The sequence below is a fragment of the Populus trichocarpa genome, chromosome 3, assembly GCF_000002775.5.
Source record: "Populus trichocarpa isolate Nisqually-1 chromosome 3, P.trichocarpa_v4.1, whole genome shotgun sequence".
NCBI classification, from domain to species: domain Eukaryota; kingdom Viridiplantae; phylum Streptophyta; class Magnoliopsida; order Malpighiales; family Salicaceae; genus Populus; species Populus trichocarpa.
The window spans coordinates 1,591,759-1,648,786 of record NC_037287.2 but is presented as its reverse complement, the minus strand read 5'-3'; the positions used below and the strand labels follow the sequence as shown (position 1 = coordinate 1,648,786).

The window sequence follows — 57,028 nt, the reverse complement described above, 5'->3', positions numbered from 1 at the left end:
ATTTTATTTTTCCACGTTCAGTTTGTAGAAGTTGAGAAAGAAAAGAGAAAATCACTCCAATTTTAAGTTGAAAAATAAGTTTTTATAATAAAAAAACTCGGACCTCACATGGCCTTTCTCTATATTTTTTAATTTTCATTCATTTTTATTTAAATCTTAATTAATACCCTCTTTTTTTTTAAAATTGTATAATTTGATTTTTTTAAATAATAATTAATATTCTTATTTTTTTATAATTTCATAATACTTTAAAGAAATTATTGTAATTTGTTTTTTTTTTCTAGTAATTTATATAAGTTATATTTACATGATACATTTATAAAAGCATATATCATTAGCGACTAAAATTAACTTATAAGATAAAATAAATAAAAACAAATAGTCTGGATAAAATATTTATATACACGTCTATCTTTTCCTTTTATTAGAAAGACTAATTTCCTATTTTTGTATGCAATTAGTATTAACATTTTTTTATTTATTAATTTATATATATATATATATATAATTTATTTTATTATGTGCAATAACAATTTTTTATTTTTTTAATTAAAAAAAATAAAAAGATGATGTTTACACATAATAAAATAAATTAAAAAAATATAAATTGATAAATAAAAACAATTTGTTAACACTAATTAAAAAAATTATGATACTTGAAAACATATCAATAACATTGACTCTTTCTTATCTTGTTTTAGAAATTAAATTAAAACCTTACCCATACCATAGCGGGATTATTAAACTAGTTATCTAAAAAACTAATCTCTCGAGCGATATTACTGTGCCCCAAAACATAAATTACTATTCATTGCAATATTGTAATTACTATATTGCACCTTGATCATTTTATCTTTTGTCTTTACTTCGAGGCTAAGGTGATATTTTCACCATGATATAAATATCTTTTAAGAATTGTACCAATTTATTTTGGTAATTGTGTCTTTTAATGCATAGTAAAATTACTAATATAACCCTTGAATAAAATATTCCAATGCCTTTTGCATAAGGATGTTTTTGTATTTTCATATTTGATAGAACAATATAAATACTACATTACCTTTACCATTCAAATTTTCTCGCATTGGCTTTAGGGGCTTGATTGTAATTTCATCACGGTTTGTTTGTTATTGTTGTATAGTCCTAAGGGTATTTTTGGTTTTGTACAAATAACAAGAAAAAAAAAACTGCTAACGCGTGCCTTGCATGGCTGCCACTCCGCCACCTTTTGGCGGCGAGTGCGCCTGGCTCCGATGTTTGTAACCGTGATTCTGCCGCATCATTTTATTCATCTTGACATCCTTTTCCGCTTTGGATGGCGCGTGTGTGGTGGTTCGGCGTAGTTTGACGTAGTATGACGCATGTTGGCCATACGAAAAATCATACCAGTCCTTCAATTTATTTTTCTTCTTTTAATTCAGTCTTTCTTCTCTTATTTGCAATTGTTTTATCTATATTACTTATTTCTAATTGGATTTTATTTTCGATTTCATCCCTGGTCATTTTATTTTTTTAATTTGTTTTCAAATTTGGTTCTCATTCTTGTAATTTATATTTGTTTTGTTTTGAATCATTTTCTTGATTGATTTGTCTTTTTTTCTAATTCCATCCCTATATATTTATTTTTATTTAATTTTTATATCAAATTTGATCCTAATTCTTTTAATTGATATTTTTTAAATCATTTTCTTAATGGATTGGTTTTTTACAATTCCATCCCTAAACATTTAATTTCATTTAATTTTTATGTCAAATTTAGTCCTAATACTTTTAACTGCAATTTGTTTTTGTTTTGTATTTTTTTTATTGATTTTTTTTGTTTTGAATTTCATCCCTCAATATTTGTTTGATTAAGAATTTTATATCTTTGTTTTTTTAGATTTGCTTTAATGGAGCCGCCTCGGTCTCATGACCCGGGTAATAGATTTGAAGGATTAACTCGAGTTGACTTTTGTTTTTTTAAAGCATTTTTTAAAAAACATTTTGCCGATATTTTTTCACTTTTCTATTTATAGGGTCGTCCCAATTTCATGTCCTAGGTTATGTATTTTTTGACCTAGGGTGGTTGCCGGGTCCGTTGCATGGTCCGCTCGAGGCTTTTTTTGTTATATTTTATTTTGCTTTGACAAGTTTTAAAAATTTATTTTTTTAAATTGACTTATAATAAACTTATAGGACCTGGATCCATGGTTTCATAGGTTGCGAGCTTTTTGAGATTTGACTATGTTTAGGATATTTGTCCGGGTTTGCTTGTTTTTTTATAGATGTTTTCAATTTCACCCCTATAATTTTTTTAATCTTTAAAATTTGATCTTTATTCTTTTAATTGATATTTATTTTATTTGGGATTGTTTTTTATTTTTTCATTAAATTGCATCCTCCTTGGGTTTTTTCTATTAAATTTTATCCTCACTTTTTTTGTTGGTTTTGCATATTTTTATATTAATATTTTTCTACTGATATTATCTTTCAAAATAAAACTGGTTGATAATGATGCTTTTTGATTGAATCTGGGTAAAAAATTTCATCAGATGTGACTTTTAGAGGTTAGACCAGGTCTAAAAATTTTGTCGGGTTTGCCCTATTTTTTCCCTTTTTCTAAATTGATATTTTCTTATTTGTTTTTATCATTTTTAAATTTTATTTTGTTATTTTTTATGGTTTAATTCTCTCTCTTTTTTTTTAAATATTTGTTCTCTTATTTGTTTTTGGTTTGATTCTATCGGGTTACTTCTCAACAATTTTTTCTATTGCACCCTACCATTTTTTTTTTATCTATAAATAATCTATCATATTATAAATGATTTTTAATTTAACCCCTTATGATTTTTTTAATCTTTCAAGTTTGGTTCTAATTCTTTTAAATACAATTTGTTTTTGTTTGAGATATTTTTTTTTAGATTTCATTCTCATTGAGTTTTTTTTGTCAAATTTTAGCACCATTATTGTTTTTGCTATTCTTTTTTTTTGCAAGTTTTTTTTGTTATTATTTTTTCAGCTATTCCATCATTTAAAATTAAATTGGATGACATTTTAGCTTTTTGATTGAACTCGGATCCATTATTTAACAAGTTGCAAGTTTTTTAGATTAGACTAGATTTAGGAGGTTCATCTGGTTTTTTTCCCCTCCTTTTTTAATCTGATATTTTCTGTTTTTTAAATTAGACTCGTTTTGTTTCTTGATTTTTCTATAGTTAAGTTAATATTGGGTTATTTGATAATTTAAATAGGTTTGAGTGTTTTTTCTTGTGAGTTTATTTTTTTGTTTTTTTAATATTATTTAAATTATCATTTTAACCAATAATTTGAGATTTTAATTTTTTTAACCTATTATTTTTTCTACATAATTTTTTTTTTAACCCACACGCAAACAACACACAAACAACAAATCTAGTTGAAGCTAAAACTTTTTTAGATGCAGGGATAATTTCCGAATACACACAAAGGTTCATCATTTGTGTCCCCCTAAACGTGACAATTTAGATTCATTATTTGTGTCCAGTTGAACATACGAAACCTCTCCTATATTAAAGTATAATTATTAAGCCTAGCTTGTCCTAGTAGGTAATTATTTATTAATCCCGGTTTAGCTTGTCCTGGTCAACTCAGCGACGCCAACCTAGATCGTGTTGTTTTTCTCAAACCAGACATTGTCCTAGTTAAACCCTGTAATCTAGTGGGTCAACCAATAACAAGGTTGATGTTGATCTAATCAACTTGAATGAGATTTCATGAGGTTCATATATATATATTTTTAAATTTTTGTTTAAAACAATATTGTTTCACTTTTGTTTTTTTAATTTTTTTTATCCAAAGCATCGTAATTTTATTAAAAAAATTATTAAAATAATATCATTTTAAATTTATCCAATAAGTCAAACATTTAAGTTTTTAATCAGATTTAACAACCATGGATTAAAGTTATTTAAAAATTAATCTCAATACTATTAATTTTAAAATCTTTAATAGATTTATTGCTCGTGCTATGCTGTGAGCCGGATAACTTTTTTTTCAACATGAAAAAAAATGCTAGGGCAAGAGAAACCCAAATCCCGAGTTACTAGTTTAATTAGTAATTTAAATAATATGCAAAAAATACAACAACAATAAATAAGCTAAAAACAACAACAACAACATAAATGTAAAAGAAATTGAGATGATCTCATAGAAGAAAAAATAAAGTAGGGAAAAAAGTTTGAAGGATGAAATTGAAATAAATAATTTTTTTTTAAAAGTGAACATTCGTTAACATTTAAAACTGGTGATCTTGGTTATGAACTCGGGGATAACCCAATAGAAGAAAAACAACAAAAAATAACAAAGTGAAAATAAAAAAAGGATAAAAATAAGAAAATATCTGCTTAAAATAAGGAAGAAGAACAAGCAAACTCGATCGAACTTCCTAAACCTGGTTTATTCTCCAAAACTTGCAACCCATGAAATCGTAGACCCAGGTTCAATCAAGAAGCTTAATTCTCAATCAATTTAATTTTGAAGGATGAAATCATGGCAACAAATATTAATTAAAAAAACTTGCAAAAGCAAAAAAAAAAAAAAAAAAAACAGCAAAAAAAGAAGAAGAATGAGTATAAAATTTAATAGAAAAAACCCAAGGAGGATGAAATTTGAAAAAAAAAAAAAATTTAAAAAATTATCCCAAACAAAACAAATAGCAATTAAAAGAATAAGGATCAAATTTAAAAGATTATAAAATTATAGGGGGTGAAATTGAAAAAACATTTGTAATTTGATATACTATTTATAGATTAAAAAATGATAGGGGTGAAATTGAAAAGAATAATATAGGGGGCTAACCCAATAGAAGGCAAACATAAAAATAAATAACAAAACAAAACCGAAAAAATAAAATAGGAAAATATCAGTTTAAAGCATGTTAAAAATACAACAAGACCTATATAAACCACCCAACAACTCTAAAATCACTAATAATAATAATAATTGAATTCATAAAACAAAAATTGAACTCGATCTACCTTCCCTGATTTGTTTAGAGGAAAAGACCAGCTCCAATGAATTTCTCTCAAGAAGAGAAACTCATTGACACATATTTTTTTTTTATGGCTTGATTGTGATCGAATGACAACTTTCTCTCTCATTTATAAGAGGCTAATGAAGTCCCTGCTAATCCTATTCAAGAATCGAGGGTGAATCTTATTGAAGAGGGAGGGAATGATACGGTTCAACCTTGTGATACCACCCAAGAAGGGTCAGATTTGGATTTTGGCATAAAATTGTTTACCGTCCAGTTTTATGCTATTGAGCATAACTCCAAATCCAACCGTTGGATCGAACTGAAACTTTACCAGAAGATTCTAGAGGTATTGGTCTATGTTGGCGTAAAGTTGACTTCATTAACCTCTTGTTTAAGCCTTTGGAATTTTCTTATTGCTAACACCTTTCTCCAACAACAATGTATGGAAGTAGTGACTGATAAGAATTTCAAATAAGCACGCCGTACTAACCACTTGCATATATACTTTTGAATGATAACAACAACGGCTCCATCGTCTTTCATTTTTTTGACATTGTACCTTCTTTTCCCATGAAGCTTGAAGATCATAGAATAATCTTCTACACTTGTCAACTTGTTGTTCGAAAACCCCCAAACCATGACTTAGTTTTTCACATCCTTGAGCTAGAATCCTCCTTTGTTCCCTCTCCCTTGCTGAATACATGACACAAATAGGAAAAATAGAAGAAGACGAAGACACAACAAGAATAGAGTTTACGACAGGAAGAACACTAATTTAGACTCGAAATTACAAATCTGACTTTTGTTTGGACCAGAATTGATTGAAAACAAACAAATGTGAAAGTGATGAAAATGACTTAAACAACACCCAAATATCCCAAATATGATGACAATATATTGGCAAAAACAAAATAAACAGAAACAAAACAAGTTTTGAAAGATAACGTAAAACAGACCCGTTATGACAAAACAAAACTCGATTCTGGATCCTAAAGAAAATGCTATCCAAATGACCTCAAATTTAATATATAATATTCGGATACCAAAAAAACAACGAATATTAGTTTATAGGTCGTTCTATTATGTTTAGGTATCTAAACCCTTGTATGATCAGTTTGCGGCAGAATTGAACCTCTAATTAAAACCTCAAGAAATCCATATCCAAATAAGCCCAAATTTAACATATGGTGCGATCTCACCCCTAGTAGACAGAATATAGGTCGTTTCATTGTTATTTGATGTGTTTATTTCTTCTTTCTCTAACTCAGAGATTAGAAAATGAACAAAAAACTTTTAAACCAAAATAAAATTTATAAATTTTTTGAGATTGATTATAAATTTTCTTAATGTTTTACATTTTGATCATCTTACTTTAAATTGTCTTTCTAATTCAATTGAAAATTTGATCTCTTGAATGAGATCTAAAAATGATAAGATCATTAAAGAAAAAAGTGAAATTAAAAATAAGACAAAAGTAAAAAAAAGAAAGAAAAGGGAAGGCGCTTCACTATTTATATTGAACCTAACTCATAACTTTTTAAGTAGTTTGCATTGTAGCTTCTATTATAAAACCTGAGCTGTCATGGTAGGTCAACTCAGGACTTGTTCAACCTGGATCCAACATAATTTTAGGTTGAAAAGATGAGATAAAGAATTGATCCGATAAAATACTCGGGTTAACTTGTGACCAAGTTTACTCGAGTAAAATCAAGTCAAAATTTATTGAATGTATTTTAAATAAATTAACTTGGATTAACCTTCTAATTCATTATCAATTCTTAATTGAATAAACTTTTAAAACTATGATAGTAGCATTTCATTAGATTCGATGAACCTACAGTGGGATATAAAGTTGAAATTTGAATTCATTCAATTGATATTTAACCTACTTAATTAATTATTATGTCCAGCACTAAAAATAACAACCACAGCATTTTTAGCTCTTTAATTAAAAGGCTTTAAAAGCACACCAATTATCTTTCACCGACCTTTTGCAAAATATCACAATCAAGAATATATATATGGTCAGATCATACTTTTTTGCAGAAGCAAATTATATATATAGTCACTATTGCTAATCCACGTATGAATAAAATTTTGAAAAAATACAAGAATTTTAGCATTCAATCTCCATGAATGAACACACTTGTCTTTCCCTATTGTACAAAACTAAAATGTTAATGTATCATGTGCATATATATAGCACTTTGAGACTCTATGTATATATATAGTGCATGTCACTCTATGCTTCATTAATCTATTTTAATTAATGTAGTGCTCTTTGGGAGTGTGGTTGCGGTTGCTTTTCAAAGTACTTTTCATTCCGAAATGCATCAAAATGATATTTTTTTTATTTTTTAAATATCATCTTTGAAATCAACGCATCTAAACAATCCAAAACATATAAAAAAAATTAATTTTTAATAAAAAAAATTAATTTTTTATTTGATGATTCTGCAAGTTAATAATTGTATATCAATAACATATAAAACTATTTATAACTAATAAAACCCGAATAAAATAAATATCTCAAATCTAATTAAAAACATGAATTTAAAAAAACAAAAAAAAACTCTAAAACAACAACTTTGGGGGTCTTACAATATAGACATGAAAACAACCTCATCTAATCCAAGCTATGCTAATTTGCTAACTACACATTTAACAACGTTATCTTTATGTCGAACGGTTATAAGAATTGTGTGAGATCAACGGTCATATCTTGCTTGAGCATCAAGCTAGCCGATATAATTAATTTTAGCATGGGATATTTATTCCCTGGGTTTCTCCCTGGCTAGCTACCTTTACTGGCCCTTGGGGGTCCATGTTCTTCCTTAACTGAGAAACCTAAAAATTATGGCCACAAATTTCTTCCATGGGTTCCACATAAAATAGACTTAGTCGTGGAAGGATCGATCGAGGAAACTTCCTGGTCGGCAGGTTCCTCGAGATTTTCAGGCGCTAAACCAACCGTTCAAGTTTTTTTCACGCTTATGACTTAGTCGTGGAAGGATCGATTGTGGGAAATAAGTTTCTTTGGTGTATGAAGAACAAGTTTCTTTTATATCAAATTTTAAATAGATAATTTACATTAAAAATAAATTAATAAATTAATAATCTATATGGAAAATAAGAAATGGTAAGGGATGGATAGGAGAGAAACTAAAATAAGGAGAAGAAATTAAGGATTTTCGTTTGGTTAAAGAAAAGTGAGGGAAAATGTAGCTTAATTTGTTTGTTTAGATGTATTATTGATGTAAAAGAAATGAATATAATTTTTTAGAAGATATTATGAGAAAAATCCTATTATTTTTTTTATTTACTTCAATTTAATTTCTCTAAATTTGGGGAGGAATCAAACTTGTGTTTATAAAAAAAAAAGAAACTCGAAGATTTATTTTCCTCTCATTTTCCTTCGTTTTTTTATTTTTATTTCTTTCACAAATAAATAAAAGTGACTTAATTTTTTTTTTTTACATTACTCTTATTTCCATTCCTTTTTTCTCAAAACATACAAACTACAAGTCTTTGCGATCGCATGATTTAAGATATTTGAAACTTTGAGCAATAAATATAATAAAATCCACTTATCAATTGAAGTTATATCTCTAATGGTATAAGAACATCTTATGTTTTTGTTTTGGGAATCTTGCTCCATACTACATCTATGGAATAATCACTATACATTAACATCGATTGATTATGAACAAATAACTATATTATATATTAGGAAAGCCAAAAAGGAAAAACCTAAAGCTGTCCATGTGAGCCAAAGTTGTTTGGAGTGATATAATCATCATCATGATAGTAGCTATTGTTTGAGATATTGATGTCTAGATACTTTATTACAAGGATTAAAACAATTAAAATCTTGAGGGTAGATATATGTTTTTTTTTATATTAATGTGAATTTAATTTAATTAGTATTCATGACTCATGTTTTTAATTTTTTTTTTATTAACATGGATATTCGGGCCAGCTTACGTGTATCTTGACTAATCTATACATAGTAATTGAGATAATACTAACTTGATTTCTCATAGTAAACACAATGTCTTCCTCTGTTATTTCTTTAATTTAATGTTCTTATATAACATTATTTTCATTCACGCAGAAACTCTTGTTTTAATTCCTTAAGGCAATGAAATAACGTCTAATTGTTTTTTAAAATGGTTTTTATTTAAAAACATATTAAAATAATAATTTTTTTTAAAATATATATTTTTGACATTACCATATTAAAACGATAAGAGAAAATAAAAAATAATAATTTTAAGTAAAAATAAATTTAATTTTTTTTAAAATATAATTTCAAATAAGTTCTGAAACTGCCCGCATCTTCTGCCCGGTACGTAAATGCTAGAGGTACAATGAAGCTTTTAATAATTAATATATAATAACTGACCAAGTCATGCTCAAATTTAATCAAAGTTTTCAAGACTTTCATAGCAAAGGATAAAAGAAAAGTTCCTTTAATACGATTCTGAAAGTGAGATCATGGCCATTAATGTGGCTGTGAACCCTTTCATTATAATCATAATTGTTTAATCCAGCCTCACTTGGGATTTGAAACCTAAGTTTCTAATAAACCAATAAAACATTAATCCGACTGAATTTTTAATGATTTTATTTATTTAATTAAATTAAATTCAAATTATATCGGGTCGAATATTTATTTTTGAAAAATATTATTATTTTAATAAAAATAATTGATATAAACTAGTGACGCATAAATCAACAATCTATACCCTCTTTTTCATTAATTCTCACAATTACAAATAGTAATTTTAGGAGATAAATAGCCGAAAACACCAAATCCCCACTTCACTATCTCTATAGATCCCTAGCCATAGGTACCCTTTTGACTTCTTAATTAAGTCAATCACATGGAGAGCAATCTATTTTTAACTTACATGGGAGATTTGATGGCTCACAAAACTGATCATTCGAAGAACACACTCTGATACAGCTCAGCTGGGAATTGTTTATTGTCGTGGGCCACTGAAATTTTGTGCCACCGCACTCGTTGGATTGGCCGGCCATTCATTCATTGCAAACTTTTTCTAAAGCTTGTTGGTTTACGCGGTCGAGAAGGAGATGAAAACAAACAAAAAAGAAAAAGAAAAACGGGCATCAATGGTGAAAAGAGGGTTGGAATGTCCCCCCCGCCCCCACTTTTTTTTTTTTTTTGTGTGACTAACGATGTAGGATATTTTTATGAGTGTTTTTTTTATTTAAAATATTAGTATATTAAAATTATTAAAAAATATTAATTTAATAAATTTTTAAAATAAATAAATTTTAAAAATGTATCTAAATACAATTTAAAATACACTCAGCAATCAAATATGAATTCATTCCAAACTTAGTTTCATCTCTCTTGTGTTTTTTTCACTCTTTCGAAACTTGTACTCTATGATGACAAATTTTGTGTTCAAATCAAATTAGGGTTAAATTACAATTTTTTATAGTTATGTTTCTAAATTCTCATCTATTTTAAAACTGCAATAATCACATACACATGTTTATTAATGACTGATTAGAGATAAAGATAATTAAAAGCCCAAAATTTATTAGGAATAATTACACTCTAATGATTGGTTAAAACTCTATAAGTTACATGTAGTATCTCTCTCTCTCTCTCTCTCACACACACACACATCCTCTGAGTTTGTTTCCTAGTGTCTATTAATATAAGCCAATCTCTGCACCCAGTACCCTAGCTTTCTCTCTTCACAGAAACTCTTGTATCTCCTGAAAAAGAATGGAACCAGTACATCTCTTCACGAAGAAACTAAAACCAACCCATATAAGCCATACTCTTTCATTTCCAACCCATGTCCTTGAGTATTTTTCATTTACTGAAGGAGCCCATATGATGAAATTTGAAGTAATCGATGCTACTGATAATGATTGGACGTTCTGCCTGTCAACCCGTCTGACTGGAGCATACCCAAAACCCGTTCTTCTACGCTCTTCTTGGCATCGTTTTGTAGAGCAGAAAGGCCTTGTTCCCGAAGACAGGGTTGTCTTCTTCATGGAGAGAGATGACATGGTCAGGAGGTACACAGTTAGAGCTCAACGGAAAGTGATGATCTTGATGGGGCAAGATGTTTGGGTCGATGTCGAGGATCTTCCCCTGTATGGTCTTTGAAGAGTTTGACGTACACGTTGTTCATACGAAAATAGTCCTTTCCACTGCACTAGTAGTTTGTAAATATAGCCTTATAGCTAGCTGGCTAGTTAGGCCATTTGCTTAGCGGTAATCAATATCATGCATATTACTGTGTAATTAGTATCTTGTTTGGTTTTCAAGTTTCTTTCCTTTTCTTCTTAATGTATGTGTGCCCCTCGTGCCCTACGAGCTTTGAATCGAAAGAATATAATGTTGAAGCTAATAAAAATAACTGGAAGTCTTTTCCAACAAGCCATGCAAGTGAGCATCAATGGGGGAAAACAGGACCAGCTGGGATTGGTGGTGCGTTCATATTTTATTTCTCCTGCACTGCTGACTTTATTGATTTGAGTGAGGCAAAGCTGCTTAAGATCCTGGAAGACCTTTTATGAGCTCAATATATTGTTAAGAAGACAGTTGAGGGAAACAATTTTTACACACTCGCTAACACAGAGGGGCTAACCATGCCGTAGACCAACTAGCCAAAAATAGTGTTAATCTTACATTAGACTTCATTGCTTGGTTGTAATCTCTTTAATTTGTTGTTTCCTTGTTCGTTAACTCAAAAGGAAGCTTTAGAAAATAGCCATTAAGTGAGTGGCTGAAACAGAGGAAAGAAATTAAGGGAAAAAAAAACAGAACAGGTAATAGTCAAGCTAGCTATGAAATCAAGCTCTGCTTTGCTAATGACATGCCACAACTTCCCTCTCTCAAAACGTGAAGAAAGGCCACTGTTCCCAGAGTTGCCATTAATCGAAATAGAATTAAAGAGACGCAGCATCCTCCATGGCCTGGCTGCTAACCGAATCTGATTCCACAGCCCAATTAAGCTGGCTTGCCAACGACGAGGGAACACTAATCTCTAATGCTTTCTTAATGGGGCAAACTTCAGTCTCATTCGAATCCATGTCCTCAATCATGCAAGAGAAAACGCACAAGAAACGACCCTATGGGTCTCTCAGAACGCCTCCAATTCCTGCACTTCCTGGTTTCCCTAAGAATCCTCTGCATCCAATTTTGCAGACCATCCTCGGGTTTCTTCCAGCTACTGTCAAGCTAGATTTTTTTTTTCTTCTGATGCAAGGGTCTACAGTCTACTGGCTCATCGATCATGGATCCCCTGTATCTTGTGGTTTTTAGACCATTTTCCACATGGCAGCAGCCAACTTCCATCCATACTTCTACCAAACACAATTGTAAATATTGATGCACCAAGATTCAATATACATAAAGGAATTGAATTAATTTCTGATGTGAATGTCAATTGGTTTCGAATATCTTGGATTCTAGATGAATATATTAAGCTAAACAACACTGCAACAGAGACCTCATCTTTAATTCTTTAAGCAATCCCATGCTAGAAATGCTTGTTATTAAAACTTTCAAGCCTCTTGTGGGTTAAATGATGCCGTAAAGATGGTGGCTTGTTGATAGTGATGGGGCAGTGCTGACTTCTATTGTTAGTAGGACTGTAGGAGTCGCCATTTTTTTGTCCTGGTGAGGATGATGTGGTGGCAGCTGGAAGTGACCACGTATCCCTCATCACGGTGGTCCCCCCGGATGCCACAGGAGATGTTGACATAACCTGATAGTTCGGTGGTTTTGATGGCGGCGTTCATGAAGACATGGCAAATCGTTGGTAGAAGTAGTGATTGTGTTTTTAGGACATGTTTAAAGTTTTTTTAATTTAAAAATATATAATATTTTTTTTATTTTTAAAAAATTATTTTTAATATTACCAGATGGTTTTACATAAAAAAAAATTAATTTTAAATAATTTTTTTTAAATTTTAAAAAAATCACGGTTTAAATCTCGTTCCAAACACACACTCAAAATGTTATATAGTAGTTTTATGTGTAAAAAGTAGACAACCTGCTTTCTATGATACCAAAAAGTATGCTTTGCGACATGATTTTTTAAATCTATTTTTTTAATTTTTTTTTACAATGATTAAAATAAATATTTTTTAGAAATTAAGCAATTAAATTATTGATAAAAAATATATTTTCAGTTAAAATTTCATTTTCTTATCCATATATTTCATTTTTTTTTTACAAAAATATGTATTTTTATAAATAGCATAATGTTTTGAAGAAAGACTTAACATAATTAAAATGAAAATTTTCAACAACTAAAATGACTTAAATCACTAAGAAAAAACTATTTATTTAACAAAATCTCTCCTTTCCTATTCATGTTTTTTTTCCTAGAATTTGTTTTTAAAATAATTTTTAAAATAAAAGCTTAGCATCATATGAGAATCAAATTTCAATAAAAAAAATATTGTCATCATAATTTTGATCAGAAGTATAAAAAAACAATTATTTTTTGAAAAATATTTAAAAATTAACATAAAAATAAAAAAAATATATTCTTATTGAATATTCATGAGCAATTTTATTTTTAAAAAAACTATACATGTTAGATTTAGATAATTGTTTTTTCATATAAATTGATTGAAAATATTACCACAAAAGCTCAAATCTTATAAGGCATAATTGGATTATTTTTTCCTAAAATCTTTTTATTGTAATAATCCTAATAAAAAGCTTTTTATTATAAAATTCAAAATCAAATTGAGAAAATACTTTCTAAATTCAAATCTTTTTTTTTTTGGTTTCATTGAAGGTGAAAATCACCTCTATTGAGTTTCTTCTTTACAATATAATCTATAAACACCAAAATCAAAGTTTTTGATAATTATTTTTATAATTTTCTACCTTTACATCTTACTCTTGAGCCGAAAGAATCATTTTGAAGTAGGACAGAAATGTAGCAAAGGTAGAAAAAGAAGTACAGAGATAAAGAAATCCTTGAAGGAGAGAGAGAGAGACTATCGATGTAGATAAAGAAATCCCTGTATATGAATTTATGTTCAACTATCAATGCTTTCAGTTGTGAAGAATTGTGTACTGGTTTTAGGTAGATTCAGATAAGATCTTACTTGTTCTTTCACGAACACAACTCTTTTAAACCTTTTTTTTTTCATCTTCTCGAGGAGGATGTGTTTCTTCCTTCTGTAATTTCTACTTGATTTTCTTGGTAATCATATACATGGATAACATATAGCTTTCTTTCTCGAGGTTGAATATATGAATATGTCATGGCTTATGCTATTTTAAAATTTTTGATCTGTAAATAACCAATCTAAAACTTGGTATGATCATTATGATGGTTAGAAGTTATATGTTTGTGCTAATTTTGTTATTTATTCTAGGTTTTTTGGTTTTTTTTTATTTATTATTTTGGATTTTATTTTAATTTTGAATCTTCAAATGTTTTCTAGTAGTGATAGGGTTTTTTCTGTTCTATTTATAAAGATCCTGCATGCATGTAAACCTTAAATGAAACATATATGTTATTATTTAAAGTTCACATCTGCAATTCTTTTTACTCATAAAATCTTCAATGTTTTTTATATTGTTGCTGTCTTTGTAGCTTCCAAAATGCATCACAACAGTTAGAAAATTCAGCCCAGGAGCAGCTTATCAAATACTGTAAACTCTAATTCTTTATTCATTACGGTTAAGGTGTTGATATATTATCCTTTTATCTTTCTCACTTTTGGCTGTAGATTTCTTATATAACTCAAGAGTTAAGAATTAGTTCTCATTATGAGTAGCTGTTTGAAAAAATTAAATTTTCTGGCCTATTTAGTTTTCATAATGCTAACATATATGCAAAGAGTCAACCTTTGCTTCCCCATTCTTTATTGCTCTGTTTGTTTTTGCGTTTCAAAAGTATTTTTAAAAAAAAATAATTTTTTTTTCTAATTTTTTCTTTGTTTCAAATTAATATCTTTTTAGTGTTTTCAGATCATTTTGATATGCTGATGTTAAAAATAATTTTTTTAAAATAAAAATATATATTATTTTGATACATTTTCGAGCAAAAAACATTTTGAAAAGCGACCGTTACTACACTCTCAAACACGCGGGTAAGACTTTTGTCACTGAGACACACAACCTTGTTTCATTGTGCCATTTGAATAGAAACGGATATTGAAGAAAAAATAATTATTATCCAGCTCTTGTGGGGGACTTGTTTTATTGATATAGTGTGGAATAATCAGATAGTTGACTTGGCAAAAGGTTCATGAAACTTGTGTAATATCCATATTTAAAGATGGTAAGTATCTAACATGTTGCTAAATGAGAAACATCTTCGTATATTTAGAGATTTATTCTTTATAGAATAAATGTTCTATTACCTCCACGAGCTTCAAATTTATAGAATTGCTTTTGCTCAAGCTTGGAAAAGGCTAATAATTTACCTGATACTTTGCACAAATTTGTGAAAGGTTTACAGAATCATGAGGTTCTCTAGTCCTCTGTTGATTATGCTTTGATCATAGGTCGTCGTTTGAACCTTCAACCTTGGATATGCTTGGCTGCCCTCCTTTTGGTAGGTTTTAACATCATGCCCATTTTCCCTAGACACAGTATATAAGCTATCTCTATTGCCTCTCTCGCTCTTTTTTCTAGTGACCCTCACTGTCGAAATTCTTTGAGCTTCTCAAAGAAAATATCATGATTCTAAAACACCAATTTTGTTAGGATTGTTGTCATTAATATGCAACAATCATGAAAAAAACATTTGTAGCCTATTCTAGAAAAAGAGGGATACCATTGTGAAAAGGCTACAATGGTAGGTGGGTATTGTCAAACAAGTTGCACAAACCATTGATAAAATGGTGCAACCCATATACTGTTTACCATTAGTGCTATAATTTATGGTCAAGTTGTCTCCCCATTCATGACTATAAATAGAAGCATAATCTAGAGAGCAAAATGAGTGAGTGTGAAGAGAAGAGAGGAAGAGAGATAGAGGAGTGGCGGCCAAGGGCAATGAGAGTGATCCTCCTCTTCCATGTGTGTTGTAACATTTTCTCTATCTATCTCTAATAATATTAGCTCTTTTCCCGTGGATTTAGACGGTTTACCGAATCACATTAAATATTGTGTCAATGTGCTTGACTTTTAATGGACAACTATCAGAACATCACCGGTCGAAATTCCCAGCAAGTTTTTCAACAATGTCAGAGAAAGGCCTTTGACAAATCTTGGAAATAAAAGAATGGCCTGTTGATGTGTTGCTGCATCAAGAAATGGAAGTTGAAGAAGGGAAAAAGAGAGATTGAGATAGGACAGATTTATTACCAGTTTTTCAATCAGCCATGACTTTTATATCCCACAGACTTACATAATGGCATCACAATTCAAGCCCCTGCATGACATAAACTACAGCCACAAGTTCCCATGATAGCCACAACAACACACACTTAATCTGGAGAAATGGGTTCGTGGAACGGAATTTTGATGAAGTCAAATTCCAGACCCTGCAACAAAAGTCAGAGACACCAGGTTCCCATGAAGATCACAGATAGATTCAAATAACCTGGGGAGAATATGATATCGGAGCCAAGCCACCAAGCCCAAGCCACCAATTCACATATTCTTTTTACACCTTGTTTTGCAAGAGCATCTGCCATGAAATTACCCTCCCTTGGGACATGAGAGGACTTTACCGAAACCAAAGCAGAAGAAAATCTGGAGGCAAAGTTGAAGAGACAATGGTCTATTCAACTCACACGGCATCCAATTAATCACTTTGGCAGAATCCGATTCATTAATAATTCTCTTCCCCGAAAGCTCCTCTCTGGAAGATGATAACTCCAAAGCTTTCATCACTGCAAGCAATTCACTTTATTTGATTCTTTAAGCCCAACTGACAGAGAAAACATATATTGTACCACTCCCTTGCGATATCGAAGAACACCCCAATAATTGAAGATCCATTAATTTCAGCTCATGAGAAGCAGGAGGAGACCACGTAATAATAGGCCTAACATTCTTAAGATCAGTCCATCTGACTAGGCCATCAGCAGAAATAAGCGTATCCAAGGCTTTATATGGGAAATCTAGGCAAAGAGCTTCTAACCACACACAAAGCCGAGTTAAAATGAATAAAGAGAAATAAGGAGTCATAGTCTGGCTCTTTTTGTTTAAAAATCAGATCATTACGAATGAGCCGTAGTGACCAAACAATAGCAAAAAACAGCATGAACCATACTTTCCTCTGAGATTTCCCACGAACAAGAACTTCCTATTGCTGGAAAACATATGATAGACTTTGTCGCATGCGTGCGGCGTCGCGGCGATCGTCCACCATTCAAGGAAAATGTAAATGGTCTATCTAGCAAATGTGGAGAGACAATGAATTCTTGTCTCTTATTAGTAAAAATGGAATGGGAGTCGCCACCTAGTATTCTGGTCACTAGGAACCCTAACTAGTCTCAGAGATCGGGTACGGAGACTGGTTGCGTAAAGAAAATGTATTAGCACCCAAAATACGCCCTACCTAAGGTAGGCTGCATTGTTTTAATATCTGATAAAATCTAAGGATTGGTTGTGGTTTCTAATGGTTGGTTCTGTTTCTCTAAGCTTTAAGAAAAGCCCTCCTCTGTAAGGAGGTTCTTATCTTAATGAGGTAAAACCTAACTATTCTAGCGTAAAAAAAAAAGAATTTAATATCTGGAATACGTATTACGTGTAATGTCGTACCCCGGATACTAAAAGACAAACAAAATAATTTTTTTTATTGTTTTTGAAATTTTGGTCAGTGTCAAAATGCATGCTAAAACATTATTTTTTGGTGTATGAAAAACACAATATGATTTTTTAGCTTTGAGACACTTGGTCGTATGCACAAAAATATTTTTTTCTTTTTTCAATTGTTTTTTTGTATTTTTGGAAGTTTTGACGAAAACCGGGTATTTTAATATCGGATTCGTATTTTTTTTCAAATGACAAAAAAAACAGACTAAGATTAAACAAAACAGTGTAAAACAATACACGCGGGGAAATCACAAAATTTTAAACATACATTTTTTTTTGCTGGACCGGACACGACCCACCATTGTTGGGTTAGACCGGACTCAACCCAAGATCCATGGGTTGGGCTCAGCCAGCCCACAACAGCTGGTTACTGTGCATGAGCACAGTAACCAGCTTCACCTCACCTGTAGAGACGTGCACCGTGCACGTCCTGCATGGCGAGGGAGGAAACAAAAGCAAAAGGGGCGGAGGGTTTACCTGGAGAAGCCTCGGTCGTTAGTGATGGCCAGCGGTGGCGGTGGTTCCAGGCGGCGGCGGTGTTGGTGGCAGCTGATGGTTTCTTCCCCCCTGTCTTCCCCTGTTTTTCTCTCTGTTTTTTTTGTTTTTGTTTTTGTTTTTTTTCTGTTCTTCCTTCCTTTCTTCCTCTTCGGGTCTTTTTTTTTCTTTCTTTCGGTCTTTCCACCCTCTCCTTTTTTCTGTTCTCTCCCATATATTTATAGGTGAAAACAAGGGAGAGACATGGTTGGGGCGGCCACTGTGCAGCTGCTCCACGACTACCCGAGGGGCACGTTTCCTCCTTTTTTCACTGCCCCGTGGTAGGCCATAGGTCAAAGGTTATACAAGTGGCTATAGTCGGCGTCTTTTTGATGTTTAGGAGAGAGAGGGAGAGGAGAGAAGTCGGTGAAAAAATCTTCTTCTTCTCCTGCCTCGCACGTCTAGGGGAAGAAGAAGACCCACAGTATCGTTCAAAACGGCACCGTTTGGGTCCTTTTTTTTTTAATCAGTGCATGAAACGACGCCGGTTTTGGGCAAAACACGTCGTTTCATTTAAATGAAAATAGCGCCAAACTTATGTAAAAGTACAAATCAGTCCTCAATTTGTGATTTGTTAAATCGAGTCCTAAATTTCAATTTTGATTTTAAAAATCAATTCAATTGCATCCCTGTCAAATTCAATCGTCGGCCTTGAAGTTGGCCGCCTTTTTCAAATTGGTCCTTGGTTTTGAATTAGTGCAATTTGATCCTCAATTGAGCAATAAACTTCTAATTTCTTCAATTTGACCCCTGATTTGGTTTAATTATAGCCCCTCTATTTACTCGCATTTTTCATTTTGGTCCTTGGTTTCAAATTTCTTCAATTAAGTCCCTAATTGGCCATCAAACTTCAATATTTATGCAATTAAGCCTCTGATTTCACCAAATTAACTTTTAAAAATTATAATTTGACCCCAGAACTTTAATTTCTTCCAATTAAAGCCTAAATTGACTTAAAAATCAATTTTTCTTGCAATCAAACCCTCCATAAATTCAATTAAACCTACAATAAAATTTAATTGAGTCCATAAACATCTGATTTTGGTCTTTTCTTCCTCAAATTGAATTTTCTGTCAACAAGGCTCTCATCAGTCAACAAAATACTATCAAATTTCAATCTTTGTTTTTTTGAACCTCCTCAACCAAATTTTGACTATTTTCTAAGTGTTCTGGCATCCTCTTTTCACTGTTATATTTTTTAATAATATTTTTTGATTTATTTGTATTTTATTTTTTTTAAGAGAGAAAAAAATTATGAATTGAAAAATAACTAAAAAATGAGTTATGACATACTTCAAGGACAACACCAGTATAAACCACCAGTATAAACCCCACTAGTCTATGAATTTTGCCCAAATTTTCCAATGCCTCTGAGGAGGTGTTCCACAAACTCTTCACGTGTCAGAACCAGCAAAAAACTCTCGCCTTGAAAGGATCTACCCCTTTCCATAAACCATAAAAAGAAAAACTATTAGCAGATTGATGAAAAGGTAATAAGATTCCACACATCGATGACAAACCAGACTTGACAGTCACCAACAACCATGGCTTAGAGACACTACCCTTAAAATGCACCAAATAGTCCCTTAATTCTTGTTTCTGGGAGTTGATAGTAGGGGCATACACTATCGTGATCATACATTTGAAATTACACTGAAAAAAATACCTTCAATACCAAGGACTCTCCCATTCATACCCACTAAAGAGGAATTAACACTAAAATTAGAAGAGTTCCAGATGCAAAGAATCCCTCCTGATAAGCCAGTAGAAGGAACGGCAAACCAATATCTAGATTCCCGCCCCTTGTTGTCTGCTCCCGTTCAATCGCTTCATCTCTACTGCTGTTGTGATGAGATCGTATCATCGGAGGATCTGAAGAATGCTCCACTACCATTTCCTTTTGAGATTAGGCCAAACCAAGTTGTCTGCTCCCGTTCCTGATACCATCGTCTGACACTGACATATCAACCAGCTTAATAGAAACAATCTTCTTCTTCTTGCTTTTGCACCTCTTTCCTTTCTTTTGTGTGGCTTTCAAAACAGATTTCTTCTTCTTTTTGTTATCATTTTCCATCTCAATAATCTCATCTGGCTCAGCAACAGATTTGATAAAGTCTTCAAAACCGTCATTGCTATTGCTGTTTGAGCTTCGAACAGCATTTACAGCAGATAGCACAAGCTTTGTATTATTGGGAGAACGAACAAGAACATTCATTTTCTTGTTATCGAAGGAACAATTGCCATAGAATCATCAACAGTGAGGGAAATAAATTTATTTTTATTTTATTTTTTTCTTCAAATTAATATTTTAAATAGATCATTTACATTTGAAATAAATTAATTAATAATCTACATGGCAAATAAAAAAATAAGGGATAGAAGAGAAGCTAAAATAAGAAAAATCAAATTTATTTTGTTTGGTTTAAGAACAGTGAGGGAAAATGAAGTTTTGTTTGTTTAGATATATTGACGGAAAATGAATTAATACAATTTTTTAGAGGATTTTATGAGCGAAATTCTGTCCATTTTTTTTATTACTTTAATTTTCTCTTTTATAAAACAAGGAAAATCAAAATTTTCTGTATAAAAAAAGAAAGTTGAGGATTTATTTTCCTCTCCTTTATTTTCTATTTCTAGTTTAGCTTTCAAACAAAAAAAAGTGGTTTAATTTATTTTTTTATAATATTACTCTTCTTTCCATTCATTTCTCTCAAAACTTACTTAAATGATTTAAGATTGAAACTTTGAACAGTAAATCTAAAACAAATCCACTTATCTACGAAGTTAAATCTCTAATGGTATAAGAACACTTTATGTTTATTTTTTCCTGGAAATCTTACCCTTTACTAAGGCTAGAGAATAATCATTATACTGCATAGACTGATTATGAACAAATAACCAGATACATTAAAAGGAAAAAAAAAATAATTTCCAGAGAAGCTTTTTCAATTGATTTAATCATCATCATGATACTATATATATATATATATATATATATATATATATATATGTAAAGTGTGGGTTATTTCTTTTTTGACCGAGAAGCATTTTTCACACTCACAAAATATTATGGACCTATTATTTATTTTTAATAATTTATTTTTGTTCTCAAAATCTTATTTTAGGTAATTAGGTTGTGATTAAATGCCAATTGCTTTTGATTTTTTAGGTTTGGGTGAAATTAGAATAAAGGGAACCAAAATAAAAAAGTGTGTAATACATGGGTGGCACGCAAGGTTGTTAAAAACACATTTTTAACACGACACAGAAAATATAAAATAAATTCGGATCATAAAAATGGATCGTAGAATCGTAAGGAAATTTTTTTTATATATAGTTCAAATACTTTAAAATACATGGTTCAAATAAAATTTCATACATAGTTCAAGTATCTTTAAATATATGGTTCAAATAAAAATTCATCCATAATTTAAATAACTTTTCATTAACTAACAATTAACAAATAATATGAAGTGTCATGTAAACTAAAGTTTATATTAAATATAAATACAATATACTTATTTTATATTATTTTTTAATTTGCTATTTTAATTGTCTTTCTAACAATATAAATGGTCCTTTCCAATTACCTTAGTTTTAGTTTTTTTTTTAATTTATTTGAAATCATTGATGTTACATAATTTTTTTTTTAATGTTATGAAAAAATTAACTTGGCATGGGGTTTAACAAGTTTATTTATTTTTGTATTTGAAAAGCTTTTGAATTTTTTGATTTAATTTTTTTTAAATAATTTTGAATTCTTAAAAAAGAAAGAAAAAGTAACATGATAAATGACCATCCCGCACGTGCCACCCAGGCAATCACAATCTCTCTCGCTCTCTTTCTCAAATCATCATCATCATCACCGGTCTTCTTTTTCCTTCTCCTCTCTCACTTTCAAGCTCATCTCTTGCGCTCTCTTTGTCAGGACTAACAACTCAGTGTCATTTCCATGGCTTTTGCTCATTACTCGGTTTCCATTCCTACTGAACCCTCAGATCTCACAAAAGTTGCACTCTTTAGCACCTCCTTCTCCTCCAGACCTCCTCCCCTCCTCCACCTCCTCCCACCCCACTTTCTTTTAATAAAAATCACTTTGATTTAACTTTCTCTTCTACCTCATTGAAAACTAAAGCACACGATTTGTTAATAATAGCTGTTTTCAGGAAAGGTGAAGGCGAAAGAATCAGAAGTGTTAATAGTTTTTGTTAATTTTATCAAACTCGGTAAACTCGGTCTGAGTTGACCGAGTTCACCGAGTTTGACTGAATTTGATCGAGTTTGCTGGTTTTCGAGTTTTCTACCTGATTTAACACGATATATCTGTGTTGACTCGTAAAATCGTACCATTTTACGAGTCAACTCGCGAGTTTGACAACCATGGTGGCACATGCGAAAGATTTTGTGAAAATACACTTAGGTCCTCAATATTTAAAAATAACGCAATTTGTACAATTTAGGTCCCTTTAAGTTTTAAATTTTCATTTTTAGTACAAAAATTCATTTATATTATTTTTTAGTTTTTGGTTAGAGAAAGCAGAGAGAGGGGTCGCTGAATTCTAGCGATGAGAGAAAAAATTATCATTCACGCTATTTCTTACCACCAAAATGATTTTTTTTTATGTCCACGAGTCCCATGCGATGAAAGGGGATTGATGATAGTCCTTTAGAGCTCTTAAAATGGTATGGAACAAGTACATCTCTTCACGAAGAAACTAAAACCAACCCATATAAGCCACGTCATTTAAAGATTACATGCTCATGCTCCAACTACAAAGAGAATGAGAGAGATGTGAAAATACACGAGAGTAAGCCACGTCATTTAAAGATCACATGCTCATGCTCCAATTACAAAGAGAATGAGAGAGGAAGCCACGTCATTTAAAGATCACATGCTCATGCTCCAATTACAAAGAGAATGAGAGAGTAAGCCACGTCATTTAAAGATCACATGCTCATGCTCCAATTACAAATCATCACCCCTAATAAAAATTAAGGTAATATAGCTAATCTCTGCTCCCACAATAGCATTCTCTCTTCATAGAAACTCTTCATCTCTTGAAAAGGAATGGAACAAATACATCTCTTCACGAAGAAACTAAAACCAACCCATATAAGCCATGCTCTTTCAATTCCAATCCATGTCCTTGAGGCTTTTCCAATTCCTGATGGAGCCCATATGATGAATTTTGAAGCAGTCGATGCTACTGATAATGCATGGAGGTTTTGCTTGTCAACCCGTTTGACTGGAGCTTACCCAAAACCCATTCTTCTACGCTCTTCTTGGCATCGTTTTGTAGAGCAGAAAGGCCTTGCTCCCGAAGACAGGGTTGTCTTCTTCATGGAGAGAGATGAAGCTAATGACATGATCTGGAGGTACACGGTTAGAGCTCAACGAAAAGTGATGGTCTTGATGGGGCAAGATGTTTGGGTCGATGTCGAGCATCTTCCCCTATATGGTCTTTGAAGAGTTTGACATATAAGCTGTTGGCGCGAAAAGAGTCCTTTCTACTCCACTGGTAGTTTGTAAATATAGCCTTATAGCTAGCTGGCTAGTTAGGCCATTTGCTTAGCGGAAATCACTATCCTTTTGTACTACATATTATTGTGTACTTAGTATCTTGTTTGGTTTTCAAGTTTCTTTCCTTTTCTTCTTAATGTATGTGTGCCCTATGAGCTTTGAATCGAAAGAATGTAATATTGAAGCTAATAAAAATAACTAAAAGTCTTTTCCAACAAGCCATGCAAGTGAGCATCAATGGGGGAAACCAGGACCAGCTGGGATTTATTGATTCGAGTGAGGCAGAGTTGCTGGCGATATACAAAGCCCAAGCTTAAGATCCTGGAAACTTGAGACCTTTTATGAGCTTCAATATATTGTTAAGAAGACAGTTGAGGGAAACAAATTTTACACACTCACTAACACAGAGGGGCTAACCATGCCGCAGACCAACTAGCCAAAAATAGTGTTAATCTTACATTAGACTTCGTTGCTTGGTTGTAATCTCTTTAATTTGTTGTTTCCTTGTTCGTTAAAATTCAAAAGGAAGCTATAGAAAATAGCCATTAAGTGAGTGGCTGAAACAGAGGAAAGAAATTAAGGAAAAAAACAGAACAGGTAATAGTAACGCTAGCTAGGAAATCAAGCTCTGCTTTGCTAATGGCATGCCTCAACTTCCCTCTCTCGAAACGTGAAGAAAGGCCACTGTTCTCAGAGTTGCCATTAATGGAAATAGAATTAAAGAGACGCAGCATGTCCTCCACGCTGCTAACCTAATCTGATTCCACAACCCAATTAAGCTGACTTGCCAACGATGAGGGAACACTAATCTCTAATGCTTTCTTAATGGGGCAAACTTCAGTCTCATTTGAATCCATGTCCTCAATCATGCAAGAGAAAACGCACAAGAAACGACCCTATGGGTCTCTCAGAACGCCTCCTATTCCTGCACTTCCTGGTTTCCTATGAACCCTCGGCTTAGAAAAACAATAAACAAAATATATATAAAAAAAAACATGTTTTTCTTTTAATGTACAAAGATGTAAACCTTAAATTTGCAGTTTAATTTTAAAAATAAATCTAATAATGTATGTTTCCTTAAAATATATACAAGATCTTTAAATCGTGTCTCTACTAGAAAACAAATCAAAATACAAAAGGATAAAGAAAATAACATAAACTTCAAAATAAAACAATAAATAAAAAAAATTAGAAAAAATAACAAAATGAACCTAAAAAATAGTATCTGAATCTAATATTTGAAGATCCAATGATTTAATAAACGACAAAGTGGTTTTTCATAGAATACCTAGTTGTAGAAATCACTTAGCAAAATTCAAGTTCGATGAAATCTTATGTTATTGTCTTTAATTTTAAGCTATTAACTTAGTCTGACATGACCAAATCTTTTATTGCATCTAAATCTATTCTATTAATCCATGAAACAATCTATTAGTTTCATCCACCTTGTTTGACGAATCATTATCTAAATACTGGAAACTTTCTATTTCTCAGACATGACATTTTATCTCTGAGAGGACAATTGCATCAAAGCAAAAAGTTTTTTTTCTCAAATGTGAAAGGTTGATGGTCGAGAGGTTATTGGCGCTAAAAATTACAATAGCTTTTTCTCTGAACATGAATCAAGTCTTTCCTTAGGGGAAGGCAAACATGTAGTCCATTGGGAAATATGATACTTTTTTTATATGTAGATATTTGAAACTCATATTGATAATGGATTGACAATGTTACAGATAGAAAAAAAAATCATATCGCAAATTATTTTGTGTATTGTATATGAACTTGTGGTCAACTCTCGGTACTTTCAGTTGTGAAGAATTGTGTACTAGTCTTCGGTAGATTCAGATAAAATCCTTTTTTCTTTTTTCCTAAACTCAACTTTTTTAAACTTTTTTTTCATCTTGCTGAGGAGGATGTATTTCTTCATTCTGCATTTTCTAATTGACTTCCTTGGTAATCAAATTTAGATAAAATAGATATTTAGATGTTTTTTAATAGAAGTAGGGTTCTTCTGTTCTATTTATAAGTCTTGTAAATCTTAAAGGAAATACACTTTATTATATTTATTTTTAAAGAATAAAACTATGAATTTAAAATTTACTTCTATAACTCTTTTTGCTCATAAAATCTTTTATATACTTTTTGTGTTATTGTTGTTCTTATAACTTCCATACGCATCATAATGGTTAATTAGAAAATTCAACCTAGGAGCAGCTTATCAAATACTATAAGCTCTAATTCTTGACTTTTTTATAGTTAAGGTGTTGATATATATATTGTCCTTTAATCTTCTCACTTTCGGTTGTAGATTTTTTATAACTCAAGAGTTAAGAAGTACTTGCCATTACTAGCTAGAGGTTGTTTGAAAACAATTAAGTTTTCTAGCCTATTTAGTTTTTCATAATGCTAGCATATATGCAAAGAGTCAACCATTGCTTCCCCTATTCCAGATCGCTGAACTTTCTAAGGAGAAGGGTATGGCTTGTCACTTAAGCACACAACCTTGTTTCTTTGTGCCATTTGAATAGAAAAGGATATTGAAGAAAGATTAAATGTTATCCAACTCTTGTGGGGGACTTGTTTTATTGATATTGTTGTGAGGATGACATTGGGACTAATGCACTTTAAGATGTGAGTCTATATCGAGCCTCTTGAGAGGTATGTTGTGGAGAAAGGAAAGAGTTTTGGGTTTAATCATAAGATTATGATTAAGATTTAGAAGTCGCCACTTAGTATTAAGGTTACTAGGAAACCTATGGTATGCGAAAGTCTAAGTAAGGAACTGGTTGTGTAAGGAAAAAACGCATCACCATCAATGAACCATACCTAAGATAAGCTGCATTGTTGTTTGATTATTTTTCTAAGTGAAGTTTTTATTCGTTGGTCTTCTTCTAAAGTCTAAGATAAATCTATTTTCATGAGAGAGTCTCTACCTCATTGGGTTCAATTCTAATCATTCTAAAGTCTAATTTTTAGTTTATCATTTATTTTGCACTTTGGATCTTTAATATATGAGGATGTGTGTACTTTATTGTGTAGTTTTATATCCCCAAATATTAAAGTTTAGATCTAAATCTTAATATAAAATGAACAAAATAATCGGTAAATAGAGGGAAGGATTGATGAAACTTCTCATTCAGAGGTTCCTAAAAATTTTTCAATTGAAGACTTGGTCATGGAATGAAAAATTAATTATTGAAGAAGTAATGGTGCGTTAAAACTTAAGAGTTTTTTTCTTTTTAGCAATGAGGTCATGATTGTGTCTGTTTTTTCTATATGAAGAATAAGTTTCTTGTTATCATATTTTAAATAGATCATTTACATTAAAAATAAATAAATTAATAATCTACATGGAAAATAAGAAAAATAAGGGATAGAATAGAAGCTAAAATAAGGAAAATCAAATTTATTTTGTTAGGTTTAATGACAGTGAGGGAAAATGAAGTTTTGTTTGTTTAGATATATATTGATGGAAAATGAATGAATATAATTTTCTAGAGGATTTTATGAGCGAAATTCTGTCCATTTTTTTGTATTACTTTAATTTTCTCTTTTATAAAACAAGGAAAATCAAACTTTTTATAATATTACTCTTCTTCCCATTCATTTCTCTCAAAACTTACATGCTATAAATCTTAGCGATCAAAATTAACTAAAATGATTTAAGATTGAAACTTTGAACAATAAATCTAAAACAAATCCACTTATCTAAGAAGTTAAATCTCTAATGGTATAAGAACACTTTCTGTTTTTTTTTTCTTGGAAATTTTACTCTTTACTAAGGCTAGAGAATAATCATTATGAACAAATAACTAGATACATTAAAAGGAAAGAAAAAAAAAACCTAAAGTGGTCCTCCATAATATCATGTGTGGCGAAGCCTTTTCAATTGATATAATCATCATCATGATACTACAATATGATACTATATATATAATTATAAGTAAATATAAAAAAATGTGGGGTTTTTTTACTGTATGAGAAGCATTGTTCACACACTTACAAAATATTATGGATCTATTGTTTATTTTGAATAATTTATTTTGGTTCTCAAAGTCTTATTTTAGGCAATTAGGTCTTAATTAAATGCCAATTGCTTTTGATTTCTTAGGTAATTGTGAAATTAAAATAAGAGGGATCAAAATAAAAAATGTGTCATACATGCATTACAAAAAATTCGTCTAAAACCAACAAAATAATTTTGTCGGGTACATTGCGGTGATAAATACCGACAGATACTATTTCGTCTGTACTTCAGTCGGTATCTACCGCCAGAATTACAAACGAAATATATCAATTTTTTTTAAAAAAATATGGTTCGCTGACGTGGAAGTTTTTGCCGGTGATTTTACCAACGGAGTCACCAATGGATTCAAATTGGGACCTACGTACAGTGACATGACCAATTCACCGTTAGAATTATAGACGAAATCATCGACAGAAGGAGTCCGTCGGTGATTCCATCGGCAAAAGTGAATAATATCTCCACTCTGCTGACCCTCTCCTCCCTTATTTCTCATTCTTCTTTCTCATCCCAACTCTCCCCTCCTAAACTGCAAACAACCACCCCCCCCAAAAAAAAAAATCCCTCTCTTCTCAACACAAGTCATATTTCTTTAAGTTTTGTGCTCACATCATCCGTGTTCTGATTTATTGTGGATTTTATAATTTTCTATAAGTAAATCTATCTTTTTTAATTTTAACATTTAAATGTTAATTTTAAATGTCAATTTTATTGTTTTTTAATATATGTATTTTGTTAGTGTATGTACATGTTTTATTGTTATTTCTCAACCAAACTTGTAGTATGAATGTATAATTTTGTACTTGTTATGGTTTGTTTTAGATTTTGTAAAATTGTATTTGTTTGTAAATTGTTGAAACTTTGTTGAATTACCGAATTACATGTGTTGTGGTGAAATAATTAATAGCTTGTTTAACGGGTCCATTTTAATATTTATCAATGCTATTACGAAGTTGTAATTTTCGTAAATTTATATGTATAAATTTGTATGGACGTTGATAATTGATAATGAATATTAATGAGAAGTTGTAATTAGCTTGTTGGATAATCTCGAGGTAAACCAATATTTTTGCAAATTTATTTACCTAACATAGTTAATTAATACATGTTGTCATCATAATTTTATAGAGGTTCGATAGAAGTCATGGATGATCGTTCATGGATGTATCGAGATTCACCCTAAGGATTGTGGAGGATGGATTATTGTAACGGGGTTTAGGGTTTTATTAATTTCACAACATCTATTCTCAGAAATTTTACTGGAGGCGGTATTAGGTGTCCATGCAAGAAGTGTCAAAATAAAAAGTATCTGCATCTAGATGTTATAATGATGCATCTTCTACACAAAGGGTTCATGAAGGATTACTTGTGTTGGTATGCATACGGAGAATTATTTATTCGTAATAAGAGCATGGGAGAAAGGGTGGTTGGGTCAACTTCTAGTGCTAGCAACGTGCATGGAGTTGCAAATGACAATAGTAATCCTTACAGGAATATGGTTATGGATGCAATGAGAATGAATCAAGGTAATGTCAGTCAATGTCCAAACATAGAAGAAGAACCTAATGCAGATGCAACAAGATTTTTTGATCTGTTGAAAGATTCTGACGAACCATTATGAGATAGTTGCATGAACCATTGTAAATTATTGGTTGTAGCACATGTGTTCACCATCAAGTTAGATCACAGGTTGAGTGAGGCTGGTTATGACAAAATTATCGAATGGGCGAGAAGCATTTTACCTGAAGGGAACAGGCTAAAAAAGAACTTCTATGTTGCAAGTCCTTGATGAAACCCTTCGGTTTAGGATACCAGAAAATTGACATGTGCCCTAACTTCTGCATGTTATACTACCTTGAAAATGCTGAGCTGACCGAGTGCATGACATGTGGGCATTCCCGTTACAAACCTAGAACTGACAGGGGAAAGACTCTCCTGACATATAAAAAACTTAGATACTTCCCAATCACACCTAGATTACAAAGGTTATTCATGTCACCAAGGACTGCTGAGCACATGACATGGCACCAATCATATGATGCGGTTGATGGAGTGATGGTGAAGCATGGAAACACTTTAACAGTGTGCATCCTCACTTTTCAGCTGAATCAAGAAACATGCATCTTGGGTTGTGTATAGACGGATTTAACCCATTCAGGTTATTTGCTGCTTCTTATTCTTGTTAGTCGGTCATACTCACGATTTATAACTTACCACCGGGGATGTGTATGGGGCCGAAGTTCTTGTTTTTATCTACTGTCATACCTGGTCCAAGCAGCCCAAGCCGGAATATAGATGTTTGTCTTCGACAGTTGATTGATGAGGTGACACAATTGTGGTCCTCCAGAGCTTTGACTTATGATATATCGAGGAAACAAAATTTTGTTATGAGGGTGGCTTTGATGTGGACTATCAATGATTTTCCAGCTTATGGAATGGTTTCTGGTTAGAGCATGCATGGAAAACTAGCATGTCTATACTGCATGGAAAACAACAAGGCATTCACGCTAACAAACGGAGGTAAATCTTCTTTTTTGACTATCACCGTCGTTTTTTGCCACCAAATCATAGGTACAGAAAGAACAAAAAGGATTTCTTTGTTAGCATAGTTGAAAAGGATGTTGCACCCCCGCGTCTTTCTGGTGAAGAATTGCATGATGTTGTATTAAAGTACGATGACATTGTGTTTGGTCTCCAATTAGGTAAGCAAAAGTTTCCTGGTTTTGGTTTGACCCATAATTGGGTAAAGCGAAGTATCTTTTGGGAGCTTCCTTATTAGAAGACCAATCTCCTTCGCTATAACCTTGACATCATGCACATAGAAAAGAACGTGTTTGAGAACATTTTCAACACCATCATGGATGTGAAGGGGAAGACAAAGGACAACATCAAGGCTAGATTAGATATAGCTTTGTTCTGTAACCGTAAAAATATGGAGTTGGTTTGTGATGGGTCATGGGTCACAAAACCAAGAGCAAGCTTCATGTTAGAGAAAAATGCACAACTACTAGTTTACAAATAGCTTAAGAGTTCGCGTAAAAATATGGAGTTGGTTTGTGATGGGTCACGGGTCACAAAACCAAGAGCAAGCTTCGTGTTAGAGAAAAATGCACAACTACTAGTCTACAAATGGCTTAAGAGTCTGTGTTTTCCCGATGGACATGCCTCGAACATATCAAAGTTGGTTAATATGGAGGAATGCAGATTGTATGGAATGAAGAGTCATGACTGCCACATGTTTATAACACTCATTCCATTAGCTTATTGTGATTTGTTGCCAAAAGGGATATGGGATGCACTCACGGAGATCAGTCATTTCTTTAGAGATTTATGCTCCAGCAAGTTGAATGTTGATCACATTGAGAGGCTTGAAACGAATATCGTCGAGACACTATGCAAACTTGAGATGATATTCCCTTCATCATTTTTGTATTATTTTTCAGCTTTTGGTTAGAGAGAGGAGAGAGAGGGATCGTTGAATTCTAGCGACGAGAAAGAAAATTATGATCCACTCATTTCCAGCCACCAAAATGATTTTTCTTGATGCTTTCGTGGTCATTTAGAGCCTCAATATTCCAAGGGGTCAGCGAAGATAAGAAATTTGATGTACTCAGGGAAACATCCATTACTTCCTCCAAAAAGTCCTTTTCTTAGTGTTTCGCCATCTTATATTGATCATGTTCCCAGCAATAGTTTTGGATAAAAAACTGCTCAAAAGCATAAAAAGGGAAACACACACCACCAACGAACTTCTTCTAAGACTCTTTTCATAGAGGAGCAGCCTTCGTGGCTTGATGATCTTCTTAATGAGCCAGAGATACCTGTTCATAGAGGAGGTGATAGGCGTTCATCAAGTGACTCCTTTGCGTATATAGATGTAGCTAATGCTTCTAACATAGATTATACAAAACAGGATGACTACATGTATAAAAATGTGATGTCCATACCTTCTTAGGGATCTCATGACTTTGATCATCACCAAAATGTCAGGCAAGCTTCTCTTAATTCTGAAATGAAACAAAACAGAAGAATAGGGTTTGGGATTCATCTTTAAATGCCTCTACCTTTCCAAGCAGTCTTTCCTATGCCAGGAAGAATGCTGGTATGCAGACACAACCAGAAATTCGCTTAATACCAATGGAATTTTCGACGGAATAATTCCGTCGGCAATTTGAGGTCACCATTACCTACAGAATTTAATCCGTCGATACGGTCATCTACATATACCGACGGACTTACCAACGGAATGTTGAGAATTAAAAAAAAGAGGGCGGTTCGCTGACGTGGAGGTTATTGCGGGTATTTTTTACCGACGGAATCATCAAGGGATTAAAAAACGTCAACTTTGTACGGTGACAAGACTGGTTCACCGATGAACATGCCGATGGAATCACCGAGGGATTCAAAACATCAGCTCTGTACAGTGACGAGACCGGTTCACCGATGAAAAATGTCGACGGAATCACCGAGGGATTCAAAACAACAGCTCCGTATGGTGATGAGACCGGTTCACCAATGACAAATGCTGATGGAATCACTGAGGGATTCAAAACGGCAGCTCCATACGGTGACGTGTCCTATTTACCGTCAGAATAGCCGACGGAATCTCGGACAGAATAGTCCGTCAGTGAATCCGTCAGCAAAAGTTAATATATCCCCTATTTCTCCTTCTTCTTCTCCTTTTTCTTCCTTATCTCAACTCTCCCCAACTGCAAACAACCAGCCCCCCTCCCAAAAAAAATCTCCCTATTCTCAGCACAACAAGTCATATATCTTGAAGTCTTCTTGTCACATCATCCGTGTTCTAATTTACCTACAGATTTTTATCAGTTTTTGTAAGTAATTCTATCTTTTTAAATTTTAACATTTAAATATCATGGTTTTTATTGTTTTTTTAGTATATGTATTTTGTTAGTAGATGTACATGTTTTATTGTTATTTCTCAATCAAACTTGTAGTATATGAATGTATAATTTTATACTTGTTATGGTTTGTTTTGGATTTTGTAAGATTGTATTTGTTTGTAAATTATTGAAACTTTATTGAATTACCAAATTACATGTGTTGTTTTGAAATAATTAATAGCTTGTTTAATTGGTCCGTTTTAATTTTTATCATCAATGGTATTGCGCAGTTGTAATTTTCGTAAATTGATATATATGTATTAATTTGTATGGACATTAATGATAATTGATAATGAATATTTAATATTTATGAGAAGTTGTAATTGGTTTGTTGGATAATCTCGAGGTAAACTAATTTTTTTGCAAATTTATTTACCTAATATAGTTAATTAATACATGTTGTCATCATAATTTTATAGAGATTCGATAGAAGTCATGGATGATCGTTCATGGATGTATCGAGATTCACCTCAAGGATTACAGAAGATGGATTATTGTAACGAGGTTCAGGGTTTTATTAATTTCGCAACATCTATTCCCAGAAATTTTACCGGAGGCAGTATTAGGTGTCCATGCAGGAAGTGTCAAAATAAAAAGTATCTGCATCCAGATGTTGTAACGATGCATCTTCTACACAAAAGGGTTTATAAAGAATTGCCAGTGTTGGTATGCACACGGAGAAGTATTTGTTAATAAGAGGAGAATGGAAGAAATGGTGGTTGGGTCAACTTTTAGTGCTAGCAACGTGCATGAAGCAGCAAATGACAACACTAATCCTTACAGGAATATGGTTATGGATGCAATGAGAATGAATCAAGGTAATGTCAGTCAATGTCCAATTGTAGATTGTAGAAAAAGAACCTAATGCAGATGCAGCTAGGTTTTTTGATTTGTTGAAAGATTCTGACGAACCATTATGGGATGGTTGCATGAACCACAGTAAATTATCGGCCCTTGCACAGGTGTTCACCATCAAGTCAGATCACGGGTTGAGTGAGGCCAGGTATGACAAGATTATTGAATGGGCGAGAAGCATTTTACCTGAAGGAAACAGGCTGAAAGAGAACTTTTATGCTGCGAAGTCCATGATGAAACCCCTCGGTTTAGGATACCAAAAAATTGACATATGCCCTAACTTCTGCATGTTATAATACCTTGAAAATGCTGAGATGACCGAGTGCATGACATGCAGGCATTCCCGTTACAAACCCAGAACTGGTAGGGGAAAGACTCTAGTGGCATATAAAAAACTTAGATACTTCCCAATCACATCTAGACTACAGAGGTTATTCATATCACCAAGGACTGCTGAGCACATGACATGGCACCAATCACATGATGTGGTTGATGGAGTGATGGTGCATCCTTCTGACGGCGAAGAGTGGAAACACTTTAATAGTGTGCATCCTCACTTTTCAGCTGAATCAAGGATTCAACCCATTCGGGTCATTTGCTTCTCCTTATTCTTGTTGGCCGGTCATACTGACGATTTATAACTTGCCATCGGGGATGTGTATGAGGCCAGAGTTCATGTTTTTATCTATGGTCATACCAGGTCAGAGCAATCCGGGGCGGAATATAGATGTTTGTCTTCGTCCGTTGATTGATGAGTTGACGCAGTTGTGGTCCTCTAGAGCTTTGACTTATGACATCTCGAGGAAAAATAATTTTGTTATGAGAGCGGCTTTGATGTGGACTATCAATGATTTTCTAGCTTATGGAATGCTTTCTGGTTGGAGCACGCATCAGAAACTAGCATGTCCATACTGTATGGAAAAAAACAAGGCATTCACGTTAAGAAACGGAGGTAAAGCTTCTTTTTTTGACTGTCACCGTCGTTTCTTGCCACATAATCATAGGTACAGAAAGAACAGAAAAGATTTCTTTGTTGGCAGAGTTGAAAAGGATATTGCACCCCAGCGTCTTTCTTGTGAAGAATTGCATGATGTTGTAAAATTGTACGGTGACATTGTCTTTGGTCTCCAATCAGGTAAGCAGAAGTTCCCTGGTTTTGGTTTGACCCATAATTGGGTAAAGCGAAGTATCTTTTGGGAGCTTCTGACACGACCAAAAGATTGATGTCTTTTCCCAAGTGCAGGAGTGTCGAAGTAATAAATAACCCGGCAAGACCGAGGTCGAACCACAGGGAGGTTAATTGTATAAATTATAGATAACAACAACAATAGTAACAACAATAACAATGACAATAATAATAATAATAATAAAGATGAAGAAGAAGAAGAAGTTGATGAGAACTTTGAGATGGAAGATTAATGTAAGGATTAAACAATGATAATAACAAATATCAAGGTTAGAGGATCCACTAATGGTATTTCAAACAAGTATAGTATAAACTCTTATTATTCAATTGGAAACCACACACAAGGAGGTTCCAATCAGATTATAAATTGTTAACATGATTACATTAGTTATCTTATTCGAATAATGCTAATACTTGTAAATGTTGTCAGGCATTCATGATTATAACTTATGTTAACAACAAATCAAGTTCTTTTCATAGCTCAGGTGTCGGTTATACCATACAGTATGGGCTATGAAAGTGCCAAGTATTTGTTGTACCAAGTGTTATACAACATAAATCTAGATTAACCATTTAACAAGCAAAGTATTAAAAGTGAACAAGATAACAAATATAAAGCATGTTAGTATCCAACATTAAGGTCCATGTTAAGTTTATATTATACTTATTCTTACACCATTAGTGTACCCTTTTCACCTTGACATAATTAACTTAGCTAAACATAATGAAAGAGAGAAACATAAATAAACAAGGAAATGAAAAGCATATGCAAGAAATTAATATAAGCAAAACTTAAGCATTACAAAGTATAAAGAGAGAGCAAGAGCATGATCTTGATCTTAACACCAAGATGCCTAAATACATGGCAAATACCTCCTTTTATAGGCCAAAATTCAGAACTATTGATTTGTTGACTAATTGATGAGTGGGTGGCCACATCTTGACTTGGTGACAATCCTTATCTTCTTGTCTACCAAAAACATCATTGATAATGTCAGGATTTGAATAGATTCTCCCAATGAAGGTTCTAGGAAATTGTCTCAGCTTTCCAGGAAAAAAAAGATGAGGTCATTTGGACTTCTAGAACTCGAGATATGGGCTGAACATTGAACAGTGTCTGGGCTGCAGGACAGATTCGGACTTCTCTGTTGTTGCTACCATTTGGACTTGAAAACGGTCTTTTAAAATCTTGGGATCCACATGAAAGTTGTATACCTATGTCTTAGCTTTCCATCCATATAAAATGAACCTAAATCCAAGATCTAGAGCTCTAGATATGACCCAATTACCGAACAGTGTTCCAGTTTGGACTGCACCAGCATCTCTTTTCTAAGTTTGGCCATCTCTTTGTCCTTTCAATTTCAGTACTTTAACTCATCAATAAATTCTTTCATTTATGTGATAGGCCTGCATTTAAGATGAACATTTACCATAAATTAAAGGTATCTTATATTATTAGATATGTTATTATAAAACATGTTTTAGTTAAGGAGTTATTGATACTTCAAGTGCAAAATGATGATATAAAACCTTGATAAAAATGCACTTTTAAGTACTAATCACACCCCCTAACCAGCTTATTACTAGTCCCTAGTAATCAAAGCGTTAAAATAGAAAAACAATTTGCAAATTCCACAAAGCAAGGCATTCATCATTCAACTTCCATTAATCTATCCAGATAAACAAACTCTCATTAAATTTATATATATTTGCTCAATACCTTTTAAACAAAATATTAATAAACCTTCCTTGTTATGTGCTCAATGTATGAAAACATAGATGATGGGGCTTTTATTGGAAGAAAACAATATTTTGTTCTAATGTTTAAGGTTAACTTCCTTGGGTTAGGATTATTATTACTATTATTTTTTTTCTTTTTTCTTTTTTTGAAATATATATAACTTAAAACACAATGCATCTTTAACCCATGTAACGAGCTTTCGGCTAATGACTCCCAGACTAGTTGGTCTTAGGGCATTAAGTGTTGAGACACCCCTACAAGCTTAGTAACTCGGGTTGTAGATACTGATACGTAGATAGTGCAATGTTTGATTCCCTTAAGCTTTTCTCCTTAACCCATGTAACAAGCTTTGGGCCAATAGCTCCCAAGTCAGTTGACTTTAGGGTATTAGGTGTTAAAACACCCCTTCGGGCTTAATTGTTTAGGTTAGGGAGGCTACGAAATCAAACTTATCTATGTTTTTATTATCATCATTTTCTTCTTTTTTTGTGTGCAAATTATAGACTATCCCTACCCCTTAGTTGTTACCTTTAACAAAAGAACATAAATAATGTAATAATCCAATGTGCAACCCACAATCATATGTTAAAGTGTGTGTGTGAAAATGAAGGTTTAAGAATACTTGTTAAATGAGTATATGAGCAGAATCAAGTGATAACAATGCGAGAGTTTGTAAACCTGAATATTTCAAGAAGTATTCTAATATGCCTTGTTATGAATATTGCAAATAACCATTGGAAAATGTTTACTAAGATGCGTCTCAAGAGTCACTAAAATTTCCCCTTACTCTGCCATCCTAGTAATAACAGTTTTGTCAAATGGTTTTGATAATAGCAAAAACAGTTAGTAAGTTAGTTTTTTTTTAATGTCAACTACTACCCTCTCCCCTCAACCAGAACGAGACATTGTCCTCAATGTAATAAGATAGAAAGATAGAGTATAGAAAACATCACCTGAAACAACGAACACTAACAAACCTGAAACACACTTAAACAAACATAAGAAATAACAAAACAAAATAATATGCTAATAATAAAACCAAAAGACACGGGAATTCATAAACAAAGGCTCAAATCCAATCTAAGCTTTTTACGGCTTTCCTTAGTTGACCAATTTATGCGACTCATGGAAGGATCAATTACAGGGGTGAAAGATTGTAGGTGGTCGATCAATTGTTCAGCAGTAGTAGCAGAGATTATGATTTGTCATGCCGAAGATGTTAGAAATTCCTGTTCCACAGCTTGATCAAGAAAAGACAACAAATTATCATAAAAACCATTAATATTTAGCAAACCTATAGGTTTATGGTGAATGTGAAGTTGGGCCCAGTAGGAAATATGAAAGATCTCTTCCAATGTGCCCAGACCACCTGGTAAGGCAATGAAGGTGTCAACATGGTTAAACATTGCATTCATTCGATCAAACATTGTGGAGACCTGTAGTTCCTCTCCAATTGTTTTTCCAATGATGTCCCCTTTTGCTAAAGCTTTGGGGACGACCCCCAAAACTTGATTTCCTTCTAAAAATGCAGCTATTGACACCCCCCATTAACCCAAGGCTACCTCCTCCATACACTAAATGAATCTTTCTCTCAGCTAATAGCTTACCACGATGATTTGCTGATTCTAAAAACTCCTTTTCTTTCCCAGGACTGGATCCACCGAAAACACAAATATTTCTGATGTGATGACTTGAGGAACCTGCCATTTCTACACACTTCTATATTTGTTAAATGTATGGGTTGAGTAGAAATGAAGGGAAGGAAAAGAAGATTTTATAGATGAGAAATTGAAGATGCAATCATACCACCTATATGTAGGCCAGCTGGAGTCTCACTCTCTCTCTCTCTCTCTCTCTTTATTTATTTATTTATTTTGAAAAAGCATGTGTATGTACAAGTAGTTGTGATTGTGGCTCACATCTTCCCTTGGTTTTACGTCCAAGAACGGCTTAAACGCCCTCTATGGGTCGAGGATAGGCTTCCCATCCAGTTTTCTTAAAAACTAGCAAACAGGGTCTTTTATAGTCAGATTTCCAAGACTATGTGGAGCATGTTCTTTATAAAAATTGGGTCATAAGTCATGAAATGCACCATACACATTGTCACCAGGATATGTCGCAAAAGTCAATAGAAGATTATCTAAAGATTCCTTATGTTTTGAAATAAATCCTGACTTTTGACAATTTTCACAAGCTTTGCAGAACACATGTGTGTCTTTGAACATGGTGAGCCAATAGAATCCAGATTGTAAGATTATTGCAGTCGTCCTTTTTGACGAGAAATGACTCCCACTTGCCTCAGAATGACAAAGTTTAATGACACTACTTACCTCATTGTCGGGAATGCATCTTTGAAATATTTGATCAGGATAATTTTTGAATAAGTAAGGGTCATCCCGATAAAAGTTCTTCATTTCGTTCAAAAACTTTACTTTGTCTTCGGTACTCCACTGAGCTGGCAAATCTCTTGTTGTAAGAAAATTGATATTTTTAGCAAACTAAGGCATTGAACTAAGAGAAAGTAAGGATTCTTCAGGAAAGTAATCATCGATTGGTGTGATGTCAGATGTCGAATCTATTATCAATCTTGACAAATGATCCGTATCAATATTTTTGGTGCCTTTTTCATTCGTGATTTCTTCCTGAGAATAAATCATTTGCAAATCTGCAAATTCATCAAACTCAATTTTACTCAAAGTAGATTCAAGTTGATCATGAACTAATTCTTCAATAATATCTACTTCTTGTAAATCATTATCATCTCCAGGTTGCTTACAAATGTTGAAAATATTCATCTCCAATGTCATGTTTCCAAAAGATAGCTTCATCAGTCCATTCCTACAATTAATCAATGCATTAGAAGTTGTAAGAAACGGACGTCCTAAAATAACAGGAAATGAATTACATGCTTCAACAGGTTGTGTGTCCAAGACAATAAAATCCACAGGGTAAATGAATTTATCAACTTGTACTAACACATCTTTAATTATTCCTCTAGGCACTTTTACAGATCTATCGGCAAGTAAAAGAGTTACAGAAGTTGGTTTTAACTCACCTAGATTGAGACTTTGAAAAACTGAATATGGAAGTAAATTCACACTAGCTCCAAGATCAAGTAAGGCTCTTTCAATTTTATGTTCTCCAATAAAGCATGAAATTGTAGGACAACCAGGGTCTTTATATTTCAAAGCATTATTGTTCTGAAGAATTGCACTTACTTGTTCGGCTAAAAAGGCTTTCTTTTTCACATTCAGTTTTCTCTTCACAATGCACAAATCTTTCAAAAATTTAGCATAAGAAGGAACCTGTTTAATAGCATCCAACAAAGGTATATTGATCCTTACCTGTTTGAAAGTTTCAAAGATTTAAAAGTTGTGATTGACTTTCCTTTGTTTGGTCATGGCATGAGGGAATGGAAGTGCTGGCGAAGAATCAGTCTTTTCTTTACAATGTTCAAATTCAACCCCTTCCTTACCCTCAGAGATTGACTCATCATCTTTCTCACAAGGTTCAAGAATGGATTTTTCAATAACCTTACCATTGCGAAGAGTGATGACTGATTTTGCTTGATCCATGTGTTGGCTTCCAGAACTACTTGCATTCACATTGTATTGCCCCTTGGGATTTTGTTGTGGTTGAGATGGAAACTTACCTTTCTCTTGGAAACTGAGAGCAGATGTCAATTTTGCAAGAGTATCTTTAAAATCTGTCATGCTTTGAGCAAGTTGAGTGTTGATCATCTCTTGCTTTTCCATGAATGCATGCAATGTTTCCTCAAGATTTCTTCTAGGAGGTGGAGCATAAGGAGGTGCATATCCATGAGAATTTTGAAAATTATGGTGTGCTTGAAACGGTGGCTGTGAAGTTTGTGCATTATTGTTATCACTCTTCCAATTGAAATTTGGGTGATTTCTCCAACCAGGGTTGTATGTTTGCAAGTATGGGTTATGATTGGGCCTTTGGAAACTGTTTAAAGCATGGGCTTGTTCATGGAGACATTCCTTAAAAGAAGGCAAAGTTGGACAGTCATTGGTTGAATGTTCATTGGTTTCACATATTTGACACACAATGTCTTGAATAGATTTTAGTTGACTACTCTTTTTTAATTCTAGTGCCTTGACTTTTTTAGCTAAAGATGCAAACTTGGCTTGGAGGTCATGATCTTCCCTAAGGTTGTACATACCTCCATTAGATGTATAAGGTTGGGTTTTACTTGGTGCCTCATAAGTTCCTGTAGTGTCCTAATTTTGCACATTTTCAGCTAGCAAGTCTAGGTATTCCATGGCTTCATTAGGGTCTTTATCCTCAAAAGTTCCATTGCACATCAATTCAACCATTTGCCTATCTCTAGGAGTCAACCCTTCATAAAAATGTGAAACCAATCTCCATGTTTCAAAACCATGATGAGGGCAAGTATTAAGCAAGTCTCGATACCTATCCCAATATTGGTAAAATATTTCTCCTGGTTTTTGAGTGAAAGTGATTATTTGTCTTTTGAAAGAGTTTGTTCTGTGAGATGGAAAAAACTTCTTTAAAAATTGTTGTTGCATTTCATCCCAAGCACGAATGGATCCAGGTCTCAAATTTTGTAGCCAAGTTTAACTTTATCTTTTAATGAAAAAGGAAAAAGCTTTAACCTAATGGTGTTCATGCTACAATTTGAGTCATTATAAGTGTTATAGACCTCCTCAAATTCTCTTAAATGCAAGTACGGATTTTCTAAATCTAAACCATGAAAAGAAGGTAAAAGTTGAATAATGTCTGGCTTAAAATTAAAATGAGATGCATCAGGGGGAAAAACTATGCATGAGGGTGCACTTGTTCTTGTGGGATTCATGTGGTCTCTAAGTGTTCTAACCCGAATATTCTCATTATTCTCATTAGGAAGCGATTGGTTATCTTCTTCGGCCATATTTTCTGAAAATGATGAGGATACCCTACAAAGTCTACCACTTAATGTACGTGACCACACTCTCATGCACGTGTAGGAAGAGAATAAAAGGAAGAAGAAAAGAAAAAGAAACAAAAGAAAAGAAAAGAAACAAAGTTAGATAAAATAAAAAGTGAAAAGAGAAAATAAAATAAATACTATAATTTGTACAAGAATTTACCTCCCCGGCAACGGCGCCAAAAACTTGACACGACCAAAAGATTGATGTCTTTTTCCAAGTGCAGGAGTGTCGAAGTAATAAATATCCCGGCAAGACCGGGGTCGAACCACAGGGAGGTTAATTGTATAAATTATAGATAACAACAACAATAGTAACAACAATAATAATGACAATAATAATAATAATAATAATAATAATAATAATAATAATAATAATAAAGATGATGAAGAAGAAGAAGTTGATGAGAACTTTGAGATGGAAGATTAATGTAAAGATTAAACAATGATAACAACAAATGTCAAGGTTAGAGGATCCACTAATGATATTTCAAACAAGTATAGTATAAACTCTTATTATTCAATTGAAAACCACACACAAGGAGGTTCCAATCAGATTATAAATTGTTAACATGATTATATTAGTTATCTTATTCGAATAATGCTAATACTTGTAAATGTTGTCAGGCATTCATGATTATAACTTATGTTAACAACAAATCAAGTTCCTTTCATAGCTCAGGTGTCGGTTATACCATACAGTATGGGCTATGAAAGTGCCAAGTATTTGTTGTACCAAGTGTTATACAACATAAATCTAGATTAACCATTTAACAAGCAAAGTATTAAAAGTGAACAAGATAACAAATATAAAGCATGTTAGTATCCAACATTAAGGTCCATGTTAAGTTTATATTATACTTATTCTTACACCATTAGTGTACCCTTTTCACCTTGACATAATTAACTTAGCTAAACATAATGAAAGAGAGAAACATAAATAAACAAGGAAATGAAAAGCATATGCAAGAAATTAATATAAGCAAAACTTAAGCATTACAAAGTATAAAGAGAGAGCAAGAGCATGATCTTGATCTTAACACCAAGATGCCTAAATACATGGCAAATACCTCCTTTTATAGGCCAAAATTCGGAACTATTGATTTGTTGACTAATTGATGAGTGGGTGGCCACATCTTGACTTGGTGACAATCCTTATCTTCTTGTCTACCAAAAACATCATTGATAATGTCAGTATTTGAATAGATTCTCCCATGAAGGTTCTAGGAAATTGTCTCAGCTTTCCAGGAAAAAAAAGATGAGGTCATTTGGACTTCTAGAACTCGAGATATGGGCTGAACATTGAATAGTGTCTGGGCTGCAGGACAGATTCGGACTTCTCTGTTGTTGCTACCATTTGGACTTGAAAACGGTCTTTTAAAATCTTGGGCTCCACATGAAAGTTGTAGGCCTATGTCTTATCTTTCCAGCCATATAAAATGGACCTAAATCCAAGATCTACAACTCTAGATATGACCCAATTACCGAACAGTGTTCCAGTTTGGACTGCACCAGCATCTCTTTTCTAAGTTTGGCCATCTCTTTGTCCTTTCAATTTCAGTACTTTAACTCATCAATCAATTCTTTCATTTATGTGATAGGCCTGCATTTAAGATGAACATTTACCATAAATTAAAGGTATCTTATATTATTAGATATGTTATTATAAAACATGCTTTAGTTAAGGAGTTATTGATACTTCAAGTGCAAAATGATGATATAAAACCTTGATAAAAATGCACTTTTAAGTACTAATCAGCTTCCTTATTGGAAGACCAATCTTCTCCGCCATAACCTTGACGTCATGCACATTGAAAAGAACGTGTTTGAGAACATTTTCATCACCGTCATGGATGTGAAGGGGAAGAGAAAGGACAACATCAAGGCTAGATTGGATATAGCTTTGTTCTATAATCGTCAAAACATGAAGTTGGTTCGTGATGAGTCACGGGTCGCAAAACTAAGAGCAAGCTTCGTGTTAAAGAAAAACGCACAACTACTAGTCTACAAATGGCTTAAGAGTCTATGTTTTCCGGATGGACATGCCTTGAACATATCAAGGCTAGTTAATATGGAGGAATGTAGATTGTATGGAATGAAGAGTCATTACTGCCACGTGTTTATGCAAACACTCATACCATTAGCTTTTCGTGATTTGTTGCCAAAGGGGATATGAGATGCACTCACGGAGATCATTCATTTCTTTAGAGATTTATGCTCCAGCAAGTTGAATGTTGATCACATTGAGAGGCTTGAAACGAATATCGTTGAGACACTATGCAAACTTGAGATGATATTCCCTCCATCATTTTCTGACTCAATGGAGCATCTCCCTATACATCTATCGTTCAAGGCAAAAGTTGGAGGACTGGTCCAGTATAGATGGATGTACCCATTCGAACGGTTAGATATTACAGTTGCAATGTAATTCATATATAAAAGTATTTTCTTTATTTTTCTTCATTGAAAATAATTGATTAATTCAATGCAGGTACTTGTTCAATCTCAAGAAAAAGGTTAAGAACAAGGGGCATGTTGAGGCTTCGATATGTGAGGCCTATATTGTTGAGGAGATCTCAACATTTATCTCGTACTATTTCAAACCTCATCTGAGAACAAGAATCAATTGCGTTCCATGGTATGATGATGGCGGTGAAGTGTCTTCCAGTGGGAACTTGTCAATATTCTCCAATCCTGGATGACCCACACCTAAAAATGTAGTAAGAGGAAGATATTTGTAAGAAATAGAGTTCAAACAAGCACACAATTATGTTCTATTTAACTGTGATGAGCTGAGACCTTTTATTCAGTAAGTGTATATATATGTAATACTAATTAAACTTTGTCAATAATATACTGTTAATTAGATATTGTAATATAATACACTCATTACCACTTGCAGGGAATCATTGACAATATTTGCTGTCTAATAACTCACAGCTGACCGAATCCCAGATCTTTCAATTACACGATGAATAATTTGCCACATGGTTCAGAACACATGTAAGCACTATCACAAACTCATTCTCACTTGCAAAATTATTGTATGCATGTCATTACATAATTCTTGTTTACTGTTCATTAATGTACATTATATACAAGGTTTATCAAATGGGAAGGGGTGCTGCCATGTCATTGTCTTCACTAAGCCTGGACCTTGAAAGAAAAGTTAAGTGCTACAACGGGTTTTTTTGTCAATGGATATGTTTTCCATACTAAAGAATACGAGCATGGTAGAAAGACATACAACAACGGTGTTTGTGTTAAGGGATCGACTAGTAGTGAGTTAGAAGTTGACTATTATGGTAGATTAGAAGAGGTCATCGAACTGCAATATCATAGCGAGCAGAATAGAGTATTTTTATTCAAATGCTATTGGTATGACACGACTAACAGAGGAATCAGAGTTGATTCGCACTATGGTCTGGTCAAAATCAACTCAAAAGCTAGATTCCGCAACGTAAACGATGTCTTTGTTTTTACAAAGCAATGTCAACAAGTTTATTACACATACACCCCTTCTTTTAGAAATGATCGATCAAGAGTGGATTGGGTGTCCGTTTTAAAAACAAAACCCAGGGGTCGTGTCGAGCTTGTTCAGGATGAGAATGAAGACACAAGTGTGCGAGATGAAGTCTTTCAAGTTAGTGAGTGGTTGAACCATATCGAGTTGCTCCTTCGGTTGACTTGGAAGAAAATTCAAATTTTCTTGTTTTCGATGATAGTCTTGTTGATGTTGACGCAAAGGAGTTGAATGTTGTTTTGAGCTCTAGCGGACAAGCAAATGTCGATGAAGATGATGACCATATTGAAGATTGCGATGAAGGTGATGACTATTCAATTGATGACGAAGAAGAAGAAAATTCTGACTAACTATCAGAATGAAGCCCTGTGTAAAACCTTTTTTTCATGTAATATAGATTATGGATGATATATTTTGTAACAAGAAATATGTATTGTTTAAGCACTGTTGTTATTGTTTTGTGCGATGGATAGTTTATCATTTAAGTGTTTGCAGGAACGTATATAGGCAATACAAATATAATTTTTCTTGTACACTTATCGACGTCCATACCGACGGAATAAGGTCTGTCGGCATTTCACAAAGAGTTCGAAAATAATTACTTGAAATACCACAATTACCGACGTCCATACCGACGGAATAAGGTCCGTCGGCATTTCACAGAGAGTTCGAAAATAATCACTTGAAATGCCACAATCACCGACGAATTTACCGACAGAATAAAGACCGTTGGTAATTTGTCGGTGGATAATATTATCAACCAAATCACCGACAGACTGTGCGAATTTCAAAGGGCGGTGCATTAAATGCATCTCTGACCGCGTGAGTATACCGACGGACAACGAAAAATATGGAGGGTAATTAAAAACGTTGGTGCGAAATTCAAAAATTATCGACGGATTTTTGAAACGTCACCAATGGACTAAATTAAAATAATATTTTTTTTATATCCATTGGTAAAACTACCCTATAAATCACAGCGTCCGCCCCTTCAGTTTATTTTTTCATCTCTTATGTTCTTCACCTTCAATTTTGATTTTTTTCCTCTCATTTCTCCAAGGCTTTCACCTACAATCTCAAGCAAGTGTTCTTGTGAATCTTCATCAGATTAAAAGGTATGTGTTTCCTCTATTTCATTTTACTTTAAGGGTTTTTTTTTGTTTTAGCTATTTTTTTTTTATGTTTTTTGTTTTGGTGTATTTTTATAATGTAGATAAAGTCTTGAAATCAATACATTATTAAGGTATGCATGTTTCATTCCTAAATTCTATAGTTTTTTTTTTGAATTTATTAAATATATTTTATTGTTGTATTGGCATAATTATTGAATAATTTGTTGAATTGTAATTGTTAATATTGAATTTACCTTAGAATAAGTAATTGAATATGTTGTTATAATTAGTAATTTTACTACATTATTGCATAATTTGTGTTTAATTATTTGCATTAATTTTAATTGTTAGTCTAGAGTTTTTGTTGAATTTATTGAATATTTTTTATTGTTTGTATTTATATAATGATTGAATAATTTGTTGAATTGTAATTGTTAATGTTGAATTTACCTTAGAATAAGTAATTGAATATGTTGGAATAATTAGTAATTTTACTACATTATTGCATGATTTGTGTTTAATTATTTGCATTAATTTCAATTGTTAGTCTAGAGTTTTTTTTTTGAATTTTTTGAATATTTTTTATTGTTTGTATTTATATAATGATTGAAAATGTTGTTAATGTTGAATTTACCTTGTAATTAGTATGAATGTTATATGTATAGATGTTATGTTATATACAATATTAGTATAGATGGAGTCAATTGGTTGTGGCTTTTGTCAATATTTGCAGGTTTGTGGATTTGGGTAGTATCCAGTATAAGGGAGGTGCTGTCGAATTTTTTTTAACATTCGAAGTTAATTATATAATTATTCGTATACAATTGTATAGATGCGTAGAACGAAAACCAGAGCTGATCGCTCACGTATGGTCGCAGCTAGTTCTTTTAGCAGCGAGGATGACGTATCCTTAGGTGCCTCTCAAGAAGAGGCACCTATGCCACCTGTACCGTCAACCGATGCTGCCTCTTCCAGCGCAGAAGTGGCGTGCCTTCGCAATGGAATCAGTTCACCCGCAAGTACGAGGCACAGTGGAAGGACGACCTTTCAATGTAAGTTTGTTAAGGTTTTAGTTTTTTCTTTTAAATTATAAAATAATTTATGAACAACTAATCAATATTTCATGAATTTAATTTATTTTTAGGTTCACAAACATTGAGGCCGCCCTAGTAATATCATCGGCGTTTAAATCGTCGATGGAGATTCTATTATTTCAATGGAGTCAGGTATTCAGACATCCTGAATGGATAACTCAAATCGATGTATGGTTTAGCAAATTTGAGGTTGGTGTTAATTTTTAATTTCCAGCTTATATCTAATAATTTATTAATATAATTGTAACTAATTATTATTTTTATTTATCTAATTATTTATACACAACACAAATTCGCCTGGGACAGGGCGCATGACAAAGTTGTGAGGAGGGTGTGGGAAAATCACGCGGCAACTAGGTAACATCGAAAACAATACAAGATTTTTTTAGAAAACAATTTTATGTTTCAACTTCTAATTTCTCGTTATGGAAGTATGTTGCGTGATTTTTGGTATGAATCACAAAAAAGGCAAAAAAACCGTGAGAGATAGGGGTTTCCAAGGATGGAATGACGTGGCGGTTTGAAGGGATTTCAAACCGATATACATCCTGGAAGATATATAGCTGCACTATCTTGAGCACGTGACGTTTGAGCGGTTCACACGACGCTCACAGTCCGGTGCTGGCAACCAGAATCGACCAATTCATGGCTCGGTGACAACGCACACTGGCGGCTCTGTTCCGTTTGCTGCACATGCGAAATAGATGGTAAGATTAATTTAAAAGAAATATATCGTTAGATTAATTTGTTGTTAATTAATCTTTTTTCATTATAGGCTACGTCTCTTGGACGTGAGCCGAGCCCGATGGAGCTGTTTGTGGAGACACATATGCGGAGTCAAGACCGCCAAAAGGAGGCGCAACAGTTCATTGACAACCGTGCTCAACACTTCGTGGTATGTTTGTTCAACCATTTTATTTTGTAAGTTATTATTTTTATTGAATTGAATATGATGATTACTTTTTTTTATTTTATTTTCAGGAGACCTATAATAGCCGGTTGAGGGAGAGATATAGGGACGATTCTTTGACCCATCCGGAATTTGATCCGGATTTGTGGATGGAGGTTGGATCATCTGGTGGACCCGATAAAAATCGGGTTTACGGGCTCTCTAACACTATGGCCGAGAACTTGCGGGCGGCTCGTAGTGTTTCAACTGTTGGGAGCTCCCAATCAGTATCGAGCACCCAATCTAAGGAGTTTGTGGCCTTGCAGTAAAACACAGCTCAGCTCACCGAAAAATACGACCACCTATCAGCGGAGCATGCACAACTCAAAGCGGGGCATGCACAACAAAAAGCGGGGCATGCACAACAAAAAGCGGAGGATGCACAATGGTATGCACAACAGTATGCACAACAAACAGCATGACCAGCTTCGCGAATTTGTCATGAACATGGCATCACAGAGTGGTGATACATGTGCGCCTACTCCTTTTTGGCCATATAACAACCAGCCTCCTCCTCCTCCTCCAGCTCCACCATTATGTTAATTTGTAATGAATATTATTTAATTTTAATAGTTAATTTAACATTTTTTAAAAAACACATTCAATTTGTAATGAATATTATTTAATTTTATTTCTTTTGTTTTTGATGTTTAATAAAAATTTTATTTGCATAATTGGTTTTTTATTACCATTAATTTATATAATTTTATATTATGTATTCTAAATAATTTTTTAAAAACATATTTAAAAATAATCACAGAGGGTTTTACCGACGGAATATATCCGTCGGCATTTGACAGTAGCTGCCACAGTCACCGAAGAATTTACAAATGGATATATTTGGTTGGTATTATAAACTCACCGACAACTTTACCGACAGACTTCATTCGTCGGTATTTTACAGTGCCTGCCACAATGACCAACGAATTTATAGACGGAGATCTTTGGTCGGTATTCCAAACATTCACCGACAATTTTACTGACGGTTTTAATCCGTCGGTATGTCACACTATCACCGACGGACTAAAATCCGTCGGTATAATTCAAGCGGGAAACGATTTTTTTTTGGCTCGCAATTTCCGTCTGTAAAACCATCGGCAACTTTTTTTTATGTTTCCGACCGATATAGCGACGAACTATGGTATTACCGACGAAAGGAAAGCCGACGGACTTATTCTGTCGGTGATGACGTCGGTAAATAAATTACCGATGAAATCTTAATCACATACCAACGGAATAATTCCGTCGGTAAAACTGTGAAATCTTGTAGTGAGAGTTTAGGATCATCATGTGCCCCACGGGAAGTAGATTGTGTTTCGGAGAGTGAAAAGCAAGATCCACTCAATGGTCCACATGATCCAAAAATTTCATTAGAAAAAAAGGACAGTTCAAATTCCAAGTCTTCTGCATCAGATACTGATACAAAACGTGCTAAACAGTATGTCCTTTGTTACCCTTCTTCATTATTCAATACCTCATGCTTACTTTGATATATTACTTAGACATGGAGCATGAATGAAATCACGTTATTGGTGTCATCATTTAATCTTGCTAGTGCCCTCCTCTCCTTTCTATGTTCAATGCATATTTCTTTGATGCATTGGATGGATCAAGCCCCATTATTGGTGTACAAATGTGTATTATTGTAAGGATGCATTACCAATAGTAATGTATTTATTTCATTATGTGGGTCAATTATTTCTGTAGGTAGATTGCATGACACAACCTTAAAGCATAATTACTGGAGAGCTGATTCATGAACTCTGATTCTTAATATGAATCATTACAATTATGATATCCATAGACTCAATGCACTATAATCCTTACAGTATTAAGTGTTGGTGGGAGAAACCACTGGTGGTGGCTTTGAAACACTCAGAGAGGATAAAACACACTGTTTTATTTCAACAACAAGAAGCTTTACAAAAATGAACAAAAGCTCTTAATTCACGCCCTCTCTTTCTCTCTAGTGTTTCTCTCTTATCTCTCCACACACTGATAATAGCATAAACTTAGTTGCCTATTTATACACAAATTGAAAGTAAGAAAAAATCTTAGTTGGTGGTTTGTAAAGGCGGTTTGAGAAGTCGCTGGCGATGACTGCAGGCGGTGAATGCAAGTGGTGGTTGCCGTCTTTGACCTTCTAGATTGAGTTTAATGCAACATTAAGCTCAAGGACAAAAGTTTCCAAAAAGAATAGACTAATACAAAAGGAAAATTTTTTTTCCATATCACAGTTCATTTTGTCTACTGTATATGAACTTGTGACCACCTCTCGGTGTATTCTTTCCTAAACATAACTCTTTAACATTGTTTTTCATCTTGTTGAGGAGGATGTGTTTCTTCCTTCTGCATTTTCTACTTGACTTCCTTGGTAATCATATCTGTGGGCGACAGATATCTTCCTTTCTCTGATCTATAAATATGTTGTGGCAGATAGAATTTGAGAATGTGAATCTCTGTTTCTCTACCTTCTAAGGTTAGAGATAATCGTATGTATATAGTTTGTTGAGAGACGGTTACAAGAGAAACAGTTATAAGAAGAGGAAGAAACTAACTGCCATGACAGCTGGCATAACCAAAATAACTGTTAATAGATTCTAACAAACAGTGAAACTGTTATGTAACTAACTCTCTATTACGTAACCAACTCTTCTAGCTTTGGTTTATCATTCCCCCTCAAGTAAAAGGGTTTGGGAACGATGCACAACTATGACTTGAGGAACGAGAACCTTGAACTTGGGAGATGTTTAGTCAATAGATCCGCTGGCTGCTCGTCAGTAGGAACAAACTGCAGCTGTAACTTCCCTTTGAGAACTTGGTTACGGATGAAGTGGAGATCAATTTATATATGCTTCGTTCGAGCATGGAATACAAGATTCTTTGCCATATGATAAGCACTAATATTATCATACCAGATAAGAGGAATGGCAGGAGGAGAGACACATAGCTCATACAATAAGGCCTGCATCCAAATGATTTCAGCAGTAGCTAAAACAAGTCCTCGATACTCAGATTCTGCACTGCTATGAGACACTACCTTCTGTTTAGTAGAGGACCAGGATATTAAGTTATCCCCTAGATAAACCAGATATCCACTTGCACTCCGCCGATCATCAGGTTGAGCACCCCAGTCTGCATCCGTGAAACCTTCTACTGTCAAATGGCTTGAAGGACATAACAACAATCCATCATGCAAAATTCCTTTTAGATACTGAAGAATCCTTTTGACAGAGAGCTAGTGAGCTATGGTTGGCTGTTGCATGAATTGGCATGCCTTATTAACAACAAAAGCAATGTCAGGTCTTGTAATTGTAAGATACTGAAGTGCCCCTACTATACTGCGATATTGGGTGACCTCTTTCATAGGATCACCATCAAACCTGGATAAATTTTGCCCAACAACGCCAGGAGTTTTTGTAGATTTGGTATTAAACATTGTTATCCGATGCAGTAAATCGAATGTATGTTTTGTTTGGCTTAAATGCATAGAGCCTTCATTGTAAGAGACCTCTATACCTAGAAAATAGGAGAGCCGCCCCAAGTCGCTTAATACAAAGACAGAATCAAGTTTAGTAATGAGTGATGAATTTTGTGTGGATGAGCTGTCGGTGATGAGTATATCATCCACAGATATAAGAACTATTAGAGTTGTGGATTCACCAAAATGAAGAAATATTGAACTGTTAGTCCTAGAGTTGTTGAATCCTCATTGTAAAAAAGCAGAGCTGAGCCTTTGAAACCAAACTCGTGGAGCTTGTTTCAAACCATATAAAGCCTTCTTCAATTTACAGACTTTGGTTGAAAATTTATGGTCCTCGTAGCCTGGAGGTTGAGACATATAAACTTGCTCCTCTAACTCACCATTTAGGAAGACGTTATGAACATCAAGCTGTCGAGTTTCCCAATTAAAACTGAATGCAACAGTTAATATGATTCGGATAGTTGCAGCCTTAACAACTGCACTAAACGTCTCAAAATAATCAAGATCAAGAGTTTGATGATACCCTTTAGCCACAAGCCTGGCTTTATACTTGTCGATGCTCCCATCTGGCTTGTGCTTTAACTTGTATACCCACATACAACCGATTATATTAACATCAGTAAGCTGTTCAACAAGATCCTAAGTGTGGTTTCTATGAAGAGCAACTATCTCTAGATCTATAACTTGAGTCTAGTTTGGAAATTTGAGGGCTTGGTTGAGAGTGTATGGTTCTGAGAGCTTTGTAGCAAATAGATCGAGAATGGTTTTTTTCTTGGTTATACCATGCATCAGTCTTATGGTCATACATGGAGCTGGAGCAGAACAGGGAGCTTGATCCGCAGGAATTGACTCGGGTACAGAATGAGAGACAAGAGTGGTTGTAGAACTACTCATAAAATATGAACTGTCACTTGTGAAGGTGAAAGAAGATGGTGGTGGTGAGTGATTGCTGTTGGTAGAAGGTAAAGAACTAGAGAGTGGTAAAATAGCTGAAGTGAAGATCTCTGTTGGAGTATCATTGGTAAGGGAAGGTGAAGTAGGTTTAGTGAAAAGAAATTGTGTTTCATAAAAAACAACATGGGTTGTGACATATACTCGTCCAGTTAGAGAATCAAGACACAAATATCCTTTGTTATTGAAGCTATACCCCAGAAAAATACACTGAATAGATCGGTACTGCAACATGTGATTGTTGCAAGGATGAATGAACGGATAACACAAGAAACCAATCACTCTAAGAGATTTGTATTCATGAATTTTATGAAAGAGAGTGTAATAGAGTGAGTCATTATTGAGTACCTTGCTTGGCATTCTGTTAATGAAAAAAGTGGATGATTGGAAGGCATATTGCCAGAATTTCATTGGTAAGTAGGCGTGAGTTAGCAAGGCCAATCCAGTTTCCACAACATGCATATGCTTCCTCTCAACTCTAGCATTCTGAGCTGAATTATAAGGACAAGAAAACTGATGCATGATGCCAGATTGTTGGAGAAAAGTCATAAAGGATTTATACTCCCTACCATTGTCAGAGTGTACACATTTTTTTTTTTTGCATTAAACTAATTTTCTACTTGAAGTTTGAACTGCTTGAAAACTGGGAGAGCTTGGTCCTTTGTTTATAGAGGATAGAACCATGTATACTATGAGTAGTCATCCAGAAACAGGATGAAATATTTAGCACCAGATGTAGACTTCAGCAGGGAAGGTCCCCAGATGTCAGTGTGAATAAGTTTCAAAGGTTTGGACGCACGGGAAGATGAAAGATGAGTAGGCAACCTGTGACTTTTAGCAAGTTGACAAGAAGAGCAAATAGGAGAGCAAATAGTGGCTTTATTCCTTTCAAAAGAGACATTACAACTTTGCATTACTCAAACTACAATTTCAGTGGCAGCGTGACCTAGTATGTGATGCCATAGCGCCACTTTATTATGAACTGGACTAAATCTATGAGAGTGAAAAGTAGAAAGATCATGAACTCCAACATACACCATTTTCTTGTTTTTGTGCAGTACTGGAAACCTGTAAAGCCCATTCTCAAGTCTGCCTCTAGCAAGCACCTTCTTCGTATGCAGGTTCTTCACAATGAAACTATTAGATCGAAACACAATTAAGGCATTATTGTCTGAGCAGAATTTAGCAACACTTATCAAGTTGGCTGAGATAAATGAACATGAAACACCATTCTGAGTTTGAAAGAATGTGAATTAGAGACTAGATGGTGGGAACCAGTGTTGGAAATGGATAGGTGCTTACCATTACCAACTGTGACCTTGTCTGTGCTTGTGTAGGGTATAGAATTGGTTAGGTTCCCCACATTCAGAGTCAGATGATGACTCGCTCTAGAGTCAAGATACCAATTGTCATCTGCAAGATTATTAGAAGATGCAACCATAGTAGGTATTGAGTTTTGATTTCCAACATTCAAAGAGGAAGCACCATTGTTTTGTGAGCTTTGATAGGACATATCAAATCTGTGGTAACAGACATGAACTGTATGACCAAACTTGCCACACAATTGACATTGTGGCTTCTCAGAGTTGGTTGAATTATGTCTTCCATTATATCCATATCTACTCCCACGACCACGACCTCTATAGTTGTAGTTGCTAGTATTTGAAGTATAGCTTTGTCCTCGACTACCATTGTATTTTCTTCCACCGCCTCTGTTATTAGAGGAAAAAGCATAATAGACAGACATAATGGAGATTTGATCAATTGAGCTTTGTTGCTCAAGATGATGCTCAAAAGCTAGAAGCATACTAAGAACTGCTTCAATAGAGATCTTGTCATCTCTAATGTTGATAGCAGTAACTACTGCATTATAGTTAGAACCAAGGCCTCTAAGGAGATTCATAACCTGATCTTGTTCTAAGACAGGTTCTCTAATGGTTGCTAGATTATCTGCAGCTCCTTTGACCTTCATGATGTAGTCTATCATGGACAGAGATCCGTTCTTCGTGGACTGTAATTCAAGCCGTAGTTGCATTATTCAGGCTTTTGAGGAAGATGAAAATTTTTTCTCTAATGCATTCCAAGCAGAGTGAGAAGTATTGTGGTGTGAGAGACGAGTAGATCCAACTAAGAATTGTGCGATCTTGTCTTCTCCAAGCGACAAACGATGGATTAATCACTCCTGGACTTAGCTTGACATATGGTTGTGCCATCTATGAAGTCCTTAAATCCATTGGCAAAAACAACATTATCAATATGAGACCTCCACAAGACGTAATTCGCTCGATCAAGTTTCACATGTAGTGTATGGTTTAGCATCTGATCAGTGGGAATGGACGTCATTGTTGTGCTTTGTCCAGATCCAACTGGACAGAGGTAGCTGAAGATTGATTAAAGGCAGAAGCCATGGCTGGAAAAAAAAATCCTCTTGAGATACGAGCTCTGGTACCAAGATAGAATTTGAGAATGTGAATCTCTGTTTCTCTACCTTCTAAGGTCAGAGATAACCGTATATATATAGTTTGTTGAGAAACGGTTACGAGAGAAACGATTACAAGAAGAGGAAGAAACTAACTGTCATGACAGCTGGCATAACCAAAATAACTGTTAACAGATTCTAACAAACAGTGAAACTGTTATGTAACTAACTCTCTGTTACGTAACGAACTCTTCTAGCTTTGGTTTATTAGTGGCTTATGTTATTTCTACATTTCTGATGTGTAAATAATTACCAATCTAAAATTTGGTATGATGTCTGACTGTTAGATGTTGCTGTTTGGTAGTTATTTTAGAGACAAGTTTGTAGATATGCAGAAACGAGAAAGTTCATGTTCTCTACAATGAGTCGAAAAGCGATACTTTTGTCTATAACACTTAAAATGACATCTAATGCAGGCAGTTTGCCCAGCGTTCCAGGGTCCGTAAACTTCAGTACACAGCTGAGCTGGAAAGAAATGTACAAGCTTTGCAGGCAAGTATCTCTATCTCTGCAGAAGCTGCCTGTGAGGTGTAATTTCCATTTAATTTGTAAGAGTGTTGAATGAATTGCAAGATTTTATGATGTCATAATGTACCTCACAGACAGAAGGATCAGAAGTTTCAGCTGAGCTCGAATTTGTCAATCAGCAAAATCTTATTCTAAGCATGGAGAATAAAGCTCTTAAGCAGCGGTTAGAAAATTTGGCCCAGGAGCAGCTTATCAAATACTGTAAGCGCTAATTATTGACTTCTTGACAGTTAAGGTGTTGATATATATTGTCCTTTTATCTTTCTCTCTTTTGGATGTAGATTTTTTTTCTATAACTCTAAGAGTCAAGAATTAGTTCTCATTGTGAGAAGCTGTTTGAAAAAAAATTAGTTTTAGGCCTATTTATTTTTTCATAATGCTAGCATATAAAAATGCAAAGAGTCAATTATTTAGTTTTAGGCCTATTTAGTTCTTTTCTGAAGATTTTAGGGTATAGAAGTAATGTAGCAAGATGACTGAGATAAAAATGATAATGGATTGAGAACGGGTTTATTGATCATCATGAATGACTATGCTTTTATGTATATATTCTTTTTCATGTTTTTAGTCAACTTCTTGAGGTGTGTTTTCAGTGGAGCATGAAGTTCTGGAGAGGGAGATTGGAAGGCTACGAGCCTTGTATCAGCAGCAGCAGCAGCAGCGCAGCCACAGCAAATGAAACCTTCTAGCCATCGCCGTAGTAACAGCAGGGACCTGGACTCCCAATTTGCAAACCTCTCTATGAATGCCAATTCTAGCCGAGACCCTGTGACTGGTTCACTCCGCATTTAGACATGTTTTAGCCATGAGATTTGATGTGCCACTACTTTTCCTGCCTCTGGCTTGCAAAGTCTAGCTGTTACCACATGACCATAATTGTTGTTACCATTGAGTGGGATAAAGGCCAGCTTTCATCCTATTCTCCACCTGATTCTCACATTTTGTTTCTCTTCTTTCTTGTCCTTCTTTAATCTGATTAATATCTTCATGTGCACCTGGTGGTCATTGATCAGGCAGATGACTCACCGGAGGTGATAACTAAGAAAGAGGTTCCTATTTTGGCCTCTCCTGTATGTTCAAGTTATCAGAAATCAGGAAATTTGTATTCATTTCTGACCCATTTAGATGATACACTATTTGGAATCTAATGTTGTGAAGGATCGTTAGGGTCGATATGTATGCACTGTCTGTAATGTTTGTCGCACGTGTCGACGTAGCGGCGATCGTCCACCCTCAAGTATGGATATATATTTGGTAAATGTGGGGAGACAAGGAATTTATTGTCTCTTAGCGGTGAAAAATGGTGTAGGAGTCGCCACCTAGTATTTTGGTCACTAGGAACCCTAACTGGTCTCAGAGATCGGGTACGGAGACTGGTTGCGTAAAGGGAAGGTATTAGCACCCCAAAT

At 33.8% G+C, this 57,028-nt stretch overlaps 1 pseudogene; it reads left to right on the top strand.

Annotated features, from left to right (window-relative positions):
- The first annotated feature begins 23,388 nt into the window (after positions 1-23,388).
- On the top strand, positions 23,389-56,815 carry LOC18096611 (uncharacterized protein At4g06598-like; annotated as a pseudogene).
- The last annotated feature ends 213 nt before the right edge of the window (positions 56,816-57,028 follow it).